A 67,840-nucleotide genomic window follows, 5' to 3' on the forward strand; every position below is an offset into this window, starting at 1 on the left:
CACCAGCACCCTCTGCGGCCTTGGCCGAGCCCAGGTTGGAGGAAGTGATGGGCAAGGCCTGTGGTTGCCTAGACATTGCCTTGAGCCCCCCTGTGGTTCTGAGGCCTCCCTAGCACTGCAGCTGGACTCAGACCCCATTCCCCGGGACCCTGTGCCAAGGCAAAGCCGGGTCCTGATTTGTAGGCTGGCTGGAGCAGCACATATGAATCACCTGTCATGTACTGGACGGGGGTGGTACGCGGGGGCCAGGCAGGAGACAGGGGATGGCTCGAGGCGCTGGGGACCATCGCAATTCTGTGTGAGCCTGGCTGGGCGCATGAGAGAGGGCCCCCAGATGCAAGCTGGGGCCACACCAAGCGGTTTGGTCTTTTGCCCTGAAGGTAGTGGGGGCACTTTTGAAGGGTCAAGACCCCTCTGGCTGCCGTACGCTTGTGGGAGCAATGGTGGGTTGGGAGCAGGAAGGAGAAGGGGTCCCAGAGGTTTGGCCTCAGTACCCCTCTCCCTTTAACTACAGGCGGCTGCTCAGGGGGCTTCCAAGCCAGGGAGTGATGGAAGGCCTGGTGGGGCCTGAGCCTTGCCCAAAGGAGACAGCTGCCGGTCAGCTCCCACCCAGCCTCCTGTTGCTCGGAAACACAGACCCCATATGGCTGGATTGTCTGAAGTTACGGGAGAAGCCAGAAACGTGGATTTTTATATGAAATCACCTGACCTTTTACTGTTGGCTCAAAAATTTAAAAATACTTTGCAAGCCAAACAAAACACACGTGTGGGCTGGATGTGGCCTGCTTCCAGCCCCTGTCAGTTCTCAGCCTGTCTTGGAAGCTTCCTCTGCGGGGAGCATCCTGGCTGCAGAACGGTCTGTACAGCATAGCGTTGTTCTCGGGGCTTCTCGTGACCCCCAAGGAAGGGCAGGTGCACTCCCCAGGGAAAGATTGGGAACCTGGGACTGCTGGGGGTGGGGTGAGCTGTGAGCAGGATGAGGGATGAGAAGAGGGCCCCAATTCTAATAACCCCACACTTTCTACAGCGTTCTGTGCTGTTTCTCCCAGCAGACCTTCCAAAAGGCAGGGGTGATAACCTTGGTCTTCACTCACCCGAGGTCACTGGGCTGCCTCCAGCTGCGTGGGAGCTATGTGGCTCAGTTTCCCAGCCTCCAAAGTGAAGCCCCCAGCCTTCTTTGCTGTAAGGATGCTAGGAGTGGCCCTGGGCGCGGGGCAGGTCAGGAACACGGAAAATGGGGAAGCTGGCCAGGTGTCCACTGCCATGACCTGTGGTCTGGAGACTGTCGCCCTCCCTTGATGGCTGCTGGGAGCCTCAGGGACTTCCACGGTGAGACTCAAACTCTGTCCTTTTTCCTTTTCTAATTTCTATAATGGCAAATTCCAACTAGACAGAAGAGTGGAGAAAGTGCATAAATGTATCCGAGCTGTAATGCTCCCAGTGTGCGAGGACACTCGTTTCCGCTCCCCGCTCACAGCCCTCACGTCCTGCCATCCCCGGCGGCAGACAATGTTTGCGCAGATCCCGGGCATACACATTCCAGTATGTTACTCTAGCCGGAACTGCATTACCACGATCACACCCAGAAGGAGATGTTGAATATCAACAAATACCCAGCACTGTTCAAATCTCAATTGTCCCTTAGGTTTTTAGTGTTTTTTTTTTAAATAGTTGCTCTGTTCAACTCACAATCTAAAATCCGCATGTTGCATTTGGTGACATCTCTTACCTTTCTTTTAATCTATGGCTTCCCCTTTATTTTTTCCCCCTGGAATGTATTTGTTGAAGAAACGGGGTGGTGTGTCCCTTAGAGATCCCTCCAGTTTCGAATTTATGGCTTGTATCCTCATTAACACGTTCCTCTCTTCCCCCGGGGACCTCCCCCAAATGGTAGTTACATGCAGAAGGCCGGTTGGATTCGCGGTTAGTTTCTGGCAAGAACACTTCGTGGGTGACTTTGTTCTCCCATCAGACGGTGCCTACTGCCCTGGGCCCCTCTTTTGGGCTCCCCCTGCCCGTGGTGAGGGGTCTGCCCCACAGCTTTGGGGCAGGATTACGAAGGGAAGCGCGGGACGGCTCAGGAGAGGGTCTTGCGAGCCCGAGGCGCCCATGGACCGCAACCCCGGTCACTGACAGTGTGGGGCAGAGTCTGCCCTGTCTGACGTGGGGGCACCGAGCACCTGTGTGACGTGCTTTACCCGTGCTGTCTCCTTAGTGATGCTCTGCTTACGCAGGAGAAAGCTAACTTGGAGCGGAGGTGATTTGCCTGGGGAGAGGGGGTCACACGGTAAGAAAAGGGCGGAGCTGGGTTGCAAACCCAGGCATCTCCGTGTCCCAGCCTGCCCTCTGCTACACCAACGCTCTGGGAACTAAGGTGTGTGTGGTGTGTGTGTGCCCGCGTGTACACACATGTGTGCGTGCAGCTGGAGTGGTAAGCAGGCTTGTCAGGACCCCACGGGGGAGCCACAAAGTTAGGTGTGGGGGAACAAGGCAGGGAGGGGGAACCAGGCAGAAGGACTGGTCGACTAAGGCTATGCCACCCTGCCCCCTCCCCCCAGATAATGTGCAGGTAGGGCAGCCGGGATGGGAGGCAGCCCAGCCTGCTGTGCTGGTGGGGGAGAGGGGTAGTGCTGGAATTCCCCACTCCTCACCTCTCCAGCCTACCTGGGCCCCTCCACTGCGGCACCTGGACCTTCAAGGCTGGAGAGGTGGGGACATCAGGTGCATTCCTCCAGCCCTCGTGAGTCACTTGGCCTGCATGGGCCCTTTTCCATGCTGTAAAATGGGCTTGAGCTTGCTTCCCAGGCCCCTCCCTGGGAGAAGAAGATAAAGAGAGCAGAGCAGAGAGAGATAAGTGAGGGCAGGCAGGTGCTGGATTCACTCCGAATTCCGAGAGGCGCTGAGGGCTTGGCCCCAGGAGAAGGAGTGGGAAGAGGAGCTTCTAGCCAGAGGGCGGTGGCCAGTGGCCAGGTCACCCTTTTGTTGCTCTGTGAGGACCTCCTTCGTCTAACTCTGCCTCCCCAACTCACCCTCCCTGGGGGGAGAGCCCAGAAGCTTCCTAAACAGCGTCCTGGGGACCCTCACCCCAAACTAAATCTACTTATCTTGCTTAAAAAGAAAAAAAAAAGCAAACAGTATTTATTACATGTGCGTGATTATTAAAATATTGTAGAAAAATTAGAAAATTCTGGAAGTGAAAAAAAATGTACAACACTGCTCAGAAATAACCACCATCACTTTTGCAAAGCAGCAGCGTCTGGTCTCAAAGCATGTTTGACAGCCTGGTTTTCCTAGTCCGTGGTTACAGCCGAGCGTGCCCTGCACCGTGGTTTCCCGGGGCACAGTGGCGCCAAGGGTCCTGTGAGTTAGCAGAGGGCATTTGAGTTGGTTCAGTTTGGCAGAGCTGTAATCCACGTCTCCATAAATATGCTTGTCCAGAGACCCATGTTCATCCCTCTGTGTGTGTCCTTAGCGTGAATTCCTAAGAGTGGATCATTGAATCAAAGGGCAAGAGCATTTTTAATGCCCTTAATAGAAACTGCCAGATTGTTTTCTACCTGTCTTTGTCAAGGCCTTGCTTGCTGGCTGGATGGTGCTGGTGCTCCCCTGGTGGGTGGGGCTTGCTGGGGCCCCACTATGCGCGGAGATCTGAGGCTTGGCACACAGTGGGAGCACACGATATGCTTATGGAATGTGTAGTCTGGTCCTGCCCTCTCGTTTTACAAATAGAGAAACTGAGGCCCAGTGGTAGGAGACGAGTTATGGTGAGGTTGGTAGCATTGCCTGGGCTGCTAACAGCAATGGCTGGGGCTCTTTGAGGGCTGAGGGCTGAGGCCAGCGGCCAGGCAAGGCCCCAGCAGTGGGTTAGGTGTGCAGGACTGTCCCATTCATTTATGCACCTATAAATACCCTCTTGACCCTGCTGTTAACGCTCAGCCTCCCTCTACCTCACGGGCTTCTAGAAGGTGTCGCTGGGGCTCCCTAGCCCTGCAGCCTGACTCCCAGCCTGACCGCTGCACTGAGATGTTGAGCACTCAAGCCACCAGTGGCCCCAGCTGACCAGCCAAGGGACGGGTGCTCGCAGGCAGTTGTCCCTCTTGACCCCTTACTTTCTTGAATGTCTGGAAGGCTCCAACCCCGGTGACATCTGTTGTGTTCTACCCCACCCCCCACCTCCCTTCTGCTCCTACCTCCTCAGCACGGCTGTGGCTGTGGCGCTGACAGGTAATAGCGCAGACAAAGCAAGGGTGGGGCTTCTCCCCACACACCGAACACACATCAACACGCGCCTGAGCGCTGAGCACACAGCCAGGCGCAGGCACCGGCCGAGCGCTGCACATCAGTTCCGCGGTGAGATCCTCTCCGATGAAGAAACAGGCTCAGAGAGGTTAAGCAATTTATCCAAGGCCACAGAGCCAGACTTAACTGGAATTCCTGGGAGGCAGTTCTGACACCAGGGCCGCTCGACCGCGTGTCAACACCCACGCAACACAGGCACTGCACCCACGCAGGGCGCCTAACCGCGGCCCCCGCAGCACGCACCGCACGTGCACTCCCGGGCACGGTCGGCCGGCTCGCGGGGGCGCGCGCGCGCGCACAAGCCCCGGCATCTGCGGCCCCGCCCCCCGCGTCGCCGGCCCCGCCCCGAGGCCCCGCCCCCGGCCTGACCTCCGCGGAGGCCGGGCGGCGGGCGCAGAGCGCAGGCAGCGCCGAGCCGCGCTGGCCGCCGCCGCCCCCGCCGCGCGCCGGGCCGGCCCCCCCGCCCGCGCCGCCCCGGGTCCCGCGGCCCGGCCGGCCGCCCACGCACCCGCGAGCCGTCCATGGTGCAGCGCATGTGGGCCGAGGCGGCCGGGCCTGCGGGCGCCGCCGAGCCACTGTTTCCGGGCTCCCGGCGGAGTCGCAGCGTGTGGGACGCCGTGCGCCTGGAGGTGGGCGGCCCCGATAGCTGCCCGGTGGTGCTGCACAGCTTCACGCAGCTCGACCCCGACCTGCCGCGCCTGGAGGTGGGTGAGCCCGACCGGGAGGGAAATCGCGCTCCTCGCGCCGAGCCCACGGGCGGCGAGGCGGGCGTGGGGGCTGCCGCACAAACGGTCCAAACGTTTGGGGACCGGAGCCGGCATTTCGTGCCCCCCTGTATCTGTCCCGGTGCCCGGCCCCACCGAGCCTAGGTGTGCCGGCCCCGCGCCCGGCCCAGGTAGATCTGTTCCCGCGGGCTGTCACTGTCTGTTTACGCCGGCGAACTTCTGACAGCAGGGGCTGGGCCGCAGTCCTCCCTCGCCTGCCCAGGGCCTGCACCAGTCGGCAGGCTTCGCGGTGCAGGAGGTGAGCTAGTGGTTAGGGTGGCAGACTCCTAGGTAGTTGGGCTACAGGGGTACCCCTTGGGGGCAGACGTGGATCCGGTGTTCAGGGCTGCCCAGAGAAGGGAGGTGGAGGGCACACAGGCAGGCTTCCAACCTGTGCAGCTAGGTGTCCAGGCAGCGAGGTTGCGAGAAGGGCCTCTCAGGCCAAGGGGGTGACTCATTTCTGCTTGATTAGAAAATATGCCGACACCCTGAATTCATAAGGATTCGGGAGGATTCAGAAAAGGGGGTGTGCCTGTCACGAATGGGGGTGGGGATAATTAGGTGAGGGCTGGGTCTCTTGTTTCTGGTGTGCTCTGGGCAGTGGGGCCCAGTGGGTCATGGGGTCACGGTGGGGGGGGGTGCCCTCCCCCTCCCATCTGACTGTTCACCTGACTGCCACATAGGTGGTGGAATCCAGGGATGGGCCCCCTGGCTGCATTCTGTCTGGGCATGGGGCCTGGACAGAGGCCGTCTCTGGGTCCAGGGCCTCAGCGCACATCTAAGCCAAGCCAGAGCCTTAAGGGTGAAGTTTGAGCCCCTTGCTGGTTAGGCACCCCTCCCTCTTGGTACCCCCTCCCCTTTCATCACTTTAGGCCACAGTACCTTGTAATTGCTGGAGGTTGCCAGCCTGGATCTTGTGCCTCTTGTAACCCCAGTGCCTAGGCAGGGCCTAGATGCGTATTTGCCCAAGGATAAAGCATGTCTCCATGCCCGGTGTGGGGGGAGGATGAGGGTAGGGGGAGCTCTTGGTGGGGGAACTGTGGGCCTGGGAGATTCTTCCTGAGCTTGGCGGGTGGCAGGGCCAGGCGAGTTCTCCAGCCCTCATCCACCCACAGCTCCAGTCTTTGGCGGCTGGAGCGACCCCCAGGGAGGGTGGGGGTGGGAGCCCTGACACCAGCCCAGTACTCATCTGACTTTCATTACGTCTGGCAGCGGCTTGGGCTTTGTGTGCTGGGAGGGTCTGGCCTGCACGCTCACAGGGGCTGGGCAGGTTCCTGGCCTGGGTGGGGCGGGCCTCTGCTGCTTCTCTTCCTCCCTCTCTGTCCGTCTGCATCCCAGAGGAACTGAGCCCGACCCCTGTCCAGGGGTCTGCCTTCCCTCCATCTCCGCCTCCCCTCCCCCTCTCCAGCTCCCTCTCTCGCTGCTGCTCTCCCTCACCCGGCCTCAGCACTGAGATCCAGGCCATGGCCGCTGTTTAGAAATCAAAGGGGAAGCTTCTGGCTGGGGCAGGAAAACCAGGGTCCTGGCAGGAGAGGAGCCACTGCCGGAAACCAAACACAATGACCATTTACCATGGGCCGAGGGGAGGGGGGGACGGGGAAGTCCCTGTCCCTCCTGCCAACACACCCCCACCCCCCATCCTGGAGCTGATTTCCTGGTCTCTGTAGCATGCCAGAGCCGAAGCAGCCCTGCCTGGGGTCCCTGTCCTCTCTGGAAACCACCAGGGAGTTTCTGCCTGCCCTACCCCCGTCCCCATTTCCCTACCCCGCCTCGACCCAGTCCTTCCCTCTCCGAGCTGACAGAGGTCCTTGCACATCTGGACATCCACTCATCATCGTGATCGTAAGCCAAGTCGCTGCCGACCCAGCTCAGCCCGAGGGGTTCTGTGCTTTCTCGAAGTCACCTGGCCCATGCCCTTGCCTTGGGCAGGCCACTGCCTTGGCCAGGCAGGAGATCTCGGTCTGTAGCCCCTACTGGCTGCAGCACCACCCCTTCACTCCAGCTGCCGTTGCCCAACCCTGCAGAGTATTGTCGACCCCACTTTATAGTAGATGGGAGCTCAGAGAAGTGAAGCCCCTGATCTTAATGTACGCACAGCTAAGGAGGACGTGCAGCCAGGATTTGAACGTGGGCCGTTCTTTATTGGGCGCCTACTGTGTGCACGAGCCCGCTGCAAGGATCAGAGAAGACTAGGGCAGAGCTCACTGTTGAGGCAATTATAAGTGCGTGGGCACCGGGAGGGCAGGCAGTGGGGCTGTCGGGGCAACAGGACCAGGCCCAGGCAGCCCAGGAGCCCCCCGGTCATGTGAAAGGTAGCGAGGCAAAAGTCCTCTGGGCCAGAGGACACTGGGAAGAGCTCCTGGGAAGGAGCAGGCCTGCAGCTGGACCCCAGAGGTTTAAAAACATAGCAAACAAGAGCCAGCACTTTGTGGGAGGCCCTGTGCTAAGTGACTTACATGCATTTTTGTCTCTCTGCTGTCAGGATTGCCCATTTAACAGGCGAATCACCTGAGGCCCTGGAGGTTAGATTGCACAAACTCACCGAGCTAGGGAAGGGGCAGAGCTGGGACTCTGACCCCCACCGTATGACCCTGTGAGCGCAAGGTCTGAGCACAGTCTGGGGGGAATGGAATGAGGAGGGCTTCTCTGTTCTTCAAATAGGGATAAATAGGAGAGTCCGCACCCCCCCCCCCCCCCGCCCCAGCCTCCTGTCTCCTTCCTGATTGTCTGCTCTCCTGATCACGCTGTGGGCCGCTCAGTTTAAGCCCCAGGGCTCATTTGCCTTTGACACCCGAGGCCCTAGAGGCATAGCCTTGTGGGGGGTCTTTATCTGGCTGCAGACTGTAATCTGTGAGGAGAAGAGCTTCTTTGCACACTCCAGCCTCGGGGCCTGTGGAGTTCTGGAGGGGACTGACTGCCACCTGCTGGGCCCCCACAGACCCTGGGGTTCCCCTCTTGCTTGACTCCTCAGGGGTCCCAGAAGAAGAGGAAGAGGGGCCAGGCTGGCTGTTCTGGGCCCTCCTTCCTTCTGTGGGTGGGACACACTGACGCATGCCACACGGTCTCCACTGGCGGGGCTCAGGTGGATCCCCCACCTGGAAGTCAGACGTGTGTTTCGGACCCCGTCTTCACGGCTGGTAGAAGGAGTTGGAGTAATGACACACTGGCCCTGGACAGCTCTGAGCAAGCCAGTGGGGGTGCTTTCAGGACCCTGTGCGCAGAAGTCAAGGACTGGCTCCCGGGGGCTGCTGGCCCGCCGCCCAGACGGCTCCCAGGGCACAGCACCTCGCGGTGGCCACCCTGTCCCGGGCTCGGGCTTCCAGCCTCCTGGGCTCAGAAACGCCGTGTTCCCGGACACGCGGCTCTAGCGAAGCGACTCTCCCCGCTCCCATTCTGCGGGCACAGAGCTGAAACCTCAGCCTAGTGCAGGAGGAGAGAACTTGGAGCAGTCCCAGTCCTGCCGGTGTCGCAGCCGGCCCGCGGCGGGGAGTGAGCGGAGGCGAGCTAGAGGATTGCTTGGTGAGCAGGGCAGGTGCACGTGGCTCAAGGGCCTGTGGGGGGGGGGGGGGGCTCTGGGGTGTGGGTGTTGCCTGTGCGCTCCGGGGGCCCGGGGAGGGGTTGGATGCTCGTGCAGCACTGTGTTGCCACACCTGGAGCCTGAATGTCCTTTGAACCAAGGGGCGGAGTCACACACCAGTCAAGAGCTGGGGCGCTAAGGGGAGAGAGCTGCGGGGGATGCAGGCGTGGCCCCTCACGGCCCTAGACGTCCTCCCATTCCCCGGAGCCTCGGTTATCCTCGTCTGTAAAATGGGCTTGGTACCAGTTCCTCCCCTAGGGTTCAGGTGAGGACCGAGTGAGACTGGCAGCTTGACAAGGTCCCCATAGTGTCAGAGCCAGACAGGTGGCGGCTGCCATGATTGTGTTTTCTGACAAGGTGCCAGGGGCGTGCCCGTGCCCTGGGCCTTGGGGTTATGCTGCCCGCCGCCCGGCACGGTTGGCATGGTGCTACTCAGGCCTGGTGCTTCTCAGGCCTGGTTCCTGTAGCTGAGCTGTGGGCCCACAGCAGGAACCCCAGCAAACCACCCGCTCCGTGGGAAGGTGCCAGGTGCGAGGAAGCTGGGCCCCGCCATCCCCAACCAGAGGTGTCGCCTGAGGAAGGCCTTCCCACCTCTGGCCTCTGCTCTGAGCCTGTGAGTGCGGCAGCCACAGCGGAGCAGGGTAGGGGACGGGCCTAGATGGGAGGTTCATGGGCTGAGGTTAAACTCCCTGTGCTGGCTGCCACTTCCGGGCCTCTGACGTGAGTGAGTTCCCCACCCAGCTCCTCCCTCACCTGTCAAGCGAGGTGTTGGGAGGATTAGATGTGATGAGTGTGTGAAAAGTCTGGCCCCCAGCAGGTCCCACAGACATTGGACTCTGTGGTTGGTGGTGGACGCTTGGTTGTGGCTCTTGGGGCTGGACCTTCAGCTGGCCCTGCCCTGCACCCCCTTTGGGACCGGGCCACCCTCCTCCTCAGCTGTCACCCGCTACACTCCCTCAAAGGCCTGATGTGTGGTGACCTGCTAGCCTGACAGTGGGGAGCTGGCCTTGGATGGACAAGAGGTCCCTTCGCCCCTCCCCACCCGGGGCATCCTTCCTTCCTTCTCTTAACATGCTCATGAGTAATTGGGCTCAGGCTGGTGGGCAGGGCCCTTGGGGACAGCCTCTTTGGGGACTTGGCAAGGCTGGTCCCCAAACTCCAGGAGCTGGGGTCACTGAGCTCCCTTGTTGCCCCGGCAAACCAGCAGGTCCCCAGCCCAGGCTGCCTCTGTGCCTGGGGCCAGGAGTGTGGCCCGCCCCCTGTCCAGGGCTGACCCGGGGTTCCCACTTGGTCCTGTCCGTGTCCTCAGGCTCGGGTCACCTCAGGACACCCACCAGAGGTCAAGGGCAGGGCCCTGCTACACACCAGGAGGCTTTTTCTTTTCCCCTACTTGTTGTAGCTTATGGTCTAAGAGATAAATCGGGACTTGGACTTGAGAAGTCCTGGGTTCTCTCCTCAGCCCAGACCTGCAGCCACGGGCCTTGGTTTCCACTCTACAAATGTTTGTGGGATGCCACAGTTAAACTGTCCCAGGAGCCTCAGATCCCAGGAGGGCTGGTCAGGCCCTCTGGTCTGTCTCCCGTTGCGGCTCCTTCATTTGAGCAAAAAGCCAAAAAGTCGGGAAGCTGCAGGTCTGGCTTCGGCAGTTTTAGGAGTCCCGCCCTCTCCGTAGGGGCCCTGAGGGTTTCCCTGCTGGGTGTCTTTCAGCACCTCCTGGGGGCTGTGGTCGGCAGGTGTGCCCAGCATCATTCGTTCCTGTTTCCTGGGTGCCCAGGGCTGCAGGGTGCTGACCAGTGTCCGTCCAGGTGAGGGCCTGGGGTGGCCTCTGTGACTCCGTGGCCCTGGGCAGTGGCTCAGTGGGGTACAGTAAGGACCCATCTGATGCACGTGCAAGCACTGTGGTCGGAGCCACCCCCGCCCCACCCGAGTGGGACCGGGGCTCTACATGCGGCCTAAAGAGACAGGAGGACCCCGTGGTGCAAGCTCGAGCCCTTCTCCATGTGCCCCAGCCCTGGACCAGGTCTCCGTAGGAGGAGCCCGTCTGCAGAGGATGCACCTGTGGGCCTGGAGGCCCCTTATGGCCCCTTGTTGTACCTTCCATGGGGAATATACACCCAAGGGGAGCAGAGGGGTGATGCGAGTGAAGGTGCCATCTCCATATGCGCTGGCACGAGCCGCCTTCTGGGAGAGATGGCGGGGGCTGGGGACAAGCCAGCGGGGCCCCTCGGGTCTATCCCAAAATAGGGGGTGGGATGGGCCCTGGCGACCCCATTATTCTCCCTTGAGAGAACGGGGCCTGGCCTGCAGTCCGTTGGGGACAGGAACCCTACTGAGCTGTCACCCTGAGAAGGCTGATCAGATGACACCCAGGCCGTTTCTCCTTCTTGTCCCTGGGGCTCTGGGCTGCACTCAGAGGGACAGCAGGGTGTGGGGCACATACGTGCCCATTCTGTTGGCCTCTGCTTACCAGGGCCTGGGGGCACCGCTGCGCCCTCACTCCCCTTGCCCCAAGCTGTGGAATTCCGGGCAGCGTGTGGGAGGCCCAGCTGTCAACTGGGTCCCAGGGCCCTGGGGACATTGGCCCCCCAAGGACACAGCAGTCCCTGTGGCCTTCTGTTCCCCTAGAAGTCCGCCAAGGGCCGCCCTGCAGAGGCCTCCCCTGGGGACATCTGTTTGGTGGGCCACTCCCGTCCTCCCCCAGGAACCCCCCAGCCGTGTGGGCCTGCACACACCCTGCTCTGCCTGTCCTGCCCCAGAGGGCCCTGGGGGGCAGATGCCAGACTGTTGGCTGCTTTCCTTCTCTGTCCCTGGAAGGGGGTAGGAGCAGGAAACAAATGTCCCACTCCGCCACTGTCTGCCCGTGCCCGGGGCCTGGCCTTAGAGCCGGCCCGTGTGCCATCTCTCGGGAGGCCGTTTACATGGCGCGTGCACTCAGCATTGCTCTGAGGATCTGCTTTTGTTCCAGCGGCGGCGGTGCTGAGACGCCCGCCAGAGCAGCTCCGCGTCTGTGTGACAGGGCGGTGACTCCCCCGGTCCCAGGCAGTGTGGCTCCCGCCATCCCGCCCCGCCCCCCACCCCCCCACTGGCGGCAGAAGGGGGCCCCTGCGGGGTGGAGGAGGGGCTTGGGGACCATGTGATGCTCAGGCCAGCTGCTCTGACAGCGAGGCCCTCAGCCCGGGAGTGGGGGCTGCTCTCTGGACCTGCAGGGGATGGCCACTGCCTGTCTACAGCCCCCGCTGTGGCCGGCCTGGCTGAGAGGCCTTGACGGAGCCCCACTGGGAGCCAGGTGCCTGTGGAGTTCAAGTGCAGGGCCCTCTGGCGGCCCATCCTACATGGGGCCTCCAGATCACTGCCCGCAACCGGAGTATTCCTCCCAGCTGGGCCACGCGTGGCTAAAATAACCCTGGAGAAGGCCAGGCCCTTCCAGCCCGGGCTGGGCCTCTGCGGGAAGTAGCCTTGGACTGCTGAGGACATGCCAGGGTGGCCGGGCCCGTCCGGGGTGGCGGGGGCAGCTGGTGGTGGGGCCCCGTCCGGGGGGGCCTGCTGGTCTCTGCAGCCTGTCTCCTCTGAGGGCTCTTTCAGATGGGGGAGGGAACATGGGCATATGTCTCAGCTTTTCTGCTCTGGGAGGCGTCTCCCCTGCTCAGTGGACCTCCCCAAGCCTGGGTCATTAGAGGGGTGTGGGTGTGGGGGGTGCCGCTCAGGGGGCCCTCCACCTGTGGGTTCCCTGCTAACTTCCCAGAAATAGGCTGGCGCTCTCTCCAGAGAGAATGTGATGGCAGCGGCTTCCCCTTTGGTCCAGTGCCCAGCGTGGGAGGGCGGCCACAAGTCAAAGGAAGTGCCCTTCTAGAGGGCAGCTGGCTTCCCGTGGCCCACAGGGCTGGGCAGGAGGTGAGAGGCCCTGGCACCCCGTCGCTGACCACAGGGGTGCAGCACGGCCCAGCTAAGGCCGAGGGCTTCAGGGAAGGCTGTGGGTGGGCTGAGTTAGCACTTTGGCCTGGGTCTTCCGTAAGCTCCACACCCACCTTGGGTTAAGGCAGTGACCCATGGTCCCAGCTGCTGGTATGGACCTTGCAATTGATGGCCCTTTGCCAGCTGGCACCTCCCAGCTCCTCCCCAAACCCTCAGAGGCCCCCTACCCCACTGCAAGCTCCCCCTTCCCTGGACAGGGGCAGATGGGCGAGGGGGCTGTGAAGCCCAAGCCCATGTGGCTAAGCAGCCTTAGCCAGCTAGGGCTTGGTTACAGCCCCCAGACCAGCCTGCCCAGTGGGAGGGGTCACTGCCGCCTAAAACAAGGGCCTTTCCTTTCTGCTCAGGGTCCAGGGAGCAGCCAGATGATCCCGCTTCTTGTCCCAGCCAAAACCCCATGGTTTTGGGTCCGGTGACACCCCAGTCATCTGCCCAGACACCTGCACCGTCACTGTTTGCACCCTGTCCCCATGCATGTGATGTCAGACGGGGAACTGGGAACTCTTCTATTGCCCAAGAAGGCACCAGGGCATGAATGAGCAGAAAGGGAAGGAAGTGGCCTCAAGTGTGGCCGTCGGGGATGCCCTGCACCTGCCCCTGACCCGTGATGCTGACTCCAGGGCTGGGCCAGGAGGAGCTGCCCATGCCTGCTGACTCAGCTGGGGTGGGGGCAGGATGGGCTGGGGAGAGATGAGGAGGGCCTTGGGGGTCCTGGGTCTGCCATTTGCCCACAGCAGGCTTGACTTTAGACTGGCTTTCTTTCTCTTAGTCTCCACATACTCATCTATGAAATGATGAAACAGCAATACCTATCTTGGGGGCAGGGGGAGTGACCCCGCCTGGGCGTGAGCAGATTGCTGGCAGCTTCAGGAACCTGGAGGGCTGGTCTTGTTCACACCTACCTTGTGGCTGATGGGGTGGGAAGGCGAGGGCTGGGGGCAGCATTCACCAGCCCTGACATCACTCCCGAGCCTTTGAGCTGCCGGTCCATTTCACCCTGGCTTGGGAATTTGTGTGGACGCTGTGTCTCAGCTGGGGACCGGAAGGCTCATGGGGCACTGTCTCTGCAGAGCTGCACGCAGGAGATCGGCGAGGAGCTGGTCAACGGGGTCATCTACTCCATCTCCCTGCGAAAGGTGCAGGCGCACCATGGAACCCACAAGGGCCAGCGCTGGCTTGGGGTGAGTGCAGGCGCGGGGCCTCCACCCCCCGGACCCTGAGAAGGCGCCAGGTTCCAGACTCTCTGGCCACTCTTTTGGGCTCCCTCCCGTGGCTTCCTGCCTGAGAGCCCCACAGTCCCACTCCTGAAGGAACCTGGGCCTCCACACCCTCCCCACTGTCTAGGCCTGGGCTCGGTCAGGGGCAAGGTCACTGCACAGGGGCGCCTGCGAGGCTCAGTCGGTTGAGCGTCTGACTCTTGATTTTGGCTCCGGTCATGATCTCAGGGTCATGAGATCGAGCCCTGCATCGGCCCTGCGGGTGCATGGGGCCTGCCTAGGATTCTCTGCCTCTTCCTCTGCCTCTCCTGTGCCCGTGCACACACGCTCGCTCTCTCTTAAAAAGAAAAAACAAAAACAAAAAAAAACCGCTCTGCACATACCTGCGTGAACATCAGAAAAGACACTTTTCTACTGTTCCACTTCACATTGGGCCCCAGGTGATGTTGTATTTTCCCCTGTCTGTTTTAACTCCTTCCCCCGGTTGTCTCAAGTAGCTGGCAGCCCCTCCTTGCACACCTGCGAGCCTTCCACGTCACCACGCTTAGAAAGGCGAGTTTCACCCCAAAGGCGTGAGGCTCAGGCTCCTGTACAGTTTACTGTCCCCTGGAGCACAGCCATGTGACCCCTCCAGGTCAGAGGTAGGGCCTGGCTCTGCTGCATAACATTCCAGAAGGGAGGCCAGTTGTCACGGCGATTCAGCCCTTCTGTGCCCTGGGCCTGGACGTGACCCCCTTGCCGCAGCCATTCCCCGGTGCGGCCCGAACACCCAGGATCTCCCCACCCTAGAAGGAGGCTCTGTCTTCTCGTCTCTAGAATGGGCATGTTTTGCCAGGGCTCACCCGGGGAATGCGCTTCCTCCTCCGGCTAACAGGCTGACCCAGAAGGGTCGGGTCTGTGTTTGTCGTCGTTCCCCATCTCAAATTCCGCTTCCAAAGCTGAGCATGTTTCTCTGCGGGGGACGCGTGTCTGAGCTCCAGTCCCCCACCCTCCTGGCAGCCCACGGTGCTGCCGCTGACCACCCGCCCCTCCTTCGTCCCACCGCAGTGTGAAAACGAGTCCGCGCTGACGCTGTATGAGACCTGTAAGGTGCGGACGGTGAAAGCGGGCACGCTGGAGAAGCTGGTGGAGCACCTAGTGCCCGCCTTCCGGGACAGCGATCTCTCCTACGTCACTGTCTTCCTGTGCACCTACCGAGCCTTCACCACCACCCAGCAGGTCCTGGACCTGCTGTTCAAAAGGTGAGCAGGGCCCCTGTCCCGCACGGCAGGCGCCGCTCACCTGCGGGCTGGGTGTGTCGGGCATGGCGCGTCCCCTCTCTGACATAAAGCCCCTTCTGGACATGTCGCCTAATTCGGTGCACAGGGCAGACCATCTCCCTGCCCTCCCGGGCTTCCGTTCTAGTCGGGGAGTCAGCCGGTAACCCTAGACATCATAGCAGGTACGGTAGACGTGACGCCCTCACGGCCTCCTCTAGATACGGATGCATCCTCCCTTATGCTGACGAGGACGGCGGACCCCAGGACCAGTTGAAAAAGTGAGTGGACTTTGGGTCTGATGGGAGGGTCCCCTGTGTCCCAGGTGGGGGACATGCGGGGCTTCGGCGGGGCCGGGGGTGCCGGGCAGAGCCCTGGCCCCCACACGTCTCGTGATTGCTGCTGGAGGACGGGGGTGTGGGGGCCTCTCCTGCAGAAGGACAGGAGTCAGACAGCTGGGGCTGCGGTCCCGGGGCTTAGGGAGCAGAGGGGAGGCTGGGGGCTGAGGCTGGGCCCTGAGGGGAGTGTGTCCTGTCCGTTGCCCACCCCAGCCCTGCGTGTCCTGACCCGATCCGGGGGCCACCTGCTCATGCAGGGGCCTCACGCCTCGGTCTCCCAGGCCAGCTGCACGTGGGGCCTGGACAGGCCGGACAGCAGTTCCCGAGAATAGTGTTGCTGAGAAGAGGAGACCCCACGTGCCTGAAAGGGCGTCAGGCAGCCGTCGGAGCAGGAGCTGGGGGTCGAGGGGCTGTGAGAGCCCGGGCAGGCTGGGCAGAGGGACGCTGCCTGTTCCGTCCTCCCTCACAGGCCTCTGCAGGGCCTACTGTGTGCACCAGGGCCGGGACAGAGCAGACACCACCCCCCCCCGACCCTCCTGGAGTTTCCAGTGCAGCAGGGAGGGACCCAGACAGACAGAGGAGTGGGTCAGGCTCCCCTGAGGAAGGCAGGGGTGCTCACAGCAGTGATGGAGGGCTCCCTCCCGTGGAGTTGCCGGCTGCACCTGCTGGCTGGACCTGCCCCTGCATGGATGGCGGTGGGGGTAGGCTGGGCGGGCCTGGCCTCTGGACGGAGCATCCCCAGGGGTGTGGCAGGGGGCCGTGTGCAAGGAAAGGCCAGGCACTGACTCTGCTCCCTGTCCGCCTACCTCCAGTGCCATCTCCTCCATTCTGGGCACCTGGCTGGACCAGTACTCGGAGGACTTCTGTCAGCCCCCAGACTTTCCCTGCCTCAAGCAGCTGGTGGCCTACGTGCAGCTCAACATGCCTGGTTCTGACCTGGAGCGCCGTGCCCACCTTCTGCTGGCCCAGCTGGAGCACGCAGGGCCCCCGGAGGCTGAGCCCGAGGGTGAGGAGGCTGGGGCTGGGTGCGTGCGGTGTGCAGGGATGGGTCGGTGCCGGCCCCACAGGGAGGAGCCCCAGGAGGCTGGTGTGGGGCCAGGAGCAAGGACTGGGCTCAGAGCACCCAGCGGGTAGAAGGCAGTCGGGGAGACGTCCTGGGGAGGGTTCCTTCCTGGCTGTGGCTTCTCTGGGCGCCCCTGGCCTGGGCTCTGTCTCTGCAAAGGCACATGGAAACTTCTCTCCTCCTGTAGCTCTGTCTCCAGCTCCAGCTCCAGCGCCAGTTCTAAAAACAGCTCCAGAACTAGAGCCAGCTTTAGCACCAACTCTCCTGCCTGCCCCAGAGCTCCAGGCACCCCCGGCACCCACCCCAGAGCCCGAGGCAGCCCCAGCACCTGCTCCAGAGCCCAAGGCAGCCCCAGCACCCACCCCAGAGCTTGAGGCAGCCCCGGCACCCACCCCAGAGCCCGAGGCAGCCCTGGCACCCACCCCAGAGCTCGAGGCAGCCCCGACACCCACCCCAGAGCCGGAGGCAGCCCTGGCACCTGCTCCAGAGCCCAAACCATCTCTGTCACAAACTCTCGAGCTGGAGGCAGCTCCAGCACCCGGGCCTCCCTGGCCTTCACCTGTGGCTGCAGAAAATGGCCTGAATGAGAAGCCTCACCTCTTGGCCTTCCCTCCCGACCTGGTGGCAGAGCAGTTTACCCTGATGGATGCGGTGAGCACCTCTCCCCGGCAGGACAGGGCAGGGCAGGGCGGGGCAGGGGCGCACCTCCCTCCGGCCTCTGGTCCATTCCCTGACATCCCCCGGTCCAGAGCGGATGTCCTGGTCCGTATCCCGGTTCCACCAGGACTCACTGTGTGATCTCTGGACTGTGGACGTAGAGATGGGACCCTCCGCACCCCAGCCGTCCACACAGCGACTGTGGATTACGTGGTGCGGGACAGTTGCAGGCTGGGCGGGGCCTGGCCCACATGGTGAGGAGTGGATCTCCCTGAGTGCATCCAGCTCCACAGTCAGCCCCTCGATCGGCCAGTTATTAGGCACCTGCTGTGTACCAGAGTTATGGCAGGCAGCAGAGCCTGTAGGTGTGGCCCCCGCAGCGAGTGTGCATCTGGGCGGGGCAGAAGTGAGGCATGATGGGGGAGCTGGAAGTGCCACCCGGTATGGGCAGCTGTGAGCCACCTTCTGGGGCTTGGAGTTAGGGAGGACAGGCTGCTAAAAACGCCACACTCTTTCCTCCAGCGCGTCCTCCTGGGTCCCTCCTCTGCGGGGCGCCCGTGGTAGGCAGAGGACAAAGCCCAGACACACCCCCTGCCAGCCCTGCAAGGCTCGAGCCGCATGCTGAGCTCGGGGGTGTGGCAGCTGGTGACTCTCCCCCTGGTCCCCAGGAGCTGTTCAAGAAGGTGGTGCCCTACCACTGCCTGGGCTCCATCTGGTCGCAGAGGGACAAGAAGGGCAAGGAACACCTGGCTCCCAGCGTCCGGGCCACTGTCACCCAGTTCAACAACGTGGCCAACTGCGTCATCACCACCTGCCTGGGGGACCGGAGTGTCACGGCCCGGGACAGGGCCAGGGTGGTGGAGCACTGGATCGAGGTGGCCAGGGTACGCCTCCGAGGGGGCCTCGGGGAGCCCCTGTCTCACTTCATCTGGCCTCAGGGTGCTGGACCATGGTCCTGGGCCCCGCAGAGACCCCAGCCTTCCTTCCCAGGGGCACTCCGGCCTGCACATCCCACTGCCCCGGTGATCTCTCCCCCGTAACTTCCTCCCGTGGCTTGAGCTCGGCTCCTTCTCCCGGGAGTGCTGCTTACCGGGGCCCAGGGGATGCTCTCGGGGCTCTGCGGGCATCCGTCGCCCCCAGGACGGGAGGTCCTGGCTGCGGGGACCGCAGTCACACCTCGGCCCTTCTTTTCCTCCCCCAGGAGTGCCGCGTCCTCAAGAACTTCTCGTCACTCTACGCCATCCTGTCAGCCCTACAGAGCAACTCCATCCACCGGCTGAAGAAGACGTGGGAAGAAGTTTCCAGGTGGGCCAGCCTCTCTCGGCAGGAGCTCCAGGGTGACCCGGGACCTGCCAGGAAGCAGTGAATCCTGGGCCAGGCCTGCTGGTGGGGCCTCCGAGGGTCCATTGGCCTTAGGCCAGCAGTTCTGCCTTGGGACTCAGTTTCCTTACCTGTCAGCCACTAGACTGAGCCACACTGGAGATTTTCCTGTGTTTACTCGGCAGCCACACCACTCTGTCCACTTAAAATCAAAACGGGTCAGAACAGACCCCCACACACAGAGCTCCCCTCCCCGGGCCCGCAGAGCGCACCCAGCCGGGCAGTTTGGGGCCTTAGGCTCTAAAATGAAGTGGATTAGCACGCACAGCCACGTGCGCCATTCCCAAGCCTGTCCTTCCTTCCCGCAGGGACAGCTTCCGAATCTTCCAGAAGCTATCGGAGATCTTCTCGGATGAGAACAACTATTCTCTGAGCAGAGAGCTGCTCATCAAGGTACAGCCGGGCAGAGGACGGAGGTTCTCCGCAGGAGTTGCTCTGAAAAACTCCAGGCCTGTCTTGTCTGGACTTCGGGGAGAATGGGGGCTTTTCGGTCCGTGGCTGGTGGGGGACAGTTTGGGGAACAGGAGGCCCCGGTAATGGGATGGGGTGGGGGCAGCTGGGGTGTTCCAGAAGGAATGGGTGAGCTCATAGGATTAGCAGGTCACCTGCTTCCTCCAGGCTGGTGGGTGGATGGGGTCAGGGCTGGGGGGCTCCCTCTGTCCACACTGCAGCTCAAGGGGAGGGCACCCTGCCTGCCTAGGGATGCGGTACCGCAGGGGGAGCCAGAGGCCACATCCCAAAGGGGTTGCCCAGCCTTGGGTCCATATGAGCAGACCCGGGAGGCAGCTCTGGGTGCACTGGGGGACTCTGCCCCGGGCCAGACGCTACAAATGGATCCCAGGGAGTCTTGTTGGGCTCTTGCCACAAAGGCTTCAAATTAGCCAGAAGATCAGTTAGCGGGAGCAGGTCTCAAGCCAGGAGGGAGGAGCCTGCTCTCCTCTGAGTCCCTCTGGGACCTCGGGCGAGTCACTGCCCCTCTCAGAAAATGGAAGAATGAGGAGCCTAGGGTCCCTCTGGTCTCATGACTCGTGGGGAAGCAGCGAGGTGCCAGGAGAAAAGGAATGTTCATGAGTTTTGTGCGGAGCCCCGACCCCTGAGCGGGCGAGGGCAGCAGGAACAGGCATGGGATGTCGAGTGCCTGGAGACCCCCAGGAGGCGGGGGTCGTGCCCACCTGCACTCGACAGACGAGGAAACAGGCTCAGGGAGGCCAGGCTGCTGGCCCACATTCCCCCGCCCAGTGAGTGGTGTACCAGTGACCGAGGCCCAAGGTCAGGGCGGCTGGAGGGGAAGCTGGGGAGGAGAGGAAGATCTCACTGACCCTGTCCTCAACCTGGCAGGAGGGGACCTCCAAGTTTGCCACCCTGGAGATGAACCCCAAGAGAGCCCAGAAACGGCCAAAGGAGACGGTGAGTGTGTGCGAGGCCTGGGAGAGGCAGGGGGCTGGCCTCCCAGTGAGGAGAGGAGGGGGTCGCCCCCAGCCCTTGCCCCCTGCTGCTGCAGTGCCTGACCTGCCCGCGAGACCTGACCTCCTCTGGGAGGCCGTGCCCTGACCAGCTGCTGTCTTGATGGTGCCAGGGGCAGCTACCAGAGCAAAGGCCTGGGAGAACCGGGCCGGGGTGGGTTTAGCAGTGGGGAAGGTCCAGGAACCACAGAGCCTTGGTGATTTGCCAAATACCGGGCCTGGAAGGTGACTAAGGGGAGTTTGGGATCCGTGGCCACTAGGAGGGAGTCTGGGGAGACAGCTGAAGATCCCCGGGCTGCTCTGAGAGGCTGGGGTGGAGACTTCGGCTGAGGGGAGCCTTGGTCCTGGCTCATCGGCCCCACGCCCATGCCACAGGGTGTCATCCAGGGCACTGTTCCCTACCTGGGCACGTTCCTCACAGACCTGGTGATGCTGGACACCGCGATGAAGGACTATCTGTATGTGAGTGAGCCCCAGGGGCCCGGCTGGGGTGGGAGTGGGGCCGGGGTCCTGGAGCCCTGGAGGGAGGTGCCCCTCACTGAGCCCTGAGCTCTCAGCGCTGGGCACACCGCATCTGAGAGCCCCCAGCCGTCCCCAGGGGCCAGGGCACCTGCCCATCTCACCAGTGAGTAAAGAGCTAGGCGCCCAGCTGGTGAGGCCTAGAGCTGCAGGAGGGTTTGGCCCAGGGGCACGCAGCCCTCCCTCAGGCAGTGGCCACGGGCGGAGAGGGGCTGGCCCTCCAAGGTCAGACACGGGGTGCCCACGGTGGGGCAAGAGGTTCCTTGAGGCTCTGCCCACCCCCCACCGGCCGGCCCCCAGATCCTAGGACCCACCCTAAGCCCCGGTGCGTGCGCCCACCTGCCCCCTGGTGTTTGCTCTCGGGAGTGCAGCCTGAGAGAGGCTGAGGGGCGGTCATGGGCAAGGGGACACTTTCTGATGGTCGCCGGCCCTTTGCCTTACAGGGGAGACTGATCAACTTCGAGAAGAGGAGGAAGGTGAGCCGCTGCAGCCCATACATGTTGGCGGGGGTGTGGAAATCAGAGACCCGCCCGGGTAGAACACTTGGCCGCATCCAGCTTCCTGTTATATTTGTGGGGAGAGTCGGATACACAGAGGAGTTGGGACCTCTCCCACTGGAGGGGGGGCGCAGGAGGCCGGAATCAGGGATGGCTTCCTGGGAGGGGCTGTCTGGACCCAGCTCCAAGAACAGGGTGGGCCTGGGCAGGAGTAGAGAGTAGGGGGGCCCCAGAGGCCCTGGGCCCCAGGCCACGCCCAGCACCCCATCCGTGCCAGCCCTGACCTGCCCTTCCCTCTGGCCCCAGGAATTCGAAGTGATCGCCCAGATCAAGCTGCTACAGTCGGCATGTAACAACTACAGCATCGCGCCCGAGGAGCACTTCGGGGCCTGGTTCCGGGCCATGGAGCGGCTGAGCGAGGCGGAGAGGTGCGCCTGCGCAGGAGCTGGGCGCGGCTGCGGCGGGCTGTGCTGTGCAAGCTTGGTCGGCACCGGACTGGCTCTGGGCGTCCGGACCTCCGCTGCCGGCAGGTTGCGGGAGGGAGGCCTGGGTGCGCCTCCCCGTGGCCTCACAGCTGCACCTCTGTCCTGTAGCTACAGCCTGTCCTGTGAGCTGGAGCCCCCCTCCGAGTCGGCCAGCAACACGCTCAAGGCCAAGAAGAACGCGGCCATCGTCAAGCGCTGGAGCGAGTGAGTGCCAGGGCTGCGGGAAGGGCTCCCTGCGGGCTCGGGGGCGCCTCGGGCTGAGCGTGCCCCTGTGAAATAGGGTGACCCTAACTCGACAAATGTGGGACAAATGTGGGGCTGGTGATGGACTGAGCACTTGGCACAGAGCCTGGAATGTGGAGCGGAGGGGGCAGGGCGGGCTGTGTCCCTGGGGAGGCCCCCAGCTGAGCGGACCCTTCCGTGCAGCCGCCAGGCCCCCAGCACGGAGCTCAGTACCAGCGGCAGCTCGCACTCCAAGTCCTGTGACCAGCTCAGGTGCGGCCCCTACCTCAGCAGCGGGGACCTTGCTGACGCCCTCAGCGTCCATTCGGCCGGCTCCTCGAGCTCCGACGTGGAGGAGATCAACATGAGCTTTGTCCCGGAGTCCCCCGATGGTCAGGAAAAAAAGGTGACTGTTCCACTCCTTCTCCCCCGAGGCCCTTCCCCGGGCCCAGGCCCCCACCCCGCCCTCCCCGCAAGGGGCCGGGACGCCCCAGCTCCTACCCAGAGCTCCCCGGAGGCCCCGGTGCCGGGCGCTGGCCCGGGCGCCCTGCAGGGTCCGGGGCTCCTGCTGATCGTGCCATCCCCGCAGTTCTGGGAGTCGACCTCCCAGTCGTCCCCGGAGACGTCCGGCATCAGCTCGGCCTCCAGCAGCACCTCCTCCTCCTCAGCCTGCACCACGCCTGTGGCCGCCGCGCGTGCGCACAAGCGCTCCGTGTCCGGGGTCTGCGGCTGCGGCGCCTCGCTGCCGCTCTACAACCAGCAGGTGGGCGACCGCTGCATCATCCGCGTCAGCCTGGACGTGGACAACGGCAACATGTACAAGAGCATCCTGGTGAGCCCGTCCCGCGCCCGCCGTGCGCCGCCTAACCTGCCAGGGGGGCGGGAAGGACAGACGGTCAGCGGGGATGATCGAGAAGCTTCCCTAGAGAGCCAGGGCCAGGGAGAGCCTCACCGAGAAGGCGCCTGAGGGGACACGGGGAGGCAGGGAGGCCCGGGGGTTGGAAGAGCAACAGGAGGCCCGAGGTTGAGGGCCCAGGGCTTGGGTGTGGATCTCCTCGGAGGAAGACAGAAGCTCCCGTTGGTTGGAGCAGAGGGTGGGCCTTGGGGACTTTGGGCTTCTCTGTGGGGGTGGGCTGGGGCCAGGAAGTGCAGGGAGGCCCGCGAGGAGGCTGTGACCAGGCCAGGCTGGTGGCCTTGGGGGTGGCCGGCAGCGTCAGACCATGGATGTCGTGCAGGGCTTATCAAGCCAAGGGGCTTTGTCTCCAGGCACTGTGTGTGTTTGGTTGGGGAGGGGGGAGAGCGACTCTTCTCACGTTCCAGAACTCACTGCAGAGCAGCCATGTGCACTCCGCGAAGGCCCCCCATCCGCTCACACTGGGTCAGGTGCCCCATGACACAGCCACCCTGTGCTGAGCTTCCTGCCCACCAGGACCTAGCCCGACTGTCGTTAACAGTCGGCTGTATGACTCCATGTCCAAGGCCTGTCTGCACGCTGGCCTTTGGGGTCAAGGCGGGATGGGTTGGCCTGTGCTGACCACCACGGCAGCCTCCAGCCAGTGCAGGCCTGGCACAGACGCAGCGCCTGGGCATCTGGCCAGCTCCTCTCTTGCCTCCAGGGCTGGAACTAGATGCTGTCTTTTCCCTGGGTTCATTGATCCCATTGTCCTGCAGGGGCGGGCTCGAGGGGAGCGGCCCCCAGGCGCAGGCAGGGTTCCAAGGTGGCATGGGAGGAGGTAGCAGGCTTGTACGAGATTGGGGGGCAGGAACAGTTGGGACAGGCCCCCCATCCCTGCATGGAGGCCTCCCGGGGCAGGACGAGGGGGAGAGGCCCCCATGGACCCAGCTGCAGCCAAAAGCTGGGCCTTTGTATGCAGGGCCAGGCCACTCCAAAGGTCCCTGGGGCTGCACTCCGAGGGGGCTGCTCCAGGCCCCTCGCCCTGACGGTCTGCCCCTTCCCGATCTAGGTAACCAGCCAAGATAAGGCTCCGGCCGTGATCCGCAAGGCCATGGACAAACACAACCTGGACGAGGATGAGCCAGACGACTACGAGCTGGTGCAGGTTATTTCCGACGATCGGAGTAAGTCGGGGGGCCAGGTGGGCGGGCTGTGGGGACGCGACACCACGCCCCAGCCCCAGGCCCACGCCCCAGCCCCAGGCCCAGACCCTCAGGCCAGCCCCAGGCCCACCGCCCAGCCCCAGGCCCAGCTCCAGCCCCAGGCCCACAGCCCAGCCTCAGGCCCACAGCCCAGTCTCAGGCCCACGCCGCAGCTCCAGCCCCAGGCCCAGGCCCACAGCCCAGCTCCAGCCCCAGGCCCACAGCCTCAGCCCCAGGCCCACGCCCCAGGCCCAGGCCCACAGCCCATGCCCTCGAGCCTCAGGCCCACAGCCCAGCCCCAGACCCACACAGCCCATGCCCCAGCCTCAGGCCCACGCCGTAGCCCCAGGCCCACGGCCCACAGTCCAGCTCCAGCCCCAGGCCCATGCCCCAGCCCCAGGTCCACGCCCCAGCCCCAGGCCCACAGCCCACGGGCATGCCCAGAGCACAAGCTGCCATGGTGGAGGCGGGCAGCCTTGTGCGGGTGCTGCCCTGCCCCGGGGCAGCCTCCTCACCGGCCCCTGGCATGTGCATGCCCTTGGCTGGATGTGAACAGGCTGCGGGAGACCTAATTCAAAGCTAGCAGCACCAAGGAGTGAAGAGAAAAGGCTTTTCTTCTGGGCCAGGCAGCCAGATGGCCAAGCCCATGGGCCATTCACAGGAGCACCCTGGCTGAGATGGGAAATACGTGCTTCAGAAAGAATCTTGCTAGCCACGGACCTGAGCCTCAACTATGTTATAACCCACGCGCATGTGACATTGTCTCCGTCCGCTGGGGCTGCCTGACAACCCACCATAGGCTGGGGGGCTGGTCAACTCCCGAGATTTCTGTCCCACAGTGGTGGGGCTGCAAGTGCATGAGGAGGGTGCTGGCATGGTCAGGTTCTGGCGAGGGCCGTCTTCCAGGGGCCATACAGACGCCTTCTCCTTGTGGCCTCACGTGGTAGACGGGCGAGGGGCCTCTTGGTGGGGGGCCCCTTTTATCAGGCATCAGTCCCATTCCTGAGGCTCCACTCCCAAGACCTTTTCACGGCCCGAAGGCTCCATCACTTTGGGCGTGCGGATTCCCACACAAGTCTGGGGGGACACAAACATTCAGACCACAGCAGACATTAAGCACAGGCTCTGAGGGCCCAGCGCAGTGGGTGAGAGCCAGGAAAGCGCCGGACCCCAGGGGCAGCACGGACTTGGAGCAGGATGACGGGGTCGGAAAGCTCGAGCTCGGCCCTTCCGCCGTCCCGCCTTCCTCCCCCCACGAGGGAGATAATGAGCAGGGGTTAATCCACACGTGCATCTGGAGGCACGTGCTCTTCTTTGCTCTGAGCTGTCAGCCGTGAGCCCAGACAATGTATAGTGACCCCCAGCACCCCCCGAAGTTGTCTCCTGAACCTCTCACCTTCTCGCACCATTTTGGTGGGGGACAGGGGGGAACAGGGCAGGTGCAACCCCCGGGACGGGAGGACTGAGGCCCAGGGCAGGGTAGGGAAGGTGAGGCAGGGGCAAGAGCTCAGTGGGTCTAGGCCGTAGCAGGCTCCCGTCCACAGCAGACGGGAGAGGAGGAGCCACGCAGGGGGCATGGAGGCCTCCTGGGCCCTGGCACAGAGGACCGAGGCAAGGCCCAGCCTTTGCTAGGCCCCCAACCTTGGTCCTGAGTAGGGCAGGGCTTAGGGGAGGTGTTCTGGATTCTAGAAAGCTGCTTCCAGCTCGAGAGCGTGGTCAGTGATGGCAGCAGGGGGTGAGATGGATGGCCCTTTGCCAACTCCAGACCGAGGTGGGGACTTGTGGAGTCAGAGTCCCTTTTTAAACAAGAGTCACTGGATTTCCTGAGTGCCCAGCAGTCCCCTCGGCAGGCGTCATTCAGAGGGGTCATCAGAATTCCTGAGGTTGGATTGGGGGTCTCAGGTCTTTGGCTCAGGCCTGCCCTAGCGGGGCCCTCAAGTGGTGGGTGTTCTGTGGGGCCCCCTTTGCAAGCATCACTGACTCTCCCTCCGCCCTCTCCCCGCAGAGCTGAAGATCCCTGACAACGCCAACGTGTTCTATGCCATGAACTCCACCGCCAACTATGACTTTGTCCTAAAGAAACGGACCTTCACAAAGGGGGCAAAGGTCAGGCATGGCGCCAGCTCAACTCTTCCTCGCATGAAGCAGAAGGGACTCAAGATTGCCAAGGGCATCTTCTGATTAGTCCCTAGTGCTGGCTGGCCACAGGACCGCTGTCAGGGGCTGGCTGGCTGGGTGACTAAGCACTTAGAGACTCCAGTGGCCCGGGCCAGGCGGGCGCCTTCTGCCTGACCTGCCAGCTCAGGCCACCCCCAGACTCCAGCTTCACCCTGAACCTTTCCTGCTGCCGGGATTGACGCCTACTGTTTGCTAGGCTGACCTGGCCTCCCGTGGACCACTCGCTGCCTTAGGTGCCTTCTGCTCTCTTGAACCAGAGGACTAGCTGACTTTTGCCAAGGAGCACTGCCGATGGGCAGGGAGCCCTGCATGCTGCTGGGCTCTGCCCTCTGCGGGCTTCCCTCACACCTACTCAGGTGGGGGTCACTGCCATCTGTGCCCACGGGCACCCCAGGGCACCCATTCATCCACTGGGTCTGACCACTGCACTTCTCTCCTCGTGCCCACGGGCACCGGCCCGTGCCCTTCTCGGGTCCCGGGCCCTCTTTCCACCATGCTAGCCTTTCCCAGGCTGCACCAAAGATTCCACCGTCAGGGCCAACAGAGCGAGGGAGTCTCACCCACCCCCGCCCAACCCTCCCCCAGGAGAGGAGGAGGGGGACCCTCTTCACAGATCCCACTCTTCAGCCGGTGAGTGAGGACGGTCTCAGCCGAGTCCCATTGCCGTGGACTCTCATGACACTGCAAGTGCCGTTCACCACTGCGCCCTGGGCTTCACGAGACCACGCGAGACGGGGGTTAGTGGGAAAGGAGAATTGGGGGAAGGGGGGGGGTGTTGAATATTTGTATAAAAGGCAAAAACAAAACAAAGTTTACCGCTTGGGGAGGGGCAATATTTATTTGTTGTAAATAGCAAATGCTAGACTTGAAGATTATATTAAAATCCAGTTTCTACTATAGCCTGGGAGCTGTGGTTTGCTTCTTTCACTTCCTGTGCTAATTTAAATGAGACACAGACTCTCACATTCCACGTTCAAAAAGGAAATCTTGCATGGTTACCGTTTATTTGTGTAAGGAGAAGCGAGAAGAGCCGGCCACCCGTCCCTGGGTCACTTAAGGAAACATGCGAGCCTGTCTTTCACAGAGCAAATGCTCACCTCAGTGTCATTACACTGCGCACTGAGCTGGGTCAGCCCCCCAAGCACGCCTGGGATTCAAGGTTGGAGGTGCTTTCACAGGGCGTAGCAACAAGCCCTGAAACTTGGGTGTCTTCAAACATAACATTTGGGGGGCTCAGTTGATTGTCTGCCTTCAGCTCAGGTCATGATCTCAGGGTCCTGGGATCAAGCCCGCGTCAGGCTCCCTGCTCAGTGGGGAGTCTGCTTTTCCCTCCGCCTCTGCCCCTCCCCACCGTCCGTGTGCTCTCTCGCTCGCTCTCTCTCTCAAATAAATATAATATTTAAAAAATAAAATAAAAATAACATTTGTGAGAGAAAATTATGGAATAAGAACTCCAGGGTCAGTCTCTCCCTGGAGACCATTAGTCTGGGGGGGGGGGGGAGTGATCAGAAGGAACCATCTGGGGACTCCGGAACCTCGTCCAACACAACGGCCAGGGGAGTGCTTGGTGACAAACACAGCCGTGGGACCTCAGCAGTTGAGATCTCTGCCGGGCCTCACCCTAACCACCAAGGCAGCAAGACAGAAGCTTCAGTCCCTGAGCAACAAAGAATACTTGGAACAACATAGTCTGGAAAAGTCACTATAGAAACGGAAGACTGCAGCTCTCAAACAACAGAAGTAAGCTTGGAGGAGGGGGACAATCTGGTTTCCAGAGTTACCACATTGTCATCCTCAATATTCAGTTCCCAACAAATTACAACACATACAGAGAAATAGGAAAACAGTGCTGGTACGTAGGAAAAAGAATTTGACAAACTCCCTGAGAAAGTCCAGGCATTGAAGTTACTAGTCAAAGACATTAAGTCGACGGTCTTAAATATGCTCAGTGAGCTAAAGGGAACCCCAGACAGAAAGCAAAAATCCCTAAAGGAACTCAAGAAAGTGATGTAAGAACAAATAGGAAACTTAATAAAGAGAAATTATGAAAAGGAACCACACAGAAACTCTGGAGTTGAAAGTACAATGACTGAAATGAAAAAACTCACCAGAGGGGTTCAATGGCAGAGTTGCACAGGCAGAAGAGAGAATCGGTGACTTCGAAGATAAGGCTATTGACATTATTCTCCCTGAAGAGCAGAAAGGAAAAAGAATGAAGAAACATGAACAGTCCCGTCCGGGAGTCAGGTGACATCATCAAATGTAAGCATACCGAAAGTCCCAGAAGAAGAGAGAAAGGAGCAGAGATGATCTGAAGTAACGATGGCCGAAAACTTCCCAGATTTGATGAAGACATAAATCTACACATTAAGAAGCTCAACAGACTCCAAGCAAGATAAACCCAAAGACACCCACACCGAGATACGTGGTAATCGAATTGTTGAAAGACAAAGAGAAAATCTTGAAAGCAGCAAGAAAGAAGCAGTCACGTACAGTGGGTCCTCAATAAGATTAAAAGAAACCATGTGGCCACCATGGTGGCCAGAAGGTAGTGGGATGACATATTTATATTTAAAGTACTGAAAGGACTTTATCCCGCACACCATCCTTTCAGGATGAAGGGAAACGAGGACATTCCCAGATACAGGAAGTTAAGGGATTTTGTTATCAGTAGACCCGCCTAAAAGAAATCCTACAAGTGAAACTTTCAGGCTGAATGAAAGAACGCTAGATAGTAACTCAAAGCCATATGACAAATAAAGAGCACTAGTAAGAGATCATTAGGAAAACTTGTATGGTTTCACTTAGGTTTGTAACTCCCTCTTTTTTTTTGTATAATGTAAAAAACAAACTTTTAAGACAGTGCAAATCTGTGTTAATGGGAACAGAATACATGAAGATGTGATCTGGACAGTAACAGCACAACGTGGGGATGGGAATTTATACGAGCTGAGTGTATACTACTGAATGAAGTTGGTATTATTCAAACGAGGTTGCTCTAAGTGTGAGATGTTAATTGTAATCCCAAAGGTGACCAATAAGAAAATCTTCTTTAAGAAATATATGCAAAACTGCAGAAGGGAATCAAAAGGGTGCACTGTAAAAATAATCAGCTAAATCCATAAAAAGCAGTGATGGAGGAATTGAACAAAAAGCACATAGGACATACAGAGAACAAATAGCTAATGGAAGAAGGAAGTCATCAGTAATTATATATAAATGGTTTAAACTGTCCACATAAAAAGCAGTTTGGCAAAATGGATTTAAGAAACATACTCCAGCAATATGCTGTATTCAAAGAGACTTTGTTGTTGTTTTTTACGATTTTATTTATTTGAGAGAGAGAGAGAGATAGCAAGAGAAAGCACGAACGGGGAGGAGAGGGAGAAGCAGGCTCTCCACAAGCAGGGAACCCGATGCTGGGCTCGATCCCAGGACCCTGGGATCATGACCTGAGCCGAAGGAGACGCTTAATGGGCTGAGCCACCCAGGCGTCCCCAAAGAGACTCCTTTGAAAGAAATCTACAAAAAGTTTAAAAGTAAAAGGGTGGGACAAGATATTCCACAAAAATGAACAGCTAGGGTGGCTGTATTATTATCTGACAAAATTGATTTTAAGTCAAAAAGGTAACAAGAGACAAAGAAGGTCAGGATACACCGATAAAAATTTCCATTCATCAAGAAAAAATAACAACTGTAAACCTCCATCCCTAAAGCAAAAATTGACATCTCTGAAGCGAGTTGGAGACTTGACTACCTCACTTCCAATAATGGCTAGAGACATTCAGGTGGAAGATGGCTACGGACAGAGGATTTGAACCACGCTCTCTTAGACCTAGCAGGCAGACACAGAACCCTTCACAATGCCAGCAGGGCACACGTGCTTCTCAAGGGCACATGGAACATCGTCCTGGACACGCCATCAGTGAGGCCACAAAACAAGTCCTAATAAATTTTAAAGAATGAAATCATACAAAGTCTCTTTTCCAACCAGGTGGAATAAAAGCAAAAGGCAACAGTGGAAGGAACACTGGGGTACTCAGAAGTACCTGGAAATTAAGCAGCGCAGCCTTCAATAACCCGTGGGTCAAAGAAGAAATCACGAGGGATGTCAGAAAATGCCTTGAGACAAGCGGAAAAAAAACCAACGTACCATAAGTTAGGGGACACAGCAGAAGCAGTGCTAACAGCAGAATTTCTAGCTGCCAATGCCTACGTTACACAAAAAGAGGGATTTCCAATTAGTAACCTAATGATACACTTGAAGGAACTAGAAAAAGGACAACCAAAGATGGCAAACCTTTTAGCGAGACTGACCAAGAAAAAAAAAAAAGAGGTACTAAAATCTGCAGTGAAAGTGGGAACATTACTACCAACTGCACAAAAACAAAAAGGATTGTAAGGAAGTGCTATGAATAACTATGCCAGCGACACCCACTGGCATACGATTCAGCCGTCAAAAGGGATGGAGTTCTGATGCACGCCACAACAGACAGACCTTGAAAACACTGTGATCCCACTTCAGATATATCTAGAAATATCTAGAGCAGGCAAACTGATTGAGACAGAAAATAGATGAGACTACTGGGTGGGGGAGAGGAGAAAGGAGAATGGGGTGTTATTGATCAATGGGTACAAAGTTTCTGTTGGGGGTGATGAAAAAGTTTTGGAACTCGATACGGTGATGTTTGCACAACAGTCTGAACGGCACTAATGTCACTGGATCGTACTCTCAGTGGTTAAATTGGCATATTTTATGTTATATATATTTTATGTTGGTTTTTAAACAATAACATTTGCAAGGGCCATTTCCTGACCCACCACGGAGGCTGCCTTTCAAATCTTTGGAAGAAGAGGGAACATTTTCTCCTTGTTTTATTGGGGTTTCTGTTGACCAGCAATTAGGAACTTACAGGTTTCAGGATTAAATTTGAATTCCATCACATTAAGCGGGAGGGGGGGTGGTGGGGATTGTAAACAGATCAAAACATGCAACGTGGGAGGGAAAAGGCCAGGGGGGGGTTATTAGCCAGTGGACTATGGTCGGGCAGGACTTGGCACGAGTCCATTTACCTGGACTAGAATCCTCCCAGCATCCTCGCCTCTGTCCTTAGACTTTCTTCTCCTGCTTGCTTTGAATCCAGGGGAAAGATCTGTAACGCAGCCTTAAGGCTTCAGCTGAGCCATATTCCATAAGCATTTCTGCTACCTATGAACTAGGATTTTCAGCCTCCCTGCAACTCTACATATAATTGATTTTGCCCAGAAACACGCTAGAAGCCCTCACTCTCAGCCAGGCACATGGTGGCCACGCCTCCTGGCTGGAATCTGATGAGTCCCAGCTGAGTGCTGGTTTGTGAGGATAACGATGCTGAGCCTGCCTGTGAAAGACCACCCCACTCCCCCTCACAGGCCAAGATGAATTCGTAGACTACGTGATTCTGAAGTCCACTGTATCCGGCAATCACCAGCTTATGGCCTCAGCCCTGTTGTACCAACTTATCCTAAAAGGTAGCTAGGCCAGAGCCCTTAGAGCTTGCAGCCCCTGGGATGGCTGTGTTCTTTGTCCAGATCTATGATTTGGTTATGTCATGGAGGAAGTGGGTGGTTCGAACCTTTCCTGCAGGGAGGGTTGAAAGATGAGGCATGGGAGGGAGGAGGAGGAATCCCAAGACTGGCAGCCCAAGGGCAGAGCCTCACCAAGGAAATAGTGAGGCATGTCACCAGGGTGGTAAACCGGTGCTGTCCTCAGCTTCCGCAAGTGTCTTCCTTGGGCTTCACCATTAAAGGTTAACATAAAGGGTTAACTTCTGGCTTGTAGGGGAGCCTTCAGGACCCTGGACAGCCGCCAGCTTGCACCTCCCTAATTAGAGTTGACCTTGAGCAAAGGACACAGGTTTGAACTGTTCGGGTCCCTTTCACACAGCTTTTTCTCCATACAGTCCAGGACTATAAATGTATTTTCTCTCCCTTATGAGTTTCTTAACATTTTCTTTTTCCTTGCTTTCTTATTGTAAGAAGACAATTTATAATACATACACAAAACGTGTTAATCGTGTATGCTGTCGGTAAGGCTTCGGTGAACAGTAAGGCTGTTAGATGTTAAGTTTTGGGGGGTCAAATGTTTTATGTGGATTTTTGACTGTTGGGGGGGTCAGCACCCCTAACCCCCGGGTTGTTCAGGGATCAGCTATTTTCCTTCATCCTCCGGCTATAGGCCGTAAAGGCAAAAGCCCTATGAGTTGTGGATGACCCGACAGCGGCAGGTGTCCCCCAGACATATAGCAAGGCTGGCCTCTGCCAGAGAGGCCTTCTCTGTGCAGCCCAGGGGCTAGGCACACACCTGGATCCCAATGCCCCAGCCGTTCTGACGTGGACTAGCCCTCCAGGGATGTGATTTTCTGAATGACAAGCAGGCACGACTGTACTTTCCCCCAACAGGGACATGCCCCATCCCAGGGCCAGTCCAGGGCCGGGGTTCGAGAGGTTTCTCCTGCAGTGCCGGAGGCTCCTGAGAGCAGACAGAGGCACTCAGAGAAGTCGAGTGCATACTAATGTGGCAGAGGAGGGACACACTGTTGCATCCTTGCAGAGACGGTCACCGGGAGAGGTCCACACTGCCACCAGGTCCATCCCCCCAGTCTATGACAAGGAATCCCCTCTTCACACTGAGAGCCCTCTACCAAGTCAGGAAGCCCAGGGTAGCCACGGTGGTCACAGGCCAGCCCAAGTGCACCCTGCTTCTTGGGGGGACGGGTTTGCCCCCTGTGCAGCTCTGCTACGTGGGGCCATAGGACTTGGTTCCCCAGACCACAGTGTTCCCTCTAGAGGGGGAAAGTGTGCTGGCTGCCTCCTGGGTGCTGCTGTCCCCAACACCACCCCCACCAGGCAGAGCCACTTAGGACTCCAGAATCTTCTCTCCTTTGAGCCCTCAGCACTGCCCCACAGAGTTGAAAGAACGGGTGAGTGGGAAGACACCCCCCCCAAAATCATTTTGAGCACTAACTTTGGAGTTTCATGACCTGGGGCACGTGACCCCCTCTCGGTGCACCCCCCCCCCCACTGTGGGCATGGTGACATCAGGCTGATTAATTAAGCACTTGGCTCAATGCCCGATGCCCAGACTCCCAGATGTGGGAATGGCCCTGATTCTGCCCTCTGCCTCCTCCCCCCCAACTCTGCCAGAGCCACTCAACACCCAGCCCTCTTCACCTTTTGCTTCTGACCTTCCAGGGTGATACTCTGTTCTCTCTTCAACTCGCATCCAGCTGGAAGGAGAGTCCATTTCTCCTCCCAGGCCAGGTGCCCAGACAGAACACAGAGGTCACTGCTCGCACCCTAGAGGACTTGGGGAGGCTGGGATCCACCGTCCAGGGGGGGCCACAGCTCACAGAGCCCAGCTCCTCTCTCACCTGTGGCCACCGACCGTCCTATCCCCTGGGAACCAGCATCTCAGGGTGGAGGGACCCGCACCTGAAGCCCAGTCCTTCTCTGACACTTCACTTCTTCAAACCTGCTTCCTCCTCTCTAGAATGAGGGTGGCTGTCCAGACTGATGGACACCATGGGGAAAGGTGGTGGGCCCAGCGTCTGGGGCCGCAACATGACTGAGACCCCTGCTTCCTCCAGCTGGGGCCTCGGGAGCAAAGAAAGACGCCAGACAGAGAGAGATGAGGCTTTATTCAGGAAGAGCTCTGGAGAGGAGGTGGGTCCCCTGGGTCTCACCCTATGGCTTCTTGGGGCCGAGGACATTAGAAGCCGATGACTGCGGGCATCTGAGCCACTTCAGAGTCCCCCGAGGGGGGCGCGGGGGCAGCATCAGAATCCCCAGAGGGGGGAGCGGGGGCGGCATCGGAATCCCCGGAGGGGGGAGAGGGGGCGGCATCGGAATCCCCAGAGGGGGGCGCGGGGGCGGCATCGGAATCCCCGGAGGGGGGAGAGGGGGCGGCATCGGAATCCCCAGAGGGGGGCGCGGGGGCGGCATCGGAATCCCCCGAGGGGGGCGCGGGGGCGGCCCCATTTCCGGTCACTGTGGGCAGTGCCTGGTAGGTCAAGGTCCAGTAGCGCAGATAATTAGTCCTCAGATGCTGCTTCATGGAGTTGCGATCTATCTTCTTGGTGATATCCAGGTAGTTGCCATTTTCGACGGTATAGGGATCCCACAGTGTGGGCACAGCCGAATGTCCCATGTTGGGGTCCCTGCAAGGAGAAAGGCTGGGTGGGGGCTGGGGGCTCACAGGAGGCTGGAGACCCCCTGGGCCCTGGCTTGCCTGGACAGTCCTCCGCCCTCTGCACTGACCCTTACGGTCAGGGCACCTCACAATGTGGTGTATGGGCATGTGGAGCGCCGAGAGGTCTGATCTCGGGGCCCAGGCAGTAGCCCTATCCTCACAGACAGACAGAGGTAGCAAGGCTAAGTGTAAGCGAGGGAACGGGGGCTGGAACCAGGCCTGTGGGGCCAGGTGTCGGGGGCTCCGGGCTCAGGCTGCCTTACCCGGTTCTGGCAAAGTTGGTCCAGTAGGCAATCATGGCCTTGGAGACAGTCCTGTCTTGGGTCCGGTAGCCCAGGGGGGTGGCGAAGGGCTTCCCAAAGACGTACTGGATGTCATCCGCGTGGTCAGCCCCCACCCATTTGGGGTAGGTGGGCATCCGAGAGGGGTGGGAGAACACGTAGGTGTAGGTTTTGGCACTCCTGGGGAAGGCAGGGGAGACCACCCAGGTTGGCCAGGGGCTCACCTGGGGCCACCCAGTGCAGGGATGGGCTCTGGAGGGAGCCATGGGGGGAGCAGGGAAGGGTCTGGGGAGTCCCCACCAGACTCATGAAGAAGCTGGGATCCTGACACCTGGGGACGGGAAAGCTGTGGGACAAAGCCACGGACTCGGGGCTTCTACGGTTTCAGGTGGGTTTATAATTCACCTCCACAAAACACACCGGGGCAGCTTCCTCCTGCAGGTCAGTATCAAGAAAGATCTTTTGTGTTCTGCAAGTGAATCTGTAGCTCAATTTAATTGGACAAGATGCATGCCCTCAGATGTTTCCCTTTTTGCCTTGACTGACAGGAAGCTCAGAGCTGCATTTAGGTCCTGAGGAGATTTCCTTCTAGATTCTAGGTGTAATATTGTCTTCCTACTTTTCAAGCATTCCTAACCTTTTTTAAAAATTTCACTGGCTATTATTATATGGAGATTTTTAATGTGGTACCAGGCTGAAGTTATTCTGAAAGCTGGTCAAGTGGAAACCCACCACAGAGATCCTTATCACCCAGGATTCTTTCCTTCTGCACAGCATGAGGGGTGAAAGGTCGACTCAAGAACTTTCCAGTGGGAAGGACTGTGGGTGAGGGAAGGCACACGGTGCCGGGCTGGGCAGAGGATCGCGGGAGGCTTTGGCAAAGCCGCCTGAGACTGGGAGGTGAGGAGGGGCCCTTTCAGGTCTTGTCAGGCCTGGGCAAGCAGGTGGCGCAGAACCAGGTGGGGACCCGAGCCCGGCTTTCCTAGGCCTTGCAGACACTTGTGAGCCAGCCTTCTGAGGGGCCTCAGGGCGCAGGTGCACCATCCCAGGTGGGTGGGCCTCCCCAGGGAGCCTCCCTGCCCAGGTCCTCACTTGGCATTGGCTCTGTGCTGGGCCACGGCAATCTTGGTGGGCATCAGGAAGAGGATGTCAGTCTCTAAGTCCACCACGGTCTTCTTCTTGGTCTCCTGGGACGCGTCGAGGGCCCAGGGCTCGGTGTAGATGTCAAAGGTGGTGTTCGCACCCCTGAGCCCCTTGGTGATGGTGAGCCCGCTGACCAGCTTGTAGAAGTCCTCTCTGCGGGGACCATGCCAGCACTGGACCCTCCACTCAGTGCCCGTGGGAGGGAATCTGCACCCCCACCCAGCAGAGGGCCAGGGACGGCCCCTCCCCCTGGGCCCTGCCCCCTGGGCCCTGCGCCCACTGCTTACTCTGTGACCTCCTGTGTGTCCTTGTTGATGGCCGGCACATCGATGCTGGCAAAGATGTGGCCGTCCATGTCGTTGGTACCTGCCAGGTAGTCAGTGTCGGCCGCGTTGGCGTACAGGTTGACGGGGTCATCGGGGATGAGGTCTCCATCGACAACAGGGAGAAAGCCCAGATAGTGCAGCGTGGGATCTGGGGGGGCGGGGGAGAGCGGCAGGCTCTGACACCTCTGGTACCCATGCTCCTCCCCTCAGCCTCTGGGGCAGGACTCAACTCCAGCCCCGTCTCCTGCCTCCTCTGATCTAGACCCGGCTTCCCCGGCCTCAGCACTGTCGACATTGCGGGCAGGCTAATTCCACGTCCAGCGCCCTGCAGGATGTCCAGCCACATCCTTCAACCCGCGGGACGCCTCGGGCTCCCCCTCTGCAGTCGTGACAACCAAAACTGTCTCCGGACGCTGTCACACGTGCCCTGGAGCAAAACCGTCCAGGTTGAGAACCACTGGTCTGGAGCCCAAGGCTGTCCTCCCTCTAGCCTCTCTTCTCACCGGGCCTGAATCAGGAAGGAGGAAGACAGGAAGGAACTGAGAGGACCGACGGAGAAAGAGGCAACCCCTCTCGGGGCTGGGTTCCAGCATGTTTGCCAGAAACTGTGAGGTCCACATTGCCCTCCAGACCCCTGAACTGACCCCGAAAGGACCGTAGAGCTGGCTCAGGGTCAGTGGAGACACTGGCCTTTCGGAGGCCCCGCCCGGCTGGTCTTCCTCCCGTGCATGCCAGAGGAAACGACTGGTTTGCATCTGGGGCCACGTGTTTGCTCGGCTTCCGCTTGGCTTTAGCACTTCTGGTTTAACTGGCATCAGGTAAAGATGCAAATGATGGGGCCTCTTACGTAGCATCAAAAGGGTGAGCAAGAACGGATCCCAGCCTACTGGGCTGATGAGGCCCCCAGCATTCCGGGGTACAGAGGGGCAGAGCTGGGAGGGCCAGATGCTCCTGCGGGCACTCAGTGGGTGAGTGCCCGATGCATGAGTGGCAGGAAGAACAAAGGACCGTCTAGGACAAAGGCTCTTGGTTTTGGGTCCATGAACATCCCTACAATTGTGCACAAATGACCACAGATGTGTGCCTTGTCGGGGGCTAGAGCCCACATATTCATCAGCTTCTCAAAGGGCTCATGACCCTTGGGGGATAAGAAGAAAGAATGGCCCTCCTCCTTACAGGGGGGTCACTGGGCCTGCGAGGGTAGCAGCAAGCTGCCCAGGGACGCCAGCAGTCTGGGGCGGGGCCAGCCTCAGACCCGGCGATTCCTTTCTTCTCCAGAGCATGGCCCCCCCACCGACCGGGAACCCCCAGGCGCCCCCAGCAGCCTCCACTCACACTCCACGCCTGCCAGGGGCAACTTATAGGCCAGCGTCAGGGCACGGGGGTCGGTAACCTTCAGGCACTTGGCCATCCTGGCAGTGTCGTCCAAGGGGCAGCCCACCTTCTCGGCGATCTGGAGTGGGGGGCGGGGTAGGCAGGTAGGTGAGGCCAGTGCTCTGGGCAGAGGGTGATGGAGTCCAGCACAGGGTTGAGAGGGGGGAGGCCCCTCCCCTGCCCACCACAGCTCCTCCTTACCCTCTTGGCCCAGAAGAGGGGGTTCCTCTGGATGGCCCAGGGGCACAGTGCCACGCCACTCTGGCTGATGGCTCGCTGGATGAGGCCCTTGTTGTGGGGAGAGAGGGTCTGCAACACACAGAGGTTCTGTCACCAAGGCCTCGCCCCACCTGCCCACCCTGGGCTCATCCAAGGACACCCCACACATCAGTTCGAGCCCCTCTCCTCCCTGTCCTCACTGGCTCCCTCCCATACCCTTGGGTCAGGTCCTCCCTCTGGGGCCCCCAGACCTGCAGAGAAACGCTGGCACCTCCAGCAGATTCCCCAAAGAGAGTGATGTTGTTGGGGTCCCCCCCAAAGGCTGCAATGTTCCTCTTCACCCAAGCGATGGCCATGTGCTGATCCCAAAGGCCATAGTTACCTGGGGGCAGGGTGGGGGATGGGTCTTCATCAGGGACCCTTGGCCAGGGTGGGGCTGGGGGTGCCACAACAGTGCACATGGGTGGGATGAGAATGCCCTCGACTGCACAGAGACCCCGTCTGAGCCCCAGGGTGTTGAGTGGTAGGTCCCCTGGAGGCTGGCTGTGTGGTGCTGGGGCAGGTGTGGGGCTCAGGCTGGGGGCGGGGGCGGGGAGCAAGAGGGCCCGCCTGCTCTTTCCTCTCCCTCCCTGGCCCAGCCCCCCTTGTCTGTCCGGCTGTCTCGCGGCTCCTGTGTTGCTGCCTTAATGTCTTATCTTCTGTCTCTTTCCCACGGCTCCCTGCACCTGCTCCCCTGGACCTCTGGGTCCCACTGTCTGTCTGTGTGTCTGTCTGGCAGGCTGGCAGCCTCTGTTCTTTCGCTATAGCTGCCAAGGGGCTCCAGTGTCTCACAGCACATCTCCAGCTCCCTGGCTCTGCGAATAGCCTTCTGGGCCTTTGCAGGGGGACGGGCAGGAGCTGTTCACGCACGATGGGAAGGCGCGTCCCCGCCAGGCTCAGCGCTCATGGGGCCGGGCGCACTTGCCCCCCCCCCCCCCGGCGCCCAGGACCCCGGCGGACCTGGCAGGTTGGCGTCCCCAGTGCTGAGGAAGCCCAGCGGGCCAACGCGGTAGTTGAAGGTGACCACAATGACGTTGCCCCGCGTGGCGATCTCCTCCCCGTCGTATAGGTAGTTGCTGAGAAAGTTGGCCCCGTGGCCGGCCCCCATGAGGAAGGCGCCCCCATAGATCCAGATCATGACGGGCAGGTTCCGGGACACTAAGGCAGAGCGGAGCAGGCCCAGTGACCCCAGATGCCCGTGCCCCCGCCCCCCTGCCCCCTGCGCTGATTTCAGGGAAATTCGGCTCTGGAGCCCCCCAGGCACAAGGGGCAGGGCCTGGGCCTCTGGCTGCTTGGGGATCTCCCGCAGAGTGTGGGGGGCGCGAACCTACCATCCTTCTTGCCCTGAGGGACCCAGATGTTGAGGTAGAGGCAGTCCTCCTCCCCGTAGGTGCTGTCCTGGGTGATGGTGGCCTGCAGGCACCGCTTCTTGAAGTCCTTGGCCTTCAGGGTTCCTGTGGGCGGCCGACGGGCCCGGTGTGAGGGTGGCGGGCGCCCCGCAGCACCCCCAGGCACAGGGCCTCACCAGCACCTGCCCGGTCCCACCTTGCCAGCCGGGGTGCCGCTGAGGGTTCTCCAGGGCCTTAGGGGGGGCGGCGAAGGGGATGCCCTTGAAGATGTCGACATAGTCGCCGAAGAGGCCGAGCTTCTTGTTGACGCCTTCCACGAAGCCCCCTTCCGTGTACACCGCGCCCAGCTGGGGGTGGAGGCCGGGGCTCAGGCGGGCTCAGGCAGGTCTCCCGAAGAGGGCGGGGGCAACCTGAGCAGGCCCCAGGGTGCCCAGAGGCTCCGCAGAGACGGCTTCAAGGAGGGGCCAGTCTGCACCTGAGCCCTGCCACTTGCCCACGTTTCTAGAGGAACAGCTTAGCACCTTGGTCCTGGCCCCTGAGGGGGTCCTGCTCCCTGAATCTTGGAGGAAGCGGGATTGACCACTGTGGTCCCACTTCGGGGAACCTTCCGAGTACGCCCGGAGAAATGGGGTAGAGGTTTGGATCTCGGCTGTGGCCACCTAGCTGTGACCGTGAGGCCGTTTCCCCATCTATAAGATGGGCAGCAGGAATGCCTCCCTCACAGCCTGTTGGCTCCCCTGGTGTCCCCCCCTCCCCCAGTGTTCAGCTGGCCTGGAGTTGGTGGCCTGGTGCCAAGTCCTCACAGCCCTTGTACTCACTGCTGGAGAGAGCCCCGCCCCCCGAGCCGTCAGAACCACTGCTGTGTATCCAGCCCTGGCACTCAGCTGGCCCCACGAGGCCAATGCAGCCAACCTCCACTAGGGTCCTGGGGGCTGGTGCTCATCTACCCATTGTCCCAGAAGGGAACTGAAGCTTTCCTGCTTGAAGTCACCCTGTGGGAAACAGCCATCTGACCGCAGAGTCAGGCTCTCGTCCCCTCCTAGGGCCACCTCCCCATCCGTCTGGTCCCGTGGCCGGTGTCTGCTTCCTGGCTCTCACCTGTGCTAGGCTCCAGGGCCCAAGGGCAGCCCTGCACCCCCAGGCCCGGCTGGAGTCCCAGCACCCTGTAAGGTCTGGGCTAACAGGGGAGTGGGGAGGCTGGAACCGGAGAGGAGGCCAGAGCAACTCCTGCCGGGTGCCTCAGGGGTTGGGCCAGGGCAGGTGCAGGTCTGCTCCCCCACCCCCACCCCATCTCTCAGGATGAACAGCCTTGTTTCAGGCCTCCAGGCAGCTCTTCTGACAGGCTTCCCGGCTGCTGGGTTGGGACAGCAGGCCCGGTCAGTGCCTGGGGACTGGGAAGTCACCTCTCAGAACGGAGACTGGCCTAAGGGCCCTGGGGGAGGGGGGCACCGGCTGCTGGAACAGCAGGAATTAATTCCGGTCCTCTCTGCCCTCAGAGAAGCCCCCCGAAGAGAGTGACCTTTTGGGGGCAGCAGGGGCCCAACGCTAGCACCTGAACCTCCAGGGCCAAGGGGCAGGTTCCAGGGCAGCTGGGACTGAGGTGGCAGGAGGAGGGTGGACACCGTGGGGGCTGCGTGTCTGTGGGGTTTCAGTGCCGAAGGCCCTTTCCCTCCTTGTTCCTCATACTGTGGTGGATAGCATACACGAGCCAGGAGGCCTCCTGACTCCCTAGCAAGCAGGTGGGGACCTCCCTTTTGGGAGATGGAGGTTACATGGGGAGCCAGACTCGGGTTCCAGGTTGCTGTTCAGCCACTGGCGGCTGTGTGAGCTTGGGCAAATTGCTTGTCTGCCCTGGGCCCGTCTCCCCTTCTGTGCAAAGGGGACCCCATCACCATCTCTGGAGATGAAAGAGCCAGAGAGGTGTTAGGTTCCCAGACTCGGCAAAGAAAAACTGAGGACTCCCAGTTACATTTGAATTTTAAATTGACTTTTTTTTTTAAAAGTATATCCCAAACATCGCACAGAACATACCCACACCAAAACCTTTTCGCGGTTTGTACGACATTCAGATTTAATTTGGCATCCTGTATTTTATCTGGCAGCCTGTCGTATGAATGAGAATATACACGAAGCATGAAATGCCCAGGAAATGCCATTTTCATTGTTGGGGTCTCTTTCTCAGGCTGGCTCTTCCTGCCGGTGACCCTGCTTGTCTTCCGTCTGCTGTGCCCTGTCCCATTTCCAGGTCTCGCTTAGTGAGAGGAGAGAGGGGCCCCTCTGCTGGGCCCTCGCTTACCTTTGCTGCACTCACTACTGCCCAGCAGCAGGTCAGGCCCAAGACGACCAGCCCCAGGTGCCCCATGGTGTGCTCCAGCCTGTATGTGGCCCTCCCCTCTGGCCCGCGGGTATTTATGGGGTTGGAGCTGGCCGGGAGTCCGAGTTGGCAGCTGCCCACAGACTCTTCCCTCCTCCAACCTCTGCCCCTTCCTCCAGGCTGGCCACACTCCAGGCAGTGTACCTGGGGCCAGGAGACAGCTGCTGTTTCCACTAGCCTCAGGCTGGGCCAAGGCCACACGGCAGGTCACACGTGTGCACACACACACACGCACACACACGGTGCAGGGACAGGTTGTCTTTCCCAGGGCTGGCTGCCCCTGATGCCCTGGTGCCGCAGTGCACCTGTGCGGGTCACTGCCTACCTGGGAGCAAAAGCAGATGGCACAGGGCAGAAGGTCGCCGGGCTGTCATTGGCTTGCCTGGGTGAACAGTGCCCTGCATTCTGGCTCACTGATCTACAAGGACTTGGTTCTGCCCTCAGAGAAATGGGCATGCTTGGTCTCCATGGCCCGCCTGCCAGCTCAACAGAGGGAGCTTGTAGGGCACTGAGCATGTGACTTCTGTGACACAGATGGCTGGGTGCCACTGGTCAGCCAGTGTGGTTGACCCTTGTTACCAAGGGCCCACCGGGCCTGCAATCTGAGCCAAGTGTGGGGACGCAGAGCCGCCCAGGTGATCCTGCCCTCGGGGTATGGGGGAGGCCTCACGTGCAGTACAAGTCCTGGGACGGGAAGACAAGAGGCTCAGGTGGACAAGGGAAAGGGGGAAGTGGGGCTCGGGCCCAGCCTCGAGGGCTTCCTTAAGGAAAAGGAAAAGCCAGGCTTTCTGGCCACATAAATGGGCCACACAAAGACCCTGGAGCAAAGCCAAGCAGAGATGGAGACCAACCGACAGCAGAAGGGACAGAGGCCAAGACAGAGTCAGAGAGAATGGGAGGGAGAAAACTGAGCACAGTAGGGGCGACAGCAAAAGCAGCCACTATTCTCTCCTGTGGCTGTGCAGGACTCTGGTCACCAGGGTTACTTATTAGAAAAGGTAGGCCACCAAGGACAAGGCCGGAGACTGGGCCTTAGAGTCCGGCTGCCCCTGGGGTCACGGCTCACCAAGGATGTTGAGGCCCCACTGCACAACGCTCTCCAGTGAGGGGGCGCACTCAGGAGCCAGGGACCAGTGGAGCCCCGTCAGGCCAACAGCTCTGCAGACTGGCGCCCCGGACGCAGGCCACAGCCCCGCTACCGGGGTGCCTGCTGCTGCCACCAAGCCTGCCTGCCTGCCTGCCTGCCAGATCCAAATCTTTTGGGACAGAGAGTGGACGAGAGGCTAGAGAAGGGGGGGAGGGGCGGGAGGGGTGGGCAGCTGTGGGAGGGAGGGAGGGAGGGAGGAAGGAAACCAGGAAGGCGCTGTGCAGGCCAGGCCGGGGCTCGTGCTCGCTCAGCGGGGCAGTGTGAGGATAAGGGCGGACAGAGCTTGAGGCCCCCGCCCCGCACAAGGACGGGGATTCGCTAACCCACGCCTTCTGTCCAGCTCTTCCGAGAACCTGCTCTACAGGAAGTTATACTGAATATGGGGGAGGCGACCCTTCCTGGTCCACAGCAGCAGGGAGCGGGGCCACCAGGGGCGGTCAGCCTGGCCAGCTCCCCCTCCACAAGACAGGTGGCCAGACTAGCCACTTCAGGCCAACTGTGAGCCACCGGGGCTCCTGATCTGTCCCCCGAGGGCATTCCCCAGGGGCCTGGGCAGACTGGGGCTTGCCTGAGGCATCGGACTTTAGAATTAATGTGACTCTGGGACCTGTCACCCTAGGTGGCCCAGTCTGCCAGCTGAGGAAGGGGGTGACCGGGCTCATCTCTGGCTCAGGCTGCTCTGCGGGACTGTGGCACAGTTGCCCCCGGTGTGGGTGAGAGTGTTCCCGAGGGAGGGCAGGCTCTGTCCCACCAGATGCCTACATGGTCTCTGGTTTCACAGCAGGCAGCTGAGACGCAACCAGGGCCTGTGTGCCCGCGAACTTCTCAAGAACACATCTAGAGCAGTAAGGGATGAGCGAGGCTGCAGGGCCTCTGGGACCTGGCGTCTGGGGTGCTCCCAGCTGCTCTCAGCCAACCTGCAAGAGGAAACTCTCCTCTGGCTCCCACACCCCAAGAGAGACACCGCTTTCTCCTCGGGAAAGTGTATTTGATAAGAACAACTCCAGCTAGGTCCTAAATGGATGGGACCCAAACCCAAGGACAGTCTTCACCCACCTGTGACCACGGCCCAGCTTCCGTGCTGGTCACCAGTCATCAGCTCCAAGGCGGGACCGCCCTTCCATGGCCACATCATCTCCACCCCCAGCTTCTGTTCTCAGCCAGAGAGAGGTGCTGGGCACCTGCTCAGCTGCTGGACCCTGGACTGGCTCATGGCTGCGTAAAGCCAGGTCACACCCTCTGGGGATGTCCCTAAGCACCCGGGGCAGAGGGCAGCCCCGCGCAGCAGATGTCACAGGCAGACGGGCAGGACCAGGGTCAGCAGCGCCCGGAGCCGGGCCCCCAGCTTTCCTCTGGTGGGGCTCCTAGGGCCGCTCTGGTTACTGTGGGCAGCACTGGGGAGCCACGGCTTGTCCCGGCTCCGTCACCAGTGTTGCATGATCAAGGAGGCCCGGCCTTGCAGTAGGGCTGTGTCACACGTAGTCCAGAATCTCTGTCTCCATCTCGTTGTCACTGCCATCAGATGGCTTGAAGTCCTCCTCCTCCTCTTCCTCGTCCTCCTCGTCTTCCCCGGACTCGAACGTCAGGGGCTCTTTCCCCCTGTCGGCCTTGGCCGGGCTGGAGAAGAGAGCTGGGGCCAGGAGACAAGGCCATGTGTATCCCAGCACAGGCTTCCTGCGTGGCCCCCAGACCAGCTACTGCTGGCCTCAGCCTGAGAGAGGTGCCGGCCAGCCCAGCGTCCAGACCAGCAGTCAGCTTGCAGGAGGCCTATTTACAATGATGGTGTCTGGGCTCAGGCCCTGGAGAAGCTGCCTGGGGAAGTGCAGGGCCGGGAGCCTGGCAGTCTACAGCCTAACAAGCACTTCAGGGAATACGGAAGCCAAGAGCTTTGATAACCACTTCCCCAAAGGAGGCTGGTGGCTTCATGGGTCCAAGGAACCCCAAGAGTGTATAGGACGTGCTGTGTGCTTTTTTCTGGGGAGAGGGTCCAGAGCCTCAAGCAGATTCTCAGATGGGGCCGTGTCCCAAAGGAGGCTGAGAGCCCCTACTCCCGCCAGCTCCGTGGAGTCTGGCGGGGTCCAGGAGGAAGCCGTGGGAGGGGCCCTCTCACTCACGCTTCCCCGGCCTCATCAGACACGCAGACCAGCAAGTGCTCCCCTTTCCTCACATCCCCCCACCACAGGCCAGTGGCCAGGGCTGCCTGGTCCTGGGAAAGGGCCAGGCCATGTGGGGTGACAGGCCCCCCCCCCCCAACTGCTGCCCCTGCTTTCCGGGGCAAGACAGGCCGGACATGCCCACCAACAGCTGGAAGGTGGTGGGCACAAAGCGGGCTGGTCTCCTGCCTTGGACCCCCAGGGCTGAGCGGCAGGACTCCCACCCAGGGAGAGGCAGGCAGCCTGGGGGATCTGGCCCCCGGAGGGACGATTCTACTTGGGTGTAATTTCTTAGGGAGCAGGGCCTTTAGGGATACTTGCTGTGTCCCAGAGCGAGGCCCCCTTCACCCCGAGCGCTCTCACCAGGCCTCTTGGAGCGGATGGTCTGCCGGATCATGAGGGACATCGTGTCCCTCAGGTCATCACTGGTCTTGGGGAGGCACCAGCCATCTCGCTCGGTGCAGCAATTCTCGGCCCCGTCATTGCGGTGAATGATCCTCTGCAACCTGGGGGGGGGGGGGTGTTTCAGGCCGCGGCTTCTGCCCACAGGTGCCCTAAGGGTCTGCAGAGGCGGGGCAGGGCCGGCGCTCAGACAGCCAGCACTGAGGCACCCCCACGGAAGCCGGCCCCTCCCAGCTGGGTCCTGACTGGTATGGTCCCCGCACCGAAGCTGCATACAACGTGGGGGGCGGCCACGCATCTTTCCTGCGAGAACCCTGGGCTCTCACCTGACTCAGCTGTGTCTAACGTGCTCCCGTCTCTTCCCATCCCAGCGCCCCCACACCCCCTTTTTAAACCTTGCTAAGAACAACTGGCTGGGAGGCTGCTAGGACTGTGGTGTCGGCTGGGAAACTCAGGTGATGTGTCCCGAGCCTCCAGGTGGCCGGAGGAGGAGGAGGGCCCAGCGTGGCGGCTCAGGGATGCAATGCAGGTGGACCCTGGAAACCGCTCCTGCAGGCCACGAGGCTGATGGAGGTGCCCCCAGCAGGTGCCCCATCCCAGGCAGGGCTTCCTGCCAAGCCCGATGCTGAGTGGAAGCGGCAGGGAATGCCTTGGTCCCGAGCCCCACCGTGCCCACCCTGGCGGTGTCAGGGCCCCTCGCTACGTACTCTTCCACATTCAAGTCACATAACTGGTAGAACATCTGTCGATAGGGTGGCAAGGCCCCCTCCCGGAAGACGTAGACCGAGTCCTGGGGAGAGGACGGGAGGGCGGGACAGTGAGTCAGAGCTCGGAGCTCTGCCTGGCCGGTCTGCACCTGGCGGGCCTGGCTCCTCCCCGCCCCCCGGATTCAGGGGGGCCAGGGGCAGGCGTGCAGAGGCTCCGACATCCCCGGGCCTGGGGCCACATGGTACGGCGTGGACTGTCACGCCAGCTTCGCGAGCCTTCTGCAGTCCGCCCTCATTCCTCACCACCTCCTACCAACAGGTCCTGTTCTGTGGCCCCACAAGCCGCCCACTGAGAAACAGGGTTTACCGAGTATCCGTTTTCTAGAGGTAGGGATGGTGGCCCGAGTGAGAGTGCTTGAGGGGAAAGATGGCCACTGAGGTGAAGACGTGGCTGCCCTCATGAGAAGAGGACGCCGACGGCACCTGTCTCTGTGCCCCCCGTGCCCCCCACCACGAGGCAGCCGAGCCAGGGCTGGGGGTGCAGCTGGCAGCAGCCTGGGCGGGTAGAAGGCCCATAGACTCCCACCATCGGGTGTGCTGAGGACCCCCGCGAGCCCGTGAGGGGTCCTGGGCTCTTGGCTATGAGCACCCCGGCTGCCCACACCGGGGGGGGGTCTGCCACAGCTCAGCACGCACGCCCCCACTCAGCCCATCTGGGCAGCGGCCACGGGCTCACAAAAGGCAGCCACGCACAGTTGCTAGTGTCGCCTATCCCTCCCTGAGACATGCCCAGACGGCCCTCAGTGCCCGCAGCGCTGGGCGGGTGACACTGAACTCTCACCATGCTTCCCAAGGCCGTCCTGGAAGCCGGGAGTCATGCAAAGGCACCGGTGGGCAGAGCGGCCTGTCAGAGCCCTTCCCGGTGGCCCAGACCGGGGACTCGGGGAGCGCGTGTGCGCCCAGCCTGCACGAGGGAGGTGCCTCCTCTCCACGGTCCACTGCGCCCTCAATCGGGGGGTGGCTGCTCTGCTTTGGGGACCGGGGCACCCACCTTGAGCTTGTACTTGTTGGAGGTCGATTTCCGTGTGCTGGCCATCCCCGATGGGCCCAGGCCCTGCTTCAGGTCGTGCATGGTGACGAGCGGGCTGGCTGCAAGGGGACAGCGCAGTACTTTGGAATATAGGGGAACGTTTCTCCCCGACCCCTCCCCGGCACGCTGGCCGCTTGGGAAGCCCCACCGTACCCCAGAGTCCAGATGCCCACCTTCCTCGGCGTCTCTGTGAGGGCAAATCAGCCGTGGCCCGCAGGGCGCGCAGAGGCACTTACGCATCTTCTTGACAGTGATGGGAAGGCTGTAGTTATAGGTGCTGCGCTTGGCCTTGACAGGCATGTCACTCGGGGCATAACCTGCAGACGAGGAAGGGCGTGTCGGGTGCAAGTGGGCGCAGAGCCCCTTCTGGCGAACAGAACTGACTTTGCGCTCAGTGCACCAGGGGTTCGCTGGGGCCAGCTCCTGAGAAAGGGACGCCAGGCCCCTGTGCACCAGGCACCAGCAACCACCATTCCAGCGCCAACCACACAGGACTGCGTGCAGCGGCTCACTGCAGGCCCGGGGACCGCACGCTTACTGGGTGCCTGGCCCCCACCTCAGGAACCGGAAGTAAGCGGAATAACCGAGTGGATGAGTAACGGGTTCAGCAGCTCGAGGGCCAACGGTGGAGCCAGGACTCAAGCTGGGACCTTCATTTCTATGCTATTCTGCAAAGATCTTACCAAGGAGCAAAGAAAGCCTTTTTTAAAAAAAATTTAATTTAACTTATTTTATTTATATTATTATTATTTTTAAAGATTTTATTTATTTATTTGACAGAGAGAGAGAGACAGCCAGTGAGAGAGGCAACACCAGCAGGGGGAGTGGGAGAAGAAGAACCAGGCTCCCAGGAGAGCAGGGAGCTCGATGTAGGGCTCGATCCCAGGACCCTGGGATCATACCCTGAGCCAAAGGCAGACGCTTAACGACTGAGCCACCCAGGCGCCCCAAGAAAGGCTTTTTTATCTTCACCACGTGGATACATTCTTATTACGAAAGAGAATGCCAGCAGAAGAAAGATATTAAGAGAAAGCTAGAAAGGCAAGGTTTTAGTAATTTTTACCATATTTCATTCCACAACGGATTCGGAAATCAAGGACTTGATAAATCTTGGCATCTGGGTTTTTTCGGGGATCATACCCATATCGGATCCACAGGCTTCTCCAGGGACCTGTTATCTGGAGACCAAAGATGGGAGTATGAAGTGGGGCCAAGGCTGGTCCCTGGCTCCCTCAGAGATGCAGGCCCAGGCCGGGGCAGCTGAACACACTGAGAGTTGGCGGACACAGCTCTGGAACCCCACCCTGGCTCTGTTGTGTGTGGCTCTGTCACCTTGGGCAGGTCGTCTGGCCTTTCTGAGCCTTGGTCTTCCTGCTGGAGGTGACAGGAGCCCCTTTCCCGTCGCTTCTGTGAGGATTACATGAGATGATGCCCTGGGAGCCCTTACCACTCCACCTGGCACACAGGACGTGCCCAGTGCATGTTTCTGCCACCCCAACAAGCAGTACTTCTAAAGTCCTTAGGTCTAGAAAGCCAATGCTAAAAGACAAAGAGCGGCTCTCTGAAGTCTGGGGTCTAAGCACAGGAGGGATGAGCCTTCCTTGTGCTCCACTTGTCATCACCGTCATGGTCACATCTCAGGCTTGCCTCGCCAGGGCTCCACGTAGGGACCCTTGGCAGGTAGGATGCCTTCCTCCAGCACCTTTGGGAACCGTGGTAATGATACCCCATCCCCAGGCCCTCCTGGACTGAGCCCAAGGTGGACCTACCCCTCCCACCCCCACCCCTACTCAACCCAGGCAGAATGAGCCAAGGCTGGTAGACCTGTGGTTAGGGGGCCTGGGCTCTGCGCCAAACAGGCTGGGGTCCCAAGTGGCTCTGTCACGTGCTGGCTAGAGGACCTTGGCACATCGAGTCACCTCTCTGAGCCTGGCTCTGCCTCAGAGGTAAGAAGGGAATTCTGCTGCCACCGCCCAGGGAAGAAAAAAAGGATATAATAGGTACACAGCACTTAATCCAGCATCTGGTCCTTAGAACGTTCTCAATACAAGAGCATTTAAAAACGTATAATCCCTTTATTTAAAAGTACATAATTACTCTTTACTCCTAAAATCATCCCAGTATAGCTACCGTTACTAGGAGATGGTGGAGGGACTTCCTGGGGCTATAATGAGCTGCCCGCGGTGCCCAGGGTGCCCGAGGGCACTTGCTCTGGCTGTAGCTCTGAGAGATCGTATCAGTGATCAGGGCGACCCTGGTGGGAACGAAGGCGAGAGGCTGGGCAGGCACTCACCATGTAATAGGCCATGAAGGGCAGCAAGACCTTGAGCTTGTCAGGGTGGACGCTGATGTTGGCCTTGACGGCGTTTCGTGACCAGATGGGACGGATTTCAAACAGCTGGGGGGTCAAGGCAGAGACTGAAATGAGCACCAGCAGCTTCCCGCCTGCCTGGCTCAGACTCTCCAGCATGGTCTGGTCCCCAGCAGACCCTTCGGGAGAGGAGCTGGAGAGCAGCTGGAGAGCAGGGGCTGACCAGGCAAGGGGCAGCCTCTAGGAACGGCTGCACCGACTGCACACCACACCCAGCCTGTGTGCCTGAAATGACCACGAGGGACATGGTCTCTGTCCTCATGCAGCTCACAGGACGGTGGGGGAGGCAGACGACCAAAGGAGCCAGAGCAGGGCCAAGAGGGGAACATGCCAGAGTTCTGGGACCCCGAGCCCCAACCTAGAGGGTGGAGCCTCAGTTGGGACGTCGTGAAGGCTGAAGAGGATGGCCTGGCCCAAGGGAGAACTGTACCAGGCCAGTGTGGCTGGAGCGCTTGCGCGGGCTGGGGATTGGGCTGTGTCTGGAGGACTAGCAGGGCCCTCGGATAGTGGTCCCCCATGGTTCCCCTCCAGTGACCAGTGATTGCTGAGGCCAGTCAGGTGTCCATACAGTCTCTTTAAGAAATAAACCCCGCAAGGAAACAGTCTGCTTCAGCAAGGGCAGAGGTAAGCCTCCGTCAGCAGCAGGGTGGCCTCCCCGAGAACCTGCCATCCATGCCCGGGAAGGCATGAGCAACAGAGGCCCCGCTGACTCCTCCCAGGACCTGCCAGCCAGGGTGCAGGCGGAAGGCCGCTCTGTCCCCTGCAGCACTAACGGGGATGAAGCATCAGGGGGCACACAGTAGGTGCTCCATCTGCTTTCTTGCCACTAGTGATGGATAAATGAAAGCTTCTTGAACCCCAGAGCTCCACTGTGAAGTCACGAGCAGACAACGCAACAACTGCTTACCACCCCTAAGAGACCTCTCAAGAAAATTCTAAGGAGTATTTTCAACCTTGGGAATGTAGGGCTTATCTTGGCGTGGCTTTGAGATGTGACATCTGGAGATGATACGTTCCCATATGCTGATGAACCAGTTTTAAAAAGTCAGTAGAGCCATGGGCAAAACGAGGGAAGGGCCCAGGTGGGTAAACGGGAGGTGGTCAGTGCAGAAGCGAGCCCCGAGCTCACCTTCCTCAGCTCCTCCTCCACCTTCCGGTCCATGGGGTTGGTGGAGATTTTCCTCCACGTCTGGACTGCGGCCTCCAGCGGCTGCGTGGGCACCTCGTCCTCCTCAAAGTTGACAAAGATGGCGTTGTGGGGGCGCCGGGCCCTGCTCAGGCCAATCAGGTTCTCTCCTGAGACGGGGGGATTGTTGTAGCCTTCCCTGGGGCAGAGAGAGCTGCGGTGGGCTGGAGCACCAAGAGGACCCCAGGCACGGGCCTGCCGGACCAAGCAGGGAGCCCGCCAGCTGGTGACGCCAGCAGCCCACGTGGGGGTGCCTCTCCCTGGAATCTGTGTTACGGGTTGGGGGAGAATCTCAGCACCTGTGTTCTCAGGCTGACAGCCGGGCAGGAGCAGGGGCAGCGACTGCTGCAGAGAGCTCAGAGAGGCCCCGGGGCCCGCAGCTCGGAAGCCGGGGGAAGCCGAAAGTGGTGCGGTCTCACAACCGCATCGAGTCACGCACAGCACCCGACAGCCCGTGGAAAACGGAAAACCGTCAGGCAGGAGTGGGGCGGGCAGGTCAGCCACACAGGACACGCTTGGACAGCTGTCAGGCAACGCCTACACTTACTGACTTCTACGATTCACTTCCTTAGCCGTCAAAACAATCCCACGAGGAAGGAACCAATTTCCTACGGAGTAACTGACAACAGCCAGAGACCTACCTAGAGTCAGAGCTTGGAAGGACAGAGCTGGAACTCCGGGCCCCATGAACCCTGTCCTGCCACCCTCTGACGGAGCACGTTTGGCCCAGAAGCATCAGGATGACAGCTGGGTGAAGGGAAAATGGACATTACTGAACAGCACTGTCCTATAGCACGGGGGTCAGAAGTGAGGGTTCTAGCACCAGCTATGGTCAAGCCTCTCTCTGTTGGCACCGGGCCAAGATGCTCAGGCGATTACCTCATTAAGGTAGGATGTTGGGGGCACTTGGGGGGCTCAGTTGTTGAAGCCTCTGCCTTCGGCTCAGGTCATGATCTCAGGGTCCTGGGATCGAGCCCAGCATCAGGGCTCTCCTCTCACTGGGGAGTCTGCTTCTCCCTCTGCCCCTCCCCCAGCTCGTGCCCCTCACCCTCAAATATGTAAATAAAAAACCTTAAAAAAAGAAAAAAAGCTTGGCTGTCAGGAATGTCAAGCCCATACTAAGGGGAGAACAGTCTCAAGAAGCCCACCAGCCATCATGAGCTTCAACGATTATCACCACTCGGCCAATTTCATTTCACCCGCACACCACTCCAAACCCACGAAATTATTTTGAAATACATTTTTTTATCTTTTTTTTAAAAAAAGGATTTTTAAAAAGATTTATTTATTTTAGCTGGGGAGGAGAGAGGGAGAGGGAGAGGGAGTCTTAAGCAGACTCCATGCTAGCGAGAGCCTGACCTGGGGCTCGATCTCATGACCCTGAGATCAAGACCTGAGATGAAACCAAGTCAGAGGCTTAACCGACTGAGCCACCCATGCACCCCTTGAAATACATTTTAAATTATGTCCCGGATATCACACATTTTCATTCAGGTGATTATTACCTTTTATTTATTTTATTCTATTTGGGGGGGAGGGCAGAAGGGGTGGGAGAAAGAGAGCCTTAAGCAGGCTCCACAGCAATCTTGAGCCAAAGCAGGGCTTGATCTCATGACCCTGAGATCATGACTTGAGCTGAAATCAATGGCCAGACACTTAACCAAATGAGCCACCCAAGACCAGCCAGGTGACTTACCTAAGTTTGTTTCCATTCTACCTTAATTTTCTACACAAGTAGAAACCATCTGCGTATTGACAAAGGACACACAGGAAAACAAAATTACAAAGACGACAGCAAGCCTGAGCCTCTTTTATAGAGTGCATTAGAAACCATCCCGAACAAGTGTCATATTACTGTCTTTAAAGACATCCCCCAAGACCCTGAACACCCCCAAGAGGGAAGGCCCCAATGGCTCACTCCAGCCTGGGCAGCCCACCGCCAGGGCCTGTCACCACAGGGAAAGGGCTCCTTGGCCGCCTCGCTGACTTCCCTACTAACTTCCTGAAGGAGGAGGGACCCCTGTGAGGCCAGCCTCCAAGCCTCTCCTCTGCCCACGGTCTTGCAGGAATCTCGGCTTCCCTGGACCCGTGGAGGGTCAGCAAGGCTGCGGCCTGGCCTCCCCGCCAGCCCGGTACACCCAGGAAGGCCAGTGGCGCAGGAAAATCAATAGTGGCCCTGGGAAAAAACGCAGGTTCTTTCCATCTGCTGGAACATCCATAAACCACATGGGGAGGATAAAGGGCCTGGGGTCCAAGGGCAGCTGCCCTGCCTCCCTCGCCCTTCTCCCAGAGGCTGGGGAACAGCTGCCTACGGGCCCCACAGGACAGAGGGGTGACTCAGCCGCTCCAGCCCGTGCCCAGGCCGAGCGGTGCGGAGAGGTCTAGTTTCCCTTATGTACTTTTGTGTCTGTTTCTGACTCTGAGGGGAAATGCTTGTGGGGGAAATAATTAAAGCATTTCAGAAATATGCAAATCGTCTCTCCCCCACCTGAAACTCCTGAGGCGAGTACTACACACAGAAAAAGCCGTCACCGCTCCCGGAGGGCTCCGGCTGGGAGGGGTGCGGCCCGACACCTTCTGCTTACACAGTTGTTCTATACGGCCCTGGAACCACCCCTGCTCCTGTGGTCAGAAAGGGCTGGGGAGGGGGCCGTAGATTCAACAGGCCGGAGCACAGCGAATGGAAGCTGCTGGGAGGCCCGCTTTCGGCTGGGGAAATTGAGGGAGGACCGGCACCGGCAGGCGCGGGGGAAGCCGGTATGCTCGCTCGCCCCGGCAAGAGCGCGGCAGGTTCATGTGAGAACACAAGTCCTTCCCGTGGGAGGCACGCAGACTGCTTTCTCGAGGGCGCTCTGGGAGGCTGGGGCCGGGCCAGGCGCAGCCAGCGGCGGGCGGCACAGCTGGGCCTCCGCGGGAGCGCTCGCTCTACTTCGGGCTGTGTTTGGAACGCTCCGTATTTTTTTAGGGGAAGAGAACTATACACTTTCCTTCTCCTTAGGATCAAATCTAAGCCCCCCACCATGGTCTATGAGACCCTCACCCCTACCGCTCTCCCAGGCTCCCTCTGCAACCCCTCCTTCACAGGCACCAGTCCCCAGGTCTAGGATGTTCTCCCTGGATCTTCACCTGCCCGGCTCTGTCATCATTCAGGTCTGTCTCAAATGTCAGCCCCTCTGACGGCCCTGAGCCCTTACCCACTCATTGCCCCTTATTACCTGCACCCCTTTTGTCTCCTCTAAGACGCGCATCTGGCCACAGGCCCATCGGTCGCTCATGGTCCACCCGTGCTCCATCCACTCCCCACCACCCAGCGTGGACCTCATCTGTTCTCTGCTGGCGCAGGGCTCTAAGAAGTGCCCCGGGCTAAGACCCGCAGTCGGCGCTTGTGGATGAAAACATTTACTGAGGAAAGAGAACATTTTTCATCCTCTCACCCCTCTACAGATAACTGTTCTGGGCCCCATCTTCCAGATTTTTCTAGATTTCTATGTCATAATTTATTATTATACCATAGAATGTGCTCCTACACCTGCCTCTTTCATAGAGCAAGGTACCCTGGGCGAGCGCCACATCAGCCCACGAGCCTGCTCTCCCACACGCTGCACGGTGTTCCCGGCCTAGAGGGCTGTAAACTCATTAGCCACATCCCAATTAATGGATGAATCACTTGTTTATTCTAAGAACTCTGCCAGACACTCACCGTTCTAAGTATTTCAACGTGCATGCTTTTGGGCATGAGTCTTCCACGGCTTAAGGTGACATCCTGAGTCCCTCCCTGTGGCGTGGGAGCTCTGAGCAAGGTCTACGTCACCAGTTACGCTGCCTCTGGAGGCACTGGAGGCACTGGAGCCACGGGCTTGCAAAGCCAGCAGTGCCGACTGCCTGACTCGGGAGTAGCAGAGTGGAGCCTGGGACCCAGGCCCTCTGACCACAGGGCCCTGGCTCTGAACCCTGACGCTGCAGGGGCTGGGGTGGGGGGCAGGGGACGGGCTTACCGGTGCTGCGTCTCTGGTCGATAGAAATAGTCCACTGGGGTGTCCAGCCGAGAGAAGATGGGTGGGGGGATGTAGAGCGGCAGCTCTTGGTGGAAGAAGCTCTCCTTCTCAGGCCTGAGCATGAGCACTTTGTCGTACATGGACATGTGCCTGCCGCCGGCCTCCGTGTGCACCGCCAAGTACTGGAAGTCGGACATTCCTGGAAAGAGAGGCGGCCAGATGGCGGACTCCCGACTACACCCTCCGGGGACGGGCAGCTGCTGCACATCGACGCCCCACGTCCTCGGATGTGCCGAGGGAGCCGTGCAGCGGCTGCTGCCGGGCCATGGTGGGGGAGCCGCAACAGCACCGTCTGAAACACTTCTGTGCACGCGACTCCGCGCACTTGGGAGTCTCCCGGAGGGGCTGGGCTGCGGGGGCGATGCGGTGCGTGAGGGTCCAGGCTAGGTCAGTGCTTCCTGAAATGCAGAGTGCACACGACTCACCCGGGACCCAGCGAAAGACTGTGGGATGCTGTGCCTCAGACAGGCCCCAGGGCGGGGTGTGGGCCCAAGCAGACAGATGGAACACGTATCCCTGGAAAACCTCACCCCTGGAAGGACGGTCCTCTTTGGGGAGCACCGCACGCCACCAGAACGACCGACATTCCAAATGCCCCGCGCAGGGATCCCAGGTCCTGGTTCCGTCCCTCTGAGCCTTCCAGCCCCCCTTCTCCATGTGTGCTCTCTGCAGATTCTCTCAGAACTGCAGCTGACGCCGTGCGCTAAGGTGCACTAGTCATCTGCCAAGTGCCTCCTGCGTGCGAGAACCGGCCCTTGAACAGCATCCCCGGGCCCGACCCTTCACAAGGGCCTGAGGAACCCAGGGTCCCACACTGTACGACAAGAGCCCGAGGCTGAGGGAAGCTGAGCACCGACCCAAACAAACTGGCTCTTCATTACTCGCCTGCCCCACCCCAGCCCACCCCTGACCACCTCCTCACTGGGGTTCCCTGTAGGTAGCAAACTGATTGAGGACCACGGGAGACACCCAACTGGCTAAGAGTTCAAAGAAACGTGAGGTCTCAAGGGGCTGAGGTGACCTGGGAAGTCTTCAGAGGAAAGGCAAGACCAGCACCAGTCCAGACTTAGAGAAAGTTCCAAAACACTGAGGGTCAAAAATCGGAGACCTGCTAACCAGTTTTAATTGGCCCCACATAATAGCCTTAAAAATTAGGGGATTACTCATAGAACGTCGGCTTTTCTTAAGAATGCAGAAGATGGAGCAGCAATGAGCCCATAGTCCGTTGAGAGCTGTTGCAGGGAGGGAGGAACGTGTGCCTCTGGGACAGGGCCTGCGCTGTCCTGCTCGGCTCATGTCCCGCCCCTCATTCCTGGGCATAGGCTGGCCCCCTTCACGGTGTGGACGACCCACACAGCACCTGCAGGAATGTGGACACAGGTCCTAACATAACCCAACGCACTAAGTTGCAGTTACCTTGAAACTTGTAAACGGTGGAGATGATGCCAAGTGTCTCTATGTCAAATGTGACCTTAGGGTGGGCCTCAGGCCCCGGCACCTCCCTTGGCCGCCTGGTCTTCCTCCTGATCCGGAGCAGCAGGCTGCTGGTACTGAAGCGGTTGGCGCACACAGGGTGGCAGTAAGGGTCCTTGGGCCGGAAGTACAGCTCCAGCCTCTTGGTGGGGTCTGCGTAGATCTGTGGTGAGGCCACGGAAGACAGTGAGGCAGTGAGCAGCTAAGCAGCTGGCAGAGAACCGCCCCTCGCTCAACAACAGCCTGACGGTGACCCAGCTGACAAGGCGCGGGCCAGGGGGCTCGTGGTTCATTCTGAGCTTTTAATTCTCAAAAGACCCATTTTTTGAACCCAAGTATCTTAGTTTTTATCTAGTAGAGAACATGAGGATAGTCTCTTCCTTCTAAAAGGCTGGAAAGCTGGGGACGATACCTGCCAGGTACGTAGAGCCCCTCTCCCTCAGGTGCCCGTTCAGTGCGGGGAATCATGTGCCTCCCTGGCAACGCTCCATGGTGTGCTTCTCACCCCCGAATGAGAACTGACCCTGGCAGGGTGGAGTGGCTTGTCTTGACCCTCCCACCCTAGGCACTACCTGCTCCAAAGGGTCTTGCTATTCGGTCTCACGTGCAAATGTTTCTAGGTCCCAAGGAAATGAAATCAATTAGTAACAAGCACTTTGGCTCTGGCTAGCTGTCACTTATCCTTTCCAAGCCTTGGTTCCTTCTTAAAATGGAGATATGAACAGTACCTACTCACGGAATTGTTACAATGATTAAATGAATCGTTGAATCATTGAATATGCAACACGCTTAGTCTGGTGTCTTAACTCGTGGCAAACACTACATGTGTCGCCCACCCGTGAGTGCTTGCCCCACAAAGGATAGGAGGGACACAGTAAGTGTCAGCTGGGTGCACATGAAAGCTCCAACAAGGCTCACTGGGCCAAGAGCATCTGCCGTGTAGCTTGCTGGCTCCCCAAAACTAAGGACACAGTCTGGCCCTTCGGAGGTGCTCAGGAAACATCGAGGGAAAGAAGGTTAAAAGGAGCCCGAACCTTCAGGAATCCCTTCTTACAAGACATGGATCTACGAGACTGTGAGTCTGGGAATAAACCCAGCCGTGGGCCTGGCAGAGACAGTGCACAAGCTGCATGAAAGGGACGAATCAATGGCCAGTCTCTTCCAAAAGGCTCACACTGTAGTCGGGTACAAATATCCCTGGGGTTAGTGAGAGCGGGGTCCTGTCAATGTCCAGGTAAAGTGAGTCAGTCAGGATAAAAGAACACAGCACGACTAACTGGGTCTCTATGGCATCCTGTGCTTAATGATGGGTTTTCAATATTCATTAAGCATGAGGAAGCAGCAGGTAAGAATTCAGACTTTAGAGGGGAGACATGCATGAGTTCAAATCCCCACTGTACCATGTGGGCGTTTCTTTGACCCAACTTTTCCTGCCTGAGTCTTTAGGTAAAAAGGGAATAATGGTACCTAACTCACTAGATTGTTATTAGGATTCAGTCATGCATTTGACAAATATTTTGGAAGAAGGCACTATTATGGATGTTAGGACTGTAGGAGTGAACAAGAGAGACCAGGTCCTGCTCTCGTGGAGTTTAGTCTCAGAGCCAAGAGGCCAAGACAGACAATAAAATGTGTTAAAACATAATTTCAGATTGGAATTAACAGGTCAGGGTGCCTGGGTGGTTCAGTTGGTTAAGAATCTGCCTTTGGCTCAGGTCATGATCCCAGAGGTCCTGGGATGGAGCCCCACTGGGAGCTCCCTGTTCAGTGGGGAGCATGCTTCCACCTCTCCCCTGCCCCCCCCCATGTGCGCTCTCACTCAAATTTTTTTTTTAAAAAAAGGGAATTAACAGGTCGAGCAGGCAGAGACGAACTACTAGAGGCCACTTTGATTAGTGCAGAGGAGTCTCTACAGAAGAGACGTTTCAAGACCTGGTGCGTGTAAATCACTTCCCCCGAGCCTTGCACCAGGTAAGAAGTCATCCTAGCTCCCTCATTTTCCGGGAGACCTTGAACAAACTGCCTCGGTTTGCTAGTAAAATGCGGACAATGTCACTTGCTACCTAGCAGGGTTCTAATGAGGATGGAATGTAAGTAAAGCACCTGGTACCACCCTTATCTTTTTTAAAGATTTTTTATGTACGTATGTATGTATGTATGTACAAGCAAGGGGAGCAGCAGGCAGAGGGAGAGAGAGAAACATACTCCCCGCTGAGCAGGGAGCCCAACGCAGGCGCCCCCCATTACCACCTTTAACCCCAACAACACAACACCTGGTCCCCTCTCCTGTTAGGCAACGATTCCTAACCTCCCGCGTTTGGGTCTTTTCCTCTGCGAATGAGGAAATGGCAGCACAGCACGATGGGAGGGGGGGCGCGGCTCCCCGGATCGCCGGAGGAGGGGATGGAAAGGACACCCCGCCCCTCTCTGGGTCTCCACTACAGCCTTTTCCCACTGCTTCCAGGCAAAAGCTGTCCTCCCCCGCGCAGGAGGCAAGTCCCCGCCCACCGGCCGCCCCAGCGCCCGCCCCGTGTTCCGTTGCCAAGGAAACCACACTTCCCCAGGTAGTCCCGCCCCTCCGGCCGAGGTCCCGAGACTCGGTCTCGCCTACGGTCCCGGCCACTCCCCCCCCGTCCGGCTCCTCACCCGGGAAACGCCCTCTTCGCCGCCCAGAGTCCGCAGCATCTTGGACACGTCGCGCACCACGCCTGGATACTCCACGCACACCATGCGCCGCTCGCGCCGCAGGTCTAGGGGGATCGCGACCCCCGGCCCCGCGTCCGCCCCCGCCGTCGCTGCCGCCGCCATCCCTGCCCGTCTGGCCCGGCCTGGTGCGGTCCGTTCCCGCGCGCGCTCCTAGGGGCCTCGCCGCAATGGTTCCGCGAAAGAATCGTTCCGGGCTCCTTCGCCGCTCGAGACTCTACATCCCTGGGCTCAGCGAGACTCGAGGCCTCTGAAAGCAAAGGCCCGAGTCTAGGCCTCCAGGCTTCGGGGTGAAGGACCGCCTGGTCCTCGATTTGGGGTTTAAAGAGAAGAGGGTAGCCCAAGGGCCGGGGCAAGGGCTTGTCACTCCTAGCAACCCTCTAGGGACCCGAAGGACTGTGAGACACCGCCCAGTTCTCGATTTCAACCAATGAAAACCCGAGGGCCCACGAAGCATTAGGGGGAATCCGGCTTTCACCTCTTCTCTCTAGACTCATAGGTTTCAGCCAATGAGAAAGCAGAACTGGGCCGGGTCCCCGCCCCTTCCTAGGACTCCTTCCAATGACGGCTCGGGGGCGGGCTCGAGGTACACTTCCGGCGCGCCTTCCGGCGAGGGACGGTCCTCGCCCTGAGTAGATTTCCGGCCGACGGCGGCCGAGGGGTTTCCGCAAGTGTTTGACTCCGCTCCTGCTGTCCGCTCGGGGAAGGGGTCTCCAGCGTGTCATGGAGGCCGCGCGGAGTCGGATGTGGATATGCGAGCGTAAGGAAACCGCTTCGAATGCTCGCCCCACCGCCACGCCCAGAAAACCCCGAAGCGCCCTCCGCCGCGGAGCTCGGGTAGGAAAGTGGGCGTCCGTCCCTCTTTCCTTAGCGATTTAAGCGCGTGCTGTGTGGGGACAGAACTGTGGGGAGCAAAGTGGGGGACACGGGGGGGTCGGAGGTCGACATCGGCCAGACGGAGCTGAAAAGTGGGTACGCCTCGCGGGTGAGCTGTCTCTGGGAATGCGACGTTGAGCCCCTGCAGGGTTTTATACCTGGAGTGCCGGACCTGGCTGATGCGTAGGGAATGGGTCAGAGAGGCGGGAAGCAGACTCAGGTGCAGACCCCCTGGGAAGAAGGGGCTGCAGGAGATAGAGCAAGGAACCCCTGGGACGTGGGTACCCCAAGTTTCTGAAATGACTTCTGAATCAAAAGAAGAGGACTTCGTTGTTCCAGATGGATGTAAGAGGGCCGAATCATCGGCTGCGGTGGCTGTTACATAGGTTTTTAAAAGGAAAATCTGTAAGCTGTGAATGTAGGTCATTATAATTGGAAGACCCAGCCAGTAGCCCCAGAACTGAAAGAAAGGTCCCCTCTGACGGTAGCGTGAGCAGTCGACCAGCAGCAGCTGATGCATGAGCTGGAGGAACCACAGCCTCGCCAGGGAACTTGCCCGTGAGGGCTCGGCAGTCCTTGACCTGCCTCTCTGGCAGGAACTGGTGTATCTTCCATCACCAGAGAAGGTTCAGTACAGCGAGGCCGGGATAATTCTCCGGAATTTTTTCATGCCTTGAGATGAAATTAACTTCAAATCTCTTGTGTCCTTTTGTTCTCATTCCATGCTCACCAAGCAATGTTCTGGTGTTTTAATTTTCCAGAAAGGAGACTAAATAACAGATATGTGTTGTAAATTAAAAAATTGGTGTATTTACATCAGACTCCTGTGAGTTTGGTACACAGGAAATCAGTCCTGAATCCTGGCTGGGGAGCTCCTTCTTTGGGGGGAACTTTATTGATTCTGTGTTAGGGGAGGGCAGGGAGGGCTTTGGAAAATATTGTTAAGATTTTATTTATTTATTTGACAGAGAGAGAGAGCGTGAGTGGGGGCAGAGGGAGAGCGAGAAGCAGGCTCCCCACTGAACAGGGAGCCTCACTCACGGCTCCATCCCAGGACTCCAGGATCATGATTGGAGCCGAAGGCAGATGCTTAAGGGATTGAGCCACCCAAGCGCCCCTAGAAAATGTTTTCTTTGGGCCCCAGAATCTGAATATTCCTTTCTGGGCCGCTGGGTCAGTGTGGGAAGCACACAGTAGGTGTTTACGATTCCCCCGCTGGGACTGGATTGTTCGGCACCCTTAGAATTGGAGAGTAGTAGTGTTCACTTTTGGCCACTAGGTGGTGACAGAACGTCCTTGCAGGCAACACTGCCACCTCGTGGTCATCGGTGCCCGTGACACCTGGAAAAAGGCAAAGCGGCTGCTGAAGGACGAGAGATGGACTGGGGGCCGCAGGGAACAGACTCCTGAGTCCTGTGCTGGGCGGGGGTCAGCAGCCTGCTTCTGATCACGTCCGACCGCAGGGAGGCCACGCCTCTTCCCCAACGCACAGACGCACACCCAGGGCCTGGGATCCTCTGCCACTGGCCAGCGATGGGGCCCCCGGAGTGGGGCTCCTCCAGAGGCTTCAGTTTTCCTTTTAGCTCCAAGTGGGACGAACTTGCCGAGAACATTGGCCTTCCTAGTCAACTTGGCTTTCCAAAGCAAAATCAAACTACATGCACACAGGACAGAACTTCAAAGGTTCTTCATAAATTGCGTTTATGTTGCCAAGTTAAATAGTTTCAGATACGTGCCAGGCAGAGGTAAATTTACAATGAAGCTAATAAACTCTAAACGCCAGGGCACCTCAATTGCAGGTACTTTTTTCCCGAGGCTCTGGGAAGTGCCCTATCATTGTGTTCACACAGGCATATGTTTTTATAAATTTTTTTAAAAATAAGGTATTTCAGCGGCAATTGGTTAAGACTTCTGTCTCTACCTAACCTGCCCTCCATCACACTTGCCTGTGTGTTGGAGACATCACAGCGGCCACAGGCATTTAAGGGACTTGACAAGGGGGACGTCCAGCTGGGAGTACATTCGGTTTGGATTGCATGGAATACGTGTGCGGTCTGCAGTCACGTCTCTATAGTTCGGCTATTGCTGGCCATCCTATGCGGGATTGGCTTCCAGGGATACCCACTCTACCGTCCTCTGTGACACCTACTGGTGTTGCAGTATGAGGGTCCAGGGCCAAAGGTAGTTCAACTGTCAGAGCCAGAAGCTAGTCTGGAAAATTCCTTCAATTAGCAGACACAAGCAGAGAAAAGTAAAAGGTACAGCTACTGTGGAAGAAAGTTAGGGCAGCTCCTCAAAAAAATTAAACCTAGAATGACCACATGATCTCGTAGTTCCCCCTTCTGAGCGTATACCCAAAGGGATTAAAGGCAGAGTCTCAAAGACATACTTGTACGCCCATGCTCACAGCAGCATTATTCTCAATGGCCAAAAGGCAGAAGCAATCCCAGTGTCTATCAACTGGTGATGGACGAACAGAGTGTGGTCTATCCATACAATGGAATATTACTCCGTCTTGAAAAGGAAATGTTGACACACGCTACGACATAGATGGAGCTTGAGGATGTTACACTACGTGAAATAAGCCAGCGGCAAAAAGACAAACACTATCATTCCACTTACCCGAAGTGCCTAGAGCGGCTGAATTCACAGAACCAGAAAGTTGAGCGTGGGTTGCCAGGGCTGGGGGAGAAGAGGGAGCGGGGAGCTGGTGTTTAACGGCTCTAGAGTTTCAGTTTGCAGGATGAACAAATTGGGGGGCCGGCTGGTGACGGTTGCTTGACAGTGTGTGTACCGAACACTACCAAACCACACAATTAAAAATGGTTCAGATGGTAAATTTTCCTGGATATTTGGATGTCATGTAGAATTATTTATCATTTATTATGCTTTTTCCGCCTCATTCTAAATAGTAATTTGCTTTTACACCTAATTTTGTATTCTTACTTTTGTTTTCTTTGGCGTGAAGAAGGACCTTACGATCGCGTGCGCTTCTAGCACCCCCAAATCTCAGACCTGCCCGGAACTGTTTCACTGTTACGTGGGAACACGTGGTCTTTCACAGCTTTCTAAATGCTAACTCAAAGTGGAACTTCTCTTAGGGTCTTTCCAAAGTCTGTACTGCCTGTCAGGGTGTCCCCTCTATTCCCTCCCTCCTCTCTGCTCCGTCCCTCCCTCTCCCTGTCCCTGTCCCCTCACTTGAAAATGTTTCCAAACAGCCATTGTGATTGTTTTCCTCGATCCATGAGTTCTTTAGACGTCTCTTGCTCGATATCCAAAAATTGGGGAATTTTAAAATTATCTTTTCTGTTCTTGACTTCTAGCTTAATTTCATAGTAGTCAGGGAGCGTATCCTATATGATTTCAGCCCTTATTTAAAATGCATTGGGACTTGTCGGGGCGCCTCGGTGGCTCAGTCGGTTGAGCGTCAGACTCCTGGTTTGGGCTCAGCTCATGATCTCGTGCCATGCGATGGAGCCCGGAGCCTGGCTCCGCATGGGTACAGAGTCCGCTCGGGATTCTCTCTCCCAATACATAAGATGTATTGGGACTTGCTTTATGGCCCAGCATACGGTCAGCCTTGTGAAGTGTTCTGGGTACATCTGCAAAGAATGTGTCAGGTTCGATGTCCTATATCCTTCCTGGGTGCGCCTGTGTGCATGTGTCTGTCTGTGTTCGTCTGCTCGGTCTATAAGAGATGTGTTAAAATTTCCCACTGTAATCATGACTTTGCCTAGTCTCCTTGCAGGTTTGTAATTTTGCTTTGTTTCTGACTGAGGTCCGTGTTTTTGTGTGCATGTAAATTTAGAAATGTCACACGTGCCTGGCAAATTGGCCTTTAATGGTCGTGAAATGTTCTCTGGTCTCTAGGAAAGTCTAGATTGTGTGAGGGGTGACTGTCACTACGAGAGGTTTGTTTTGGTTCACGTTTTCCTGATATCTATGGTTTTCTATCGTTTTACTTCCAGTGTTTCTGCAAGCTTCGATTTTTGTCTGTCTTTTGTAAGCAGGACGAAGTCTGCTCTTCCTTTTGTCTAATACCCTCTGTCTTTGAACTGGAGTATTTAATTGTTTTATATTTAATGTAATGCTGATCTATTTGGGTGTAAATCTTTTATATTCCTATTTGCTCTGCCTGTTCTGTCTTCCCCTCCCCTTTCACTTCCTCTTTTATACTAATTATATTTTATTATTCTGTTTTCTCCCTAATAAATAGCTGCACATACTTTTACTGGTTACCCTGGAGATTATGGTATGAATCCTTGTTCTATTAAAGTCAAATATGAATTAGTGCTCTTACCGTCTCCACAACAATGCAGAGACACATGTGGACTCTTATTGCCTTTTGTGCCATTGTAATCACACCTATACATGTGCACAGTTTGAATATATTACATATAAAATATACATAATATGTGAGTATTATATATTAAAATATATCTACTTTTTTTAAAAAGATTTTATTTATTTATTAGACAGAGAGAGACACAGCGAGAGAGGGAACACCAGCAGGGGGAGTGGGAGAGGAAGAAGCAGACTTCCCGCTGAGCAGGGAGCCCGATGCGGGGCTCGATCCCAGGACCCTGGGATCATGACCTGAGCCGAAGGCAGACGCTTAACGACTGAGCCACCCAGGCGCCCCTAAAATATATCTACTTTTAAATCAACTTTATTGAGGTATAATTTATATGCAATGAAATAGACCCAGTTTTAGAGTATCGTTCAGTATATCTACAAATATACGAGTGCAATCACCACCTCAGTCGTGATAGAGAATATTTCAATCACCCAAGGAATTCCCTGGTTCCCTTTGCAGTGACTCCCCCATCCAATTGGGCAGGGTCGCTTGGAGAGCCCAGGGCTCACGCAGACACGCAAGGATGGTGTTGGCAACTGCCCTCTCTGAGACCACCCACAGGGAAAGTTTCTCCACAAAGGAGGTGGAGGGGGTCCTGAACAGTCGAGGGGAAAAAAGATAAATGATACCCAAACTGGATTCCTCCGTCTCTCCCCAAACCCCTTCCTCCTTTAGGGGGTCCTTTCTCAGGAATAGAAATACCAGAAATTTGAGTGTCACCTTGGATTCCCCAAGCTCCCTGGTCCCCCAATCCATCCACTGCCACGTGGTCCACTCCATCCCCTAAATCAGGCATCCACGTTCTCTTCCCCTCCCCCATCGCCCCAGGCAGCTCACATCACCTGTCCGCATTACACCTGCCTGCAAACAGCCCTTCACTGGCCTCTGACATTTTTCCTCCAGGGGGATGGGTAACGATACTCTGGGTTCAAAATCCAAAGGACGCCAAAACCTACGAAGAGAAAAGCCCCTCCAACTCCTTTTCCCAGATCATGTTTTCTCTTAAGGTGACTAATGTTATCAGTTTCTTGTTTGTCTCCCTGGAGATAATCTGCATCATTATAAGCACAATTATATATATATATGTGTATTTTTTTCTCCACCCCCTTTAAAGAGTGAACAGCTAACCCACAAATGGGTTATTATTATGTTTTCCCCTCTAATAAATAGTTGCCCATGTTTTTACTGGCTTCCCTGCGGAGATAATAGGACTCCTTGGTCTATTAAAGCCAACTATAAATTAGTTGACCACAAGTGGTAGGTCACCATACACTCCCTTCCGTCCCTTCCCTTTTCACTCGACAATATATCATTGGAATTACTCTGCGTCAGTTCACACGGCGCTTCCTCATTTCTCTGAACAGATGCCCACTATCCCACTGTATGGTTGGCCCTTGATTTCTTTCACCAACCCTCTTGAAGGGATACTTAGGTTGTTTCCAACCTTTTGCAAATACAGCGGAGCAATGAATCACTGTTGTGCGTCCTTTCACACACGGGCTGGATGTCTGGAAGAGATTGCTGGGTCAAAGGGCGTGTGCACCTGTGATTTCATTGCGCGTCACAACATGTTTCCCTGTTGGGACCTGCACCATTTATGATCTCTCCCTGGATGAGGCCAGGCTATGTCCTGGTTGTGGGGACTTCCCCAGCACCGGCCTGCCAGGGTTCCCTAGACCTAGGAGCTGTTTCATCTTGAGGGGCTGCCTGACCCCCTTGGGCAGCCTCGCCTCCCTCGGTTTCAGGGCCTCCCCGACGTCTCCCTGCAGAAGCCAGAGGGCGCTGCTTCCCCTCCATCGCAAATCCGATCCCTCCCCTGGCTGCCTGACACCTGCTGTGGTTCCCTACTGACTGAGAGTCTGAGGATCCAGCGGCCCCAGATTTTCCTGCCTCCTTCCAACCAAGACAGCTTTTACCCCCCATCCCCAATTCCTGCCCCCCCAAGGCCTCCTTGCCTTTGACCTACCTTCTCCATCTCGGGGTGAACTTAAGAAGGGGTGTCCTCCTCGCCCTTTGAGGCCCCTGTGTGCGGCACATCGGCTGCCCCCCATTCCCCAGCCTGACTGCGGAGGCCGGGTCTCCTTGGCCGGTTTCCCAGGCAGAGAGACACCTCACAGGGCAAGGGAGAAGGAAGGAGCACCTCAGCAATCAAAGGGGGACTGGCCCGAGCTTGGACCCTCAGAAGCGGGGAGTCGTGACCTGTGCAGTCAAGTATGCCAGCAGTTTGGGCCACAGCCTGGAAGAAGGAAGGAGGGGGGAATGGAGAGGACAGGGTGAGAAAGGAGAGAGCGGGATCAGGGAGTGGGGAGGCGAAGAAGGAGACGCTGCCGCCTGGCCTGGCCTGCGGGTCTGCAGGTCCCAGGAGAGAGCGGCCGAAGCCAGGACATCCCTCAATCCCATGGGCAGGGCTTGCCTGCGGATTCGAAAGCCTTTGGGCAGAGATTCTTTAAAGTTCTACCTTGGACAAGGCTGTGCCTCAGTTTCACCGCTGGGAGGGACATGTGGCCCCCACTCTTTATGTGGGAAGCACTCAGCGTGGACCAAGGGTGCCATTTGGGGTGGGCCTTCCAAGCAGGTCAGATCAGACGGTGGGCTGGGAGGGCCCTTCTGTCCTCCCCAAGGGTGGGGGTGCTGCCCTCCAGGTGCAGCTCTGGGCTGAGGTCCCCCCTGGCATCCTCTCACTGATGTGGGGGCGGGGGCATAGGTCCATGACCCACACAGGCTCAGGTCGAGGGGCAAAAGATTAGAAAGCACCCCTCACCCCCAGCTACGCTCTGAATCCTCACTGTGCATCAGCCCCTTAGCCCATTAATTTGTTTGTCCATCTAGCCATCTACCCACCCATCCATCAAAACAGCCACCATCCATCCACCCATCCATCCATCCATTCATCCATCCACCCATCCACCCATCCATTCATCCATCATCCATCCATCCACCCATCCACCCATCCAGCCACCATCCATCCACCCATCCACCCATCCACCCATCCATTCATCCACCCATCCACCCATCCATCCATCCATTCATCCATCCACCCATCCACCCATCCATTCATCCATCATCCATCCATCCACCCATCCACCCATCCAGCCACCATCCATCCACCCATCCACCCATCCACCCATCCATTCATCCACCCATCCACCCATCCATTCATCCATCCACCCATCCACCCATCCACCCACCCATCCATCCACCATCCACCTATCCACCCACTGAAAGTATCTATGTGCCGAGGGCTGGGAAGCAGGGGAGACCCGCGTGGAATGTATTCAGACAGCAGCACATAGAGCTATTTAGTGACAATTATGATCACAGTCAGATGGGGCAGTCGCTGGGAGCCGGGAGTCCGTGACAGCAAGACAAGGCCTCCTTACAGGGTGCGTGGGGGCTGAGGCTAGAACGAAGAAGGAGTGAGTCAGGTGAGGAATTGAGGCAACTGCTTTCCAGGCAGAGGGAGCAGTGTTCCAGGAGCCCAGAGGCAGGCGAAGCCCATCCGGGAGAAGGAGGAGGAGAAGGATGGGGTTCTGGAGCTGCTGCCTGCTGGGTGCTTAGTTGCTGACCCCGGGGAGAAGCGCCGCCCCCCCCCTCACCCCACGGCTCTCCCACAGCCCCGGAGGTCCCTCCCGGCTCCAGCCCAGAGCAGGGCCCCCTGGCGTTGCTGGCCTCTGCGGAGGGGCCTCTCCACCTGGACTACAAGGCGTTCGGGGCTGGGCTCCGGTTCTCAAGCCTGTGTTCAGCAAACACCAAGGCCACATGGTGACCCCCAGCTTTTTGTTTATGGCGCTAAAACATACAGAACGTGAAATTTGCCATTTTAACCATTTGTATGTGTACAATTTGGTGGCATTAAACGTTCACACATTGTTGCAGGGGTGGGGTGGGGGGGCAGCCATCGGCACCACCCACACCCAGGCTCTCCCATCTGGCGAAACCGGAACTCCGTCCTGTTAAACAAACTCCCATCCCCTCCCCCCTGGCCCCTCTTTGAGGTTGCATAG

At 58.6% G+C, this 67,840-nt stretch overlaps 3 protein-coding genes across 6 annotated transcripts; 1 reads left to right on the plus strand and 2 right to left on the minus strand.

The window, feature by feature from the left end:
* The first annotated feature begins 4,718 nt into the window (after positions 1–4,718).
* Positions 4,719–26,880, plus strand: RALGDS (ral guanine nucleotide dissociation stimulator). Of its 4 annotated transcripts, none has more exons than XR_015727265.1 (18): positions 4,719–5,003; positions 13,680–13,790; positions 14,874–15,067; positions 15,265–15,363; positions 16,233–16,426; positions 16,671–17,134; positions 17,809–18,024; positions 18,342–18,445; positions 18,829–18,913; positions 19,859–19,927; positions 20,359–20,445; positions 20,946–20,978; positions 21,306–21,427; positions 21,593–21,688; positions 21,911–22,112; positions 22,375–22,538; positions 23,671–23,785; positions 25,809–25,833. XR_015727265.1 is itself a non-coding variant. In XM_087869232.1 (18 exons), exons 1-18 carry the CDS (start codon positions 4,821–4,823, stop codon positions 25,982–25,984), a joined length of 2,793 nt encoding a protein of 930 aa, XP_087725358.1. In that variant the 5' UTR covers positions 4,722–4,820; the 3' UTR covers positions 25,985–26,880. The 4 variants fall into 4 exon arrangements, 3 of the variants coding, with proteins under 3 accessions (XP_087725358.1, XP_087725359.1, XP_045627120.2); XM_087869232.1 differs by having other exon boundaries at positions 4,722–5,003; positions 22,296–22,538; positions 25,809–26,880; XM_087869233.1 differs by having other exon boundaries at positions 4,723–5,003; positions 15,268–15,363; positions 22,296–22,538; positions 25,809–26,880.
* Positions 26,881–33,643: 6,763 nt separating this feature from the next.
* On the minus strand, positions 33,644–41,344 carry CEL (carboxyl ester lipase). Its single transcript, XM_045771117.2, has 11 exons — positions 41,239–41,344; positions 39,139–39,289; positions 38,925–39,047; positions 38,554–38,751; positions 37,806–37,936; positions 37,537–37,644; positions 37,297–37,414; positions 35,923–36,109; positions 35,585–35,788; positions 34,475–34,672; positions 33,644–34,179 (listed from the first exon to the last, which is right to left on the minus strand). The coding sequence occupies exons 1-11, from the start codon at positions 41,302–41,304 to the stop codon at positions 33,732–33,734; spliced, it is 1,932 nt and encodes a 643-aa protein (XP_045627073.2). The 5' UTR covers positions 41,305–41,344; the 3' UTR covers positions 33,644–33,731.
* A 133-nt stretch (positions 41,345–41,477) lies between these two features.
* Positions 41,478–58,992, minus strand: GTF3C5 (general transcription factor IIIC subunit 5). The gene is made up of 11 exons (XM_045771118.2): positions 58,547–58,992; positions 55,844–56,063; positions 54,368–54,566; positions 50,316–50,511; positions 49,109–49,213; positions 47,879–47,993; positions 46,989–47,132; positions 46,777–46,874; positions 45,726–45,808; positions 44,980–45,122; positions 41,478–44,093 (listed from the first exon to the last, which is right to left on the minus strand). The coding sequence occupies exons 1-11, from the start codon at positions 58,706–58,708 to the stop codon at positions 43,936–43,938; spliced, it is 1,623 nt and encodes a 540-aa protein (XP_045627074.1). The 5' UTR covers positions 58,709–58,992; the 3' UTR covers positions 41,478–43,935.
* Between the last annotated feature and the right edge of the window lie 8,848 nt (positions 58,993–67,840).

This window comes from Ursus americanus, chromosome 18 (assembly GCF_024610735.1).
Source record: "Ursus americanus isolate L20-20 chromosome 18, mUrsAme1.1.p, whole genome shotgun sequence".
Taxonomy (NCBI): Eukaryota; Metazoa; Chordata; class Mammalia; order Carnivora; family Ursidae; genus Ursus; species Ursus americanus.

Coding starts and splice junctions, on each gene's coding strand:
- RALGDS (XM_087869232.1), top strand. CDS start 4,821: ATGGTGCAGCGCATGTGGGCCGAGGCGGCCGGGCCTGCGGGCGCCGCC. Junction 16,427..16,670: donor CCCGGAGGCTGAGCCCGAGG/GTGAGGAGGCTG, acceptor CTCCTCCTGTAG/CTCTGTCTCCAGCTCCAGCT. Junction 21,689..21,910: donor ATCGTCAAGCGCTGGAGCGA/GTGAGTGCCAGG, acceptor CCTTCCGTGCAG/CCGCCAGGCCCCCAGCACGG.
- CEL (XM_045771117.2), bottom strand. CDS start 41,304: ATGGGGCACCTGGGGCTGGTCGTCTTGGGCCTGACCTGCTGCTGGGCA. Junction 37,937..38,553: donor TGGGGACGCCAACCTGCCAG/GTCCGCCGGGGT, acceptor CCCTGCCCCCAG/GTAACTATGGCCTTTGGGAT. Junction 37,645..37,805: donor GTGCCAGCGTTTCTCTGCAG/GTCTGGGGGCCC, acceptor TGTGTGTTGCAG/ACCCTCTCTCCCCACAACAA.
- GTF3C5 (XM_045771118.2), bottom strand. CDS start 58,708: ATGGCGGCGGCAGCGACGGCGGGGGCGGACGCGGGGCCGGGGGTCGCG. Junction 46,875..46,988: donor TCACAGAGACGCCGAGGAAG/GTGGGCATCTGG, acceptor GTCCCCTTGCAG/CCAGCCCGCTCGTCACCATG. Junction 44,094..44,979: donor CATCCGCTCCAAGAGGCCTG/GTGAGAGCGCTC, acceptor TCCTGGCCCCAG/CTCTCTTCTCCAGCCCGGCC.